The sequence below is a fragment of the Protopterus annectens genome, chromosome 4.part0, assembly GCF_019279795.1.
Source record: "Protopterus annectens isolate FY-2018-M chromosome 4.part0, PAN1.0, whole genome shotgun sequence".
Taxonomy (NCBI): domain Eukaryota; kingdom Metazoa; phylum Chordata; order Ceratodontiformes; family Protopteridae; genus Protopterus; species Protopterus annectens.
Window position 1 is genome coordinate 790,131,801 of NC_056733.1, and position 72,089 is coordinate 790,203,889.

The 72,089-nt window shown below is 43.8% G+C and overlaps 1 protein-coding gene across 3 annotated transcripts; it reads left to right on the plus strand.

Annotated features, from left to right (window-relative positions):
- The first annotated feature begins 7,278 nt into the window (after positions 1-7,278).
- Positions 7,279-50,980, plus strand: RAN (RAN, member RAS oncogene family). Of its 3 annotated transcripts, none has more exons than XM_044068741.1 (7): positions 7,279-7,373; positions 31,131-31,176; positions 31,541-31,625; positions 31,747-31,872; positions 33,121-33,308; positions 47,888-48,058; positions 50,580-50,980. In XM_044068741.1, the coding sequence occupies exons 2-7, from the start codon at positions 31,141-31,143 to the stop codon at positions 50,622-50,624; spliced, it is 651 nt and encodes a 216-aa protein (XP_043924676.1). In that variant the 5' UTR covers positions 7,279-7,373; positions 31,131-31,140; the 3' UTR covers positions 50,625-50,980. The 3 variants fall into 3 exon arrangements, with proteins under 3 accessions (XP_043924676.1, XP_043924677.1, XP_043924678.1); XM_044068742.1 differs by lacking the exon at positions 7,279-7,373 and adding an exon at positions 30,758-30,764; XM_044068743.1 differs by lacking the exons at positions 7,279-7,373; positions 31,541-31,625 and having other exon boundaries at positions 31,152-31,176.
- Positions 50,981-72,089: the final 21,109 nt, after the last annotated feature.

The following is a 72,089-nucleotide window of genomic DNA, read 5'->3' on the forward strand; positions in this document are numbered from 1 at the left end:
CTCTGGTCCCATTTAAATATATCCTGGATATATAATTCTTCTGACCCTGGGTAGACTCATTTAATGTATCATACCTTACTTTAACCTTCAATAAAAGCCTGCAACAACTCTTTTCTATGCTCCTGCTTAATCAATGTGTGTTCACTGTATTAGGCATTGATGAATGTAACCATAGGACAGAACAAAATGTACCTTACAACTATATTGTGCATTCTAAGACAGTGTGTTCCTTAAAGTATATTAATGTGCTACAAACTCTATTATTTATTTGTCTCTGTACTATACTCTGTCAACATGGGTATTGTAATTACCGTACTATTCTCTGTGGAGCTTTTCTCCCTGGGCTTCCGCTGAAAATGGGATTCATGCCCAGTCGGACTCTCTTGATAAACAAATATAATATAAAATAAATAAAAATAAACAGAAAGCTGGTCCTGGGGGTGTTTGCTAATGTCAAAAATACTGCTTCAGTGGGCTCTGACAATATCCCTGTTGCCTCCTAAATAGTCTAAAACATTATCTATCCAGACCTATCTGGGCCGCTTGAGGCACTCTCCTATTGTGGCCTCAAAACAGGTTACCTGCCAGGTGAAGGAGGGCCAAAACAGTCATCCCGCTTCATAAGGGTGGACCATCATTTGACCCCAGAAACTACAGACCAATGTGTCTGACAAGTCTGGAATGCAAAGCCATGGAACGAATTATCATGGAATAATCCTACAGACGAATCAGTCTGACAAGTCTAGAATGCAAGGCCATGGAACAAATTATTATGGAAATTACCAACCTTACAGACACTGGACCCAACCCAGGTTGGCTTCGTTAAGTGAAGGTCTTGCCTATTTAACCTGGTAGACTTCTTTGAGAGGATCAACGTGGCTATGGATGTGGGGGAAATGGTACATACTGCCTACACTGACCTGGCCAAGGCATTCTTTACAATACCCCACTCAGGTGTTGTTGACAAACTCTCAGAACTAGGCATAAATCCCTATGTAACTTGCTGAATTGCCAATTGGCTCACCGACAGGACCCAAAAAGTCAGGATCAGTGAGGCCACCTCCGCCAAGAGACCAGTCACCAGTGGAGTACCCCAGGGCTCTCTGTTGGGTCTGCTCCTGTTTTGCATCTACTTCTCGGTAGTCAAGGCTAATGTCAAAAGCCTCTGGCATATTAAGTTCACACATGACTGTAAATAATTGAGAGCTATCATAGATTCCCTCCACAATACCAACATCCAACACGAGGGTCTGACATAAGCAAATAACTGGTGCAAAAGCCACAGATTAAAACTCAGTTCAAAGAAATGCATCATAGTGCCCCTTTGGAAAAGCATCCACCCAAGCTAATTATTTCATTGATTTAATTACTTCACTGTAATGCTCTACAGTACTAACAGTTAAGCTATCACTAGTCAGTAGCCCATCAACCATGATCACTCCTGACATATATTCTGTGTGTATTCATATTTCTAGCCTGAAAATGTGAATAATGTTGTTTAAATATGTCTTGTCTGTCTAAAATTTCCTACAATTAGATATCTATTATGTCTTGTCTGTCTATAAATTCCCACATATAAAGATCTGTTGGTGTTTTTCACTGTATTATTGTTATAATTCTGTATAAAACATGTATTATTATTATAATTGTACAGCTTTTCTCCCCGGGCCTCTGCTATAAATGGACCTAGTCCAGTCGGACTTTCTCGGTAAACAAATGTAAAATGAAATAAAAAAACATAAAAGTTGTCCTGATAGCTGGGGATCCGGGAACATATGTAAATAGTAATCTGGGGTTCAACTAACACATAACTAAGACAGTAAGGAAATCATTCTATGTTGCCCAACTCATAAGCAAGGGTATGGCATCCAGGCCCAAGGAAGTAATAGCACCACTCATCTCTGCCATTATCAGACCCATCATTGAGTGCAATGTCCCCTTTGGCATGTACCTAGCCAGGTACTTACAATAGCTGAAACATCCTCAAAGGTTCCTCACCAGGAGAATCCAGGGAATAAATACCCTGTCCTACACAGATCACTTGATGGTCCTAACTCTGTACTCAGATGGCACTCATCTATCATCATTAATAAAAGATCTGGATTTCAATTCATAAATGGTCTACATACTTTGAGAGAAGACAAGCAGCCATCGACATAGGATTACTTTATTACTCTTTTAGAGGCACCAAATGGGCTATATCAGAAAGAAAATTCATTTTAACATGTTAAGGTCTGTAGCCTTCTAAGAGTCCTTTTTAGGACTATCTTTTTGGTATTTTTGCATGTCAGATGTTTAACACATCTCTATACAAAGCAATGCCACTCCACAGTAGCATCTGTTCAGTGGGAGCACGTATCAACTAGGTTTATAACATACGACATGCAACAATAAATGAATCAGATTGCAATGTTTGTACTATTTATCAGTACTTGGGTCATGACTGAAAAGGATCAGTAGACCAGCTCACCTAACCGGTAAACAAATTAAAATAAATGAAATAAAATAGTGCAGTTTGTATAAAGACTTAAGAGGCAATAGTGGTCTTTTGACCAGTGTTAAGAGATAGCGATTGCACCTGTGGCATTCTGTCTATTTCCTGGGGTTGTAAAATTACTACGCCTTTTGTAGCCTGAAGGTGGATAAACCTGACAATTGATAGAAGCAATTTCACTAATCAGCTGAGCTTTGCAAGTCAGGAAATAGAACATTATACTTGATTCAGAGAAGGAAGCCAGGGTGTGAAACTCACAAAATATCACTTCAAGACTATGCTATGACAGCTATTTCTTTATTCTTTTGTAGGAGGTTTTCACAGATGGTGCAACATTTGTAGGAAACAAATATGCGAGTCACTAATGTTTTTACTGAGGATTCTCAAACTTGACAGTATTTTTCACTATTTCTATTTTAAGTGAACGGGACTGTGATCTGACAAAGACTACAGCATTGTAATCTCATCAGTTGTGTTCTTAGCATAATGGAGAAGACTGGACTGCATTTAAGTGCAGATCCAGAATATTGAGCAATGTGGTTATGCAAGGCCCACTGTCCTCCATTAACACATCACACTGTTATTACAGCTAAAAATGATGAAACTCAATGGTTTTAGCTCAAACATTTGCTCTGTATTCCATAATACATCCTAAAACTGGCAATTTAAGGAATAAGGAGGAAAGGAGGTAGGCTACTCTTAAATAATAATGACAGTAATTAAAATAATAGACTTCTTTTATTTCTGAAAATGCTAGTTCGCATTTGCTTCTCATGATGATTGTGCTAATATTTAAAAAAGAACCACCGATTATTTCTGGACATGTCCCCGTTTCTGGAAGTAAGAAAGATGTTAAGAGCTGCATTGTTGAGAGCTCTCATTGATAATTTGGTGCGTATTTCTCAAATTTCTTATTACAATGTTTCTCCTAAAATGCTCTACTATTTTTATTTTTATTTATTATTTACTTATTGACATTTGGTAACTGGGAAAGTCCGACTGGATCAGGGACCCATTTTCAACGGAGGCCCGGGGAGAAAAACTCCAGTACAGTGATAAATCACTGAATATTAAAGTTAATATTAATGAGTCTTATACTTCTTATTGTTCAGAAATTGCATGTTTATACGAAATCTGCTGTATTATTAATTCTGCTACTATGACACGAAAACTTTCTGAAAGCCAGTGTGCCAACACAACAAAAAACAAATGCCATAAACCAGGAGTATGAAAAAAATCTTTTTTTTTCTTATTTCTTGCAAGGTAGGCCCCCTGCACCCCTCCATGTAGGGGGGAGCAAGTCCCCACACCCCGGAACGTATATATGCCAACTCCTAGGTTACATCAACTCGAAGGAGGGAGGAAATCTCCCTATAAAGTGAATCATTGCCAGCACATAATTAGATATCACTCTGGCAATGATTTCCTATGGAGGAAAGTGTTTGGCCTTATGCTATTCATCTTTTTTTCCACAAGCAACTGAGGCTCAAGGACTTTATCCTCCAGATTGCTTAGGGAAGTTATTATTATCTTTTTAAGTGACTTAAGAGTAATAACTAAACAATCTCTGATCTGGGTCTTTTTTCATCCAGTATTTTTAGCTAGTTGTTTTCTTTTCGAGCAAAGAAGTTGAGAGGCAGGGAAGAAATTATATGCAGCAACTACTAGATGTTATAGGTTCATAGATGAAAACCAGGCTAAATGCCCTTAAAGACCATCTTAAATTTAGCTTAACTAATATCTTGAGGTCAAGGCCAAACCCGTTCCCTTGTGTTTATGAGGTTAAGACCTTAATCACTGTGCAAACTCCACCCACAAATGTCAGCTCTAGTGGGAATAGACCCCAGAACAATTTTTTATGCCTTTTACCATTTAACTAGTAGTCAAACTCGCTATCCTTGTAACACAGAGCCACTGCCATAGCATTCTTTGTGCTACACAAAAACACTGTCAACAGTCCCACATTCTCTGCTATTGCAGTGCATTATGGGCAGAAAGTAGCTTTCCAAGAAAACACAATCAGGTCAACATTCCTTCTCCCGATCAGAATGAAAAATAAATAAAAGTGATATTGAAGTGTATTAACCCACCAGTTAGTTCGCTCAGGAATGGGTGTAGCCTGTTTGACAAGGCGGCGGGCAGAGTTTCAGTATGTAAATACACCTTGATTGACACGGAATCCATACACACAACTAACTCCATCCTCGTCAAAATTATTACTTTCTCCTTTTTCAGGGGGGCAAGCCCCCCCTGCACAAGTGTTGTGCAACGGTGCTGGTACTGCAAACAATTTCAGCTGTTAATAACAGTATCGACTAGAGAAACAGTTTTGTGGTGTGAACTATGCCTGACTGACTGACTGAAATGTGATGTACAACAGGCATTTTAGTTTTATTATCCTAGTAAAACATCTCTCAAAAATGTCTACAATAAAACATTGGGTCACTTTCGGCACAGATGCTAAATATTAATTTCATTACAATGTGCCAGGCGGGGCTTGCTACTGTGCATCTGGTGGGTTAACCATCTTCAATATCACCTAAATAAATAAATAAATAAATAAAAATTGAAATTTTTGGTAGGCTTGGTTTACTTCCAATCTAAAAAAAGCTGATTTTTTTTCCAGCTTCCATCTGGACCAGTCCTTAAAGGACAACAACTGGATTCTATTATAGCAATAACCCACGCCTGGGTGTGGTAATGCTAAATTTACCCACGGTTGGTGTGGTTTGGTCCCGAGGGCGAAGCCCGAGGGACCAAACAAAGCCAACCGTGGGTAAATTTAGCATTACCCACACCCAGAAGTGGGTTATTGCTATTATACCATGACATTATTTAAGAAAAGAAACTATTACTTTTCTTAAATAATGGCATAGTATAATGCCTGTTTACTGCCCTTCCGCAGATGTCTGGCATCCGCGGCAGTTCTGATGTACCGCGCCTGCGCAGTACATCAGAGTTGTAAAGCAACGGAGAAAGCAGGTCTCCGTTGCTTTTTATTCGCTATGTTAAATGAGTTTAACATAGCGAGACAGTTTAAAATAAGCAACGGAGATGTCCGTTGCTTATTTTAAAACTGTCTCGCCATGTTAAACTCATTTAACATAGCGAACTAAAAAGCAACGAAGATCTTGCTTTCTCCGTTGCTTTTTTTAAAAACACTGTCTCGCTATGTTAAATGGGTTTAACATAGCAAGACAGCTTTAAAATAAGCAACGGAGATCTCCGTTGCTTATTTTAAAGCTGTCTCGCTATGTTAAACCCATTTAACATAGAGAGACAGTGTTTTAAAAAAACGTGTTATACTAATGGAAAAAGGACCGGACCTTTTTCCATTAGTATAACTCGATTTACAACGGGCACGCTGGCCAATCAGCGTGCACGTTTTTCGGCGGTCATGGTATAATATTAAATATTCAACTTCTCTGTCTTTTTTCTCCGTATTTTCAGTACCTGCTATGAATAAACAACACTACAGCATTTAAATATTTTAAATTGTCTGTTTCTTTCCGCTAGAACAGTATCTTACTGTAGTGTGGTGGTTTCACTTTCAAAAAACTTTTATCCCGCCCTGGAAAAGCTTGCTGCAGTCTCCAACTCATCGATGTCATAAAGGCCAGTGAATGCAGGCAGTATTCTGGCCAGTTCCCTCCCCAAACTGACATCACTACAACTGTCCAAAAAAAATAAATAAATAATTGCTGTGATGTCACAGCTCCCTGGTCCTTCCCCTACCCATACAGAAAGTAAAGGCTACAACTAGGAAACAGTACACGAGTCAGCTTTCCTGCTGTGAATCACAACACATAACAAATTACCCTTAGCGCTTTGAAAGCTAGATGTGATGGGGGAGTCGAAGTAGTACAATTCAGGCTTCACGAAAGACTACAGTTTAGCCATTCTAAAAAGAAGTAGCAGTAAAAAGCACCTTGAAAGCCTGTTCTGTGGCATTTGCACTGTTACTGTTTTAAGTAGTCATTGAATGGCTTGAAATGTTACTTAAAACTAAATGACTGAAAGACAGCAGTGTAGTGTGTGCATGTAAAATCAATGCAGTGTGAGGAGCTTTAGGAAGAAAAGGCCTGCGTTATTTACTTTTTTAGACAGACAAACACTGCATTGTTGGATACCTAGAGGCAGACTAAACAATCAGGATCAGTTCAAGATGGTAGACCCCATGTGGTCAGACTCTGAAATTATATATAAAACATTTAAAACCTGCAAATAATTCCAGAGTGGTGTTACAATGTAAGAAACGCCAAACCATGATGAAATAAACTTTTTATGAGTCTGTGGGTGCGGTTCTCCTTTAATGGATGGTATACCTAACCCTTACTGCAGTATAACTAATAAAAAGAATAAAAACAAATAGTAATCAATTCGTTCCCTTATTAATGAAACAAAATGACTTTTTATCAGTAATATATATCTAAATATTCTAATAGGTGCACTAAGTAATCGTAAACAAAATAAACTGCAGAAGGTTTTGAAATGAACTTAAACTCCGAACATGCTCATATTTAAAAAAACAAATATGAGGTAACCGAATACCTCCATCTCCCCGGAAAAAAAACTTACCAGGCAGGAAAGAGAAATGGTGAAAGAAAAATACGAGCTCATAACTCAATAAGAAAAATGCACCCATGCTCAAGCTGGTCCAAATTTCAGCAACATATTTACGTAATATACCTAACTAACCTCGTACAGATGTATATTTTCAACGATTGCGCCCCAAAACACAGCATGTCAAATTCAAACTCCCCCCCTTGCTGGTGGTTGCCGCAGTGACGGGTTACGTCACGTGACGCGCTTAATACGGCTATTTGAGCGACTCTTCAGCCATTTTTCCGTCGCTCAGCTGCAGAGACGCTTCTGGAAGGTAAGAAACATCTGAAAAAATCCGTAAATTATTTTTTTTTATTTACGGTTTTGACTTGTAAAAGGGGGTTAGGTCTATAACATACAACCGGTTTTGTATAAATGGACTGTACTGAAGTTGATTTCGTTATATTGGTACAACGTTTTGGGAAGTTCTAGCAGGCCTGTGTAAGACTGGGGTTATAATGGAGTGGACTTGGCGCGCTTTTTTCCCTTATGTGCTGTTATTTTTTGTCCTTTCAGGTTTTTTAAATATGTCGTAAATTGGGTCTTTTTGCATGTATCGATACTGTTCAGGAGCGTGACTGGGAATTTTGAGTGCTTTTTTTCCTCATTTGGTCTAATGGTATTAATAATCTTTGTCGGAAAAGTGAATGTTGGAGGAAGTGGAAGGCCTGTGGGCCTATTGGATCCTTTGAATGGAGCTGCTTTGTTTTCAAGTAGAACTGTGTAGAAGTTTAAACAGTTTAATGTTTTTGTTTGGGGTTTGTCTCTGCTTATCCGAGAGCTTCCGAGTGGCATGATTTAGACAGTGCTGTGCCCTCAGTAAGTGGGGAAACTATGTAGAAAGTGGTCACTATTTAGGCTGTTACTTAGAGCTCGCGCTGGAAATTGTGCGGTCCGTGGTGCTGCAAGTACGAAGGGTGGGGTGCTACTTTAGTGGTACCCATTAAACGCAGTTTCCTCATTTGTTTGCGGGAAAAATGAATAGAAACCAATTTGGCCCGTACTAACTAGCTGTGTCCGTGCCTGTCACTGCTGCTGGACTCAAATCTTTATGTACTGTGATGTTGGTGTTGCGTTATGCGGTTTTTTCTTGTATGTATACTTTAGGCGTTTCATCTGTGCGAGTAATGTTTAATTCTGACTTGCTGTTGCTTTTTACTCGGATTACTAATGGGTACTACATCTTATGCAGTCTAAATTGTGTAGTTTGTTATATTCTTGTTAAACTAAACCGTAGGTGGTCAGTTCTTGCACAAAATTGCCTTCCTGGTGGAAAGTATAAACAAGCAAAAAGGCAAATAACTGGTTGAAAAGGTAAATATCGTTTTGTCCAAGTTTGAGTTCCTACGTGCATTAGACAAACCGGGGCTAAGTATACAAAAATGTCTACTACAATTAGAAACATGAGCAACAGTGAAGTTCCTTTGTATCTGCAGGGGGTGATAGAATGAATTGTCTGAAGCGTGTTGCATTACTGCATTTTGCTCCCCTTTCACACTAAAAAAAAAAAAAGTTTCCTGGTACGTGGGACCATAGCGCCGATCTGCAATCTAGACTTGTATTCATTAGGTGTGAATGATAGCATTCCATTTTTCTTTTTTCATTGAGTTTCCCGGGGGATGTTTTTGGTTTTTGTTTGGCTTCCTTTAAATAGTTACGTGGGCGGGGTGAACTGCATCAGGGTTGGTTGTGTCCTTAATGTCATTCCCCGTTCCTGGCTTTGTTAGAGGTGTAGTTTTGGGAGTGTTTTTACTCGAGGTTTCGCGTTTAGCTTATTTCCTCACTACATCCTACGCACTAACCCGGGCTAGTAAGTCTGTTTTACGTCCAGTCATAACCAGTTCACTTCCCGTATTCCTACTTTCCTGTGCTGCGCAAGTCATGTCATTAATGCTTTCTTAATGTAGGTACGTTTCTGAAGTGCTTGTTTTATAATCCTAAGTTAATAGTTTATTTAGAACTGTTGTAAACCTATTTTCTGCACAAATCCAAGTAACATTTCTTGCAGCTGGTGTTACCGCGCCTCTATTACTCCAGATCCCGTTCAGCGTGTTCTGAATGCTACAGCCAGGGACATTTACCATAATCTTATATTTTAGTTTTCTGGGAGAAAATGGTTTACTAGAAATACAGCATTGCATACAAAGACTAGTCATAGGTGCTAGCAGCTGTAGAACCCTTGCAAGTCTAGCTATGTTAATCCCAAGTAATCTCCAGTTAGATGGCTGTAACTTGCAGAGTTAGTCTGAAGCAGACTACCCGTATCTGAGGGATATGGGGCTGCCAGCCTTGGGGTGAATTTGTAATCTGTCAATTTGTCAAGGTTGTTTAAATGGAGTCGAGCTGTTCTTCACATTAATTGGAAGTTTGTTCTAGAGTAGTGGCAGTTGCTGGGTCTGACATGGTCTCAATGTCGCAGACTTAAGATTTTAGTGCGACTGTTGTGCCGTTTGACTTGTGGGTGTGTAGCATATCCATCAGGGTGGAGTTGGAGGAGACTGTCCTGTAGGCAGGCCCAGGTCTCCCCTCTATAGCAATCACAGTATAATTAAGGGTTTTCAGTTTGTGTTGTCTTGGTGAGAAACCTCTTTTCAGCTGCTGCAGGTATCTGGTGGGGTATATGTATAAGGGAGCACTATATTCTTAATGGGTTTAAGGATAGAGTATAGTACTTGTTGCATCTTTAGGTCTGGGTTCCATGCATTTCTCAATGTAGAAGACTTTCCTTGTCCTTGTGGAAGCTTGTCTATGTTCATACTGCTCTCTCTACCTGTTCCTTGTGGAAGCTTGTCTATGTTCATACTGCTCTCTCTACCTGTTCCCAGATAGCTCACCACTGGGTTTGAACCGTTGGGAGGGTGCTATTGCTTTTTTGCATTACATTGTTGGGGACTCTGTAATTGCATCCAGTATGTATTGTCAGTGAGCCAGTTGGCTGCCCATCTAATGATGGAGTTGATCCTAGCTGGGAGTGTCTCGATGCCAGAGTAGGGGGTTGTCAAAAGCCTTGGCTAGGTCAAGGTATGCAGTCTGCCGGGGCTTTGACTTTCTTGGAAAGTCTACTAGGTTTAATGAGCATGAAGTTTAAGAAACTCAAACTGGGTTGAGTCTAAAGTTTGAAGGTCGCCTGTGTTCTTGTTAAGGTGTTTGTCAGTGGCCTTGCATGTAAGGCTGGCTAGACTTCAGCTGGAACAAAGTTAGAATGCAAAGTGGGTCTCTAGGTTCTGTGTTGGATTGGTTAATTAACCTGGAGTGTTTGATCCCATCAAGACTGTATTTGGTCTTGGGAGAGTACAGATATGACCTCTCTAGAGGACTGTCTGGTATCCTTTGAGCTGTGGCTGGCAGTTTCCTCAGGCATCATATCAGTAGTACCATCTACTGGTTTATCTGGCTAGGAATGCTGTTTTAGCTTCATAATTGGCTTTAAAGGAACGTGCTTGTTCATGTGCTGATTCTTCCTGAGTTGGTTCCTGCACACTCTTCCTCTTCACTGTTGTATTGGGAGGGGCTAATCCAGCCGGGCACAGCAGAGTCTATACAGCTGAAGTGTTTGATGGGGCATTCAAAGACATTTAAGCCTCTTTGGGGGGGGGGTAGACTGTGCAGAGCATTTGTAACAAGTCCTGAAAACTGGACAGTCATGTTTGTGCTCATGTAGATCACCCAGTCCATGGAAGGATAGCTGAAATATCCTATGACTTAAGGTTTTGGTAGGCAGTGCACTTTCTTTGGTTCTTGGTGGGGGGCCTATGGTTAACAGTGCAGTAGAGTTGCATATGGTTAATGGACATGAAGTAGCTTTGAGTGAATTGTACTGTGACATGTTATTCTTGGCTTTAATGAAGATCAAGACTCCACCTTTGGTTCTGTCATGTTTATTTTTTTGAGGTCTGAATGTGAGAGAGGTGGTACAGCCTTGCAAGCTGGGGTTCCCTTTGTGGTCTTGGACCATGTCTGACTGCGCAGGTGGTGTCAATCTTCCAAGGTGAGGATTGCTTCCAGAGAACTTCCGTGTTCACATTCTTGGGGAGCTTCAAAATTCACTTGATAAACTCAGTTCTGTAAGGGACGGTGGCGCAGACCATCTGTGGCAAAGCAACATGGCCTGCAACCCAGGCTGACTGGTACTGGACCCCCTTGACTGGCATTAACATGCTAAGGTAATGAAGTCCATTGTTTATATTGTGGCATCCTGGGAGCAAGTATAATGCTGCTTTAGGGTTAGTCCCACCTGCCTGGGACAAGTCACACCAACATGGATCAAGTCCTAACAGTATTTGTTCAGTGACATGAATGCATGTGATTTGACAGATCCTGGCACCTGCCAAGTAGCTGACCATGACCTCCTTTCTCTCCAGTCAGGTGACCGGGACATCTGTGTCCTACTATGCAGTCACATATAACACCATATAGTTGGTATTTGTTTTTAGGAGTAAGTGGTCAGGTATCCCAAGGCTGGTGAAATGATGTTGGGGAAGGGATTGTACTAGTTTGGTCAGTTGCTCTTGAAGAGAGTCAATGAGGGACTCTGCCTAACCTGGACTGGGATTTTATTCCAGAGTGAAGGGAGCCTCTGGGTTATGAATCTGTCCCTCCAGCATGTCCTATTTATTTCAGTGCTGAGGTTCAAGTCTCTCGAGCGTGTAGCTCGATGGGACTTGGATTTTTTGAGGTGCCGCATGTCCCTTAATTCTGGGTTGGACGTGGCCTTATACGTCAGGCACAGGTCACCTCTGAGCAGGCAGTATGCCACTGAGTAGAGCTGGAGTTTCTTTAACCGGGCAGCATATGGCATCTGTTTGAGCCCTTTGATCCTCGGTGAGGTACTTTTGGAGTCTTTCCAGTTGCTGCAGGTGTTTGGTAAGGTACATCCCAAAAGGGGCATTGTACTCCATTATGGGCCTGATGAGGGATGAGTAAAGAGGCACGATGACCTCCCCTAAACTAGATGTGAATTCCTTCATGATTAGGTGGGCTATATAAAATGTTTTTCTAACCACTTTGGCCACGTGGTTGTCAAATGAGAGATTGCTATCAACTTGGGTCCCCAGGTCCCTAATTACTTCTGTACTTAATGGATTACCACATATGTGGTAATTTGTGGGCACTTTGTTTTTGCCAAAGGGGATGACTATACACTTTTTGGCGTTTAGCTTGAGGCCATGGCTCTGGCACCAGTTGTCTGTTTCTACGAGGCCCTTTTGGAGGATGCTTGTCGGCTGGAGAGTCTATTATGGCACCCAGTTTGCAGTCATCTGCAAACTTGGTCAGCCACAGTCCTTCCGTGTTGGCCTGTACCTCTGAGAAATGTATACCAAACAAGAGAGGTCCCAGGACAGCCTTGTGGGACGCCACTTGTAACTGGTTTGGAGTCTGACATGGCTCCAGCAATTCTAACCATGTGGGTTCTGTCCTTGAGCCAGTTGTCAACCCATCTAGTGACATAGGGGTTTATATTTAAGCTGGTGAGCTTATTCTAGTGACATAGGGGTTTATATTTAAGCTGGTGAGCTTATCTATAATGCCTGAGTTGGGTATTGTATCGAAGGCTTTTGCGAGGTCCAGATAGGCTGTGTGGACCACCTTCCCTTCGTCAATGGCCTTGGTGACTGTTTCAAAGAAGTCAACCAGGTTTAAGAGGCAGGATCTGCCCTTAACAAAGCCAAACTGGGTAGGATCCAGTGTCTGTAGGTCCCCAATATCTTTATTTATGGGGTCCATGATGATCCTTTCCATAGCTTTGCAGACCAAGCTAGTCAGGCTTATGGGGCGATAGTTTCCAGGGTCTGTTGAGGCACCACCTTTGTGGAGAGGGACCACTGTTGCTGTACGCCACTCTTTGGGTACATATCCTGTAGTAAGGCTGAGATTGAACAGTAGTTTTATGTTTGGGTTTAGCTCTTCTTGGAGTTCATGTAGGACGCAGCCTGGGACACCGTCTGGTCCCATTGATGCTGTGTTTTTTGCTTTGGAGAGGGCGGCTCCCACCTGAGCATCTGAGATGTCAGGGGGGCAGCACTCTGGGATAGATATTTGCCCTTTTGGTGGGGAGGGGGTGGGAGTTTGCACTGAACTTGTCAGCTAGGATGTTGGCAATGTCTGTGGGATCAGTGTGTTTTTTGTCATTTTGGACTAATTCTGAGCATATCTGGGAATTCCCACCCAGGTTCCTAACATAACTAAAGAAAGCCTTGTGATTTTCCTTAGTGTCCTGTGCAATTTTTCTCTCTAAGCTGGCCTTTGACTATTTTATGAGTGCCCTTAGTTTTTTGCTAATACTGATCAGAGATGCCTTCCCTTTTTGGGATTTTGCTCTTATCATTTAGTAGCTTCCTTCTATTGTATAGTTTATGGCTGGGGTCCACCAGACAGGTAGTCTGCCTTTGGAGGATTGGGTCTTGGTTTTATTTGGGATTGCATGATCCATGCAGTCCTGAAGGTGTTCATAGAATGCATTTATAAAGGATTCTGCGGTCTGGGCCGTATTTTCCACAGGCCTGGGGGCTTTGAAGGATTCCACCTCGGTTTTGAGGAGTGTGAAATTTGCTTTAGAGAAGTTTTTCACTGTGGTTTTCTGGGCAGGGGGTGGGGTTGGGATGTGAATATCCAGTGAGATCAGTTTATGGTCTGATCTTACCAGTGAGGGATACACTTCTGGTCTGGAGCATAGAGTCCCCATGTTGGTGATCAGGTCCGGTATGTTTTCCCCTCTTGTGGGAGTGGTAACAAGTTGTTCCATAGCGTTTGAGACCCCCTGTCCATCGGGGTGACTGATGTGATCCCCAGGGTGAATTTCCTATCACCCATCCAATCGTTAAGGTTCCTTTTGAAGAGGGCCAAGGAGGCATTCTGGTTGACATGTATGGGGAGTCTCTGCGTCAGGAACCCATCCCTCCAGCATGTTTTGATCATTGTGATGACAAGGTTTAGATCCCTGGAGCATGTGGCTCTGAGGGATTGGGATTTCAAGTGGAGCATGTCCAACAGTTCGGTGTTTGACATGGCCTTGTATGCTAAGCCACAGTACAGCTGAGAGTTTAAGTCGGCATAAGGCATCTGCTTTAGGCCTGTGTTTCTTTTAGTGAGGTATTTCTGCGGCCTTTCCAGTTGTTGCAGATGTCTTGTGAGGTACATACCAATTGGGGTGTTTTACTCTATAATGGGTCTAACGAGGGATGAGTACAGTGGTACAACTTTTCTTCCAGAAAAAAAAAAAAAAAAAAAAGCCCTTCAAGAGTACAGCAGGTTTCTTTAATGTATTCCTTAACTTCACGGCCCTTTTCCTCCCTGTTTACATTGTCCTCTGTAAAGCAACAACAAAGCATTTACAATTTTTATTTCCCCTTAGTTCTGTAACAGAAGCCTACCTTCTCATACTGTGATGGTTTCACTTACAAAATGATTCTCTCACATTTGAATAAAGCTTGCTGGAATTGCCCAATTACTGACATCCAGGGTTGCCACCTTTTAACAAGTGCAAAGTGGGACATGGGGGTGTGGTCAACAGGATAGGGGTGTGGCCAGCATGACACTGGCCACACCCCCACCACGACATCACCAGAGTTGTTAAAGGAGATGCAGTATTATAGAGGAATGGAGCAAAAAAGAGTTTACAGTTTGAAAAAGGTCAAATAGTAAATGAGGTAATGTAGGGGGCATTTTGGCCATTGAAGACTAACATTAACACAGCTTGTAGAAAATGAAATGCATTATTTTTACCACTGAACATGCCCACCACACCCCACAAGACAAAAAAAGTTAACCATATTCACTGAACCAAAAAACAGTAAAATGAATGAGAATGCACAGTGGATACCATAGACCTAATTTAGCTTTTGACCACAGCAGTTAAGAAATGTATGGCACTAATTTACACAGCGCAATGATCTATTAATAAACATGCCCAACAGCAGCACTGCTCATAATCTGATTATAATGAAAACAGTAAATAAGTATGTTGAAGACATCACTAAAACACAAAATAAAAACTTTGCTACTTAGATGCAGCACAATCTCAAATACATTGCATTAACTTCAGAGCATCCATCCACAAAAAAAATAAATAAATGGGGAAAAAAGTCCAAACATTTTAACTTTAAAACTACAATGTACAGCAGACTCCATGGGCTCCTTTTACTTCAAAACATAGCAATTAATCCAGCACAGCAATGCAATAAACAGGCCCAAGTAAAAGTAACACACCCATATTCACATTACAAGCAAAACAGTACATTTTAACCTTATTAAAAATGCATAATAAATTAAATGCACACATTTACAAGTATAAATGAAAACTATCTTGAAACAGCTTTGGCAAATTGGCAACATGTACCTACTAGAATAATAAATGAATTACATTAACTGTTACCATTCCCCCTCAAAAGGTAGACTTGTACCACATAGACATGGACTTGCAGGAACAGGAAAAATTACCTAAACAGTATATCGTAACTTCCTGAAAACAGCATTATAGTGCATATTTCCATACAAAAAAGTACAAACTATGCTCAAACAGTTCCTATATGCATACAGACAATACCCAGAAAAAGCTACGACAATAGAAATGCATCACACTAAGTTTATATTTCACTGCCCCCCAACAGAAAAACAACTTCTATACACAGTTCAGCCTTTTAAAAGTAATGCTTCCAAATCATACCCCCAAGCATAATAACAATTACATATACATTCAGGTTTTATATCTTTAAAAACTACTACTCAAAAATGTCTAACTACTACAGATTTAAATATTGCGTACTGCACCCACCATCTGCCTTTAAACATTAAAAAAATTAAACCACAATATATTCCCATTTTAAACTAGTACAAAAGTCTCAAAATAACCACTGCACAGATTTAAATACTACATCCCCATCTACCACTAAACATGAAAAACTTAAATAAAGCACACTACACCCTTGCTGGCTTGGCTCCCTTGCTGGCTAGGCTGGCTTCAATGGTGAAAAAAAAAAATCAGATCTTTTGTCGGGACTCGCAGCTGCTATAGAGCTTAGTGCTCTACAGCTGTGACCTTTATGGGGCTCTTCAGAAGAAGTTCCCGCCCCCTATGATGGCTGCAGCCAATTACTGTGCTGCATTACCACCCGGACCTAGCAGAGAATCCCTCTAACTGCAGGTCCGGGTGGTGACGTAGCCGCATTGCCGTGGAAAAAACGGAAGTATTTTCAGCTTTTCCACGGCAATTTTAAAATGCGAAGCGCTGCAAGCGCAAAGGGGAAAAAACGGGACTTTTAAAGTCCCACGCTTGGTGAGCGCGGGAAGCGGGATGAGAGCACTCAAACCGTGAGTGTCCCGCTGACAACGGGACGGGTGGCAACCATGCTGACATCGAGGCCAGGAAGTGCAGGTACTTTTTTAATCTGTTCCCTCCCACAAAGTGACATCACCACAACTGTAATATGATTCTAATTAAAATAAGACCCACCCATTCTGTGATGTCATGGCTCCCGTGTTCTTCCCCCAGCCTGAGTGCTGTTAATTTTATTCAGTAGTAGTGTAGTAACACCAATGTTTGGAAACACAGAAATTTGGTATGCATACTTGTACATTCTGGACTGCATATGATGCTTGGGTGGTGTATCGCTTGCATACTTCTCTGTATTTGCACCAGATACTGCTAGTGTTCAGTGCGGGAATAAAAAGATTAAAACATTACCCTGGTATCAGAGGTGGCAGTGCAACATTTTCATAGTGGCTTAACATCAGAGTAGCTCTAAGCAAGCACCATGTGAAACCTGAACAAACACCTAGAATTATTCAGTGCAGCTTCCACACCTTAAGTCTGAAAATGAATTCACATACTCACATAACAGGAGTAGCTGCATTGATGGCTAAAGGTGTATGGGCATGTCTGGTGGTTTCTCCACTGCAAAACTGGCATGTAATGGTGGAGATATTTGGAAGGCATCAGCTAACACACCAGTATATTAAAACCGTAGCACCAATTGAACTTGAGGCTGGCAAATAGATTTAGTAAGGGATCTTGTCCACGCACAAATATTTCAACAGTGATTCTTTGCAGTGGCATCCATTATCTGATTCAAGGTAAGTTAACCTTTATGTCCTTTATTTAAAAAAAAATCAATAAAATATTTACTTTTATGTGATTTCTGGACACAAGAAAAGGAAGGGGAAAATACCACAATGTGGTTTGTATGTACAAAGACAACAAAGACAAATCCAGGGACACTGCAAAAGTTTTATCTGCAAGCCAGCCAGTGGAGTAAAAACATGAAGGCAAACACTGCATACCAACACACTTGCACATGTAAATCTCAATTTTTATCAAGGTGGAAGCATGAAGTGATACCTTGACACTTAAATTAATAAAGATCTAAACTGGTTAATAGTATAGCAATAACCCATGCCTGGGTGTGGGTAATGCTGGACTTACCCACAGTTGGCATGGTTTGGTCCTGAGGGCTTCACCCTCGGGACCAAACAAAGCCAACCATGGGTAAATCCAGCATTACCCACACCCAGAAGTGGGTTATTGCTATTATACAATGACATTATTTAAGAAAAGAAATTACTTTTTTTAAATAATGGCATTGTATAATGCCTCTTAACTGCCCTTCCGCGGCTGTCTGGTATTCTGCGGCAGGTCTGATTACACAGTACATCAGAGCTGTGGGCAAAAGCACTGTTTCCCTATGTTAAATGGGTTTAACATGGTGAGACAACTTTAAAATAAGCAACTGTCACGCTATGTTAACCCCATTTAATATAGCGAGACAGCTTTAAAAAAAAGCATTTACACCCTGTGTCGCTATGTTAAAGGAGTTTAACATAGCGCGACGGCTTTAAAAAAGCAACTGAGGTTGCTTTTTCTAAACCTGTGTCGCTATGTTAAACTCTTAACATAGCGAGACAGTGTTTTATACTAACGGAAAAAGTCTGGGCGACTATACCTTTTTCCGTTAGTATAACGGGCACGCTGGTTGGGCTGGCCAATCAGCATGCACGTTTTAGGGGAGGAATTGTATAATATAAATGTTCTTTAGCTCCTTGGTGCAAGACATTACTGGATGTGATTGCAGTCAAGTAAGGCCATGGCTATAGTGCAGCAAAAAAATGTCCCCTCTAACAAAGGAAATGCTAGCGCAAAGATTAAATTACATGAGTCAAGCACCCTGCTGGGATCTGCCAAACAATGGAATTACCAGGTCAAATTACCCTCAGGACTTTGACAGCTAGGGAAGTGTTATGGGGGAAGGAAGGGAAGAAGTAAATGGACTGGAATTCATTGTCACAAATTAGTGCCATTTAAATTAAATTAGAAAAAAGGCAGCAGTAAACCACACTTGGAGTGTGGCATTTGCACTGTTTCTGTTTTAAGTAGTCATCCAGCAGCAGGGAATGCTACGTGCACTGTTCTATTTTACTCCGGACTTTGTACGCATGCAACATCTACGAAATGACAGGAACTTTAGGCAAATGGAGGCCTGCATGATGTAACATTTTTGAGCCAAACAATGATTTCTGGGATACTGGGTGGCAACCTGACTTATCCAAACTGCGTCAATATGCCAGCCTCCAGGTGGTCAGTCTGGAACTGCATATAAAAATATTTAAAATCCTGTAAATAATCGGAGTGCTGTTAAAAGTGTAGGAAACATCATGCCATGACTTAAACATGTTTTTTGTCTGTGGGTACAGTACTTTAAGTGAGGTGTGCCACATAGGATTTCCTGACTGTTGTGGCGGTGTGCCCCACAGGATTTCCTGACTGTTGTGGCGGTGTGCCCCACAGGATTTCCTGACTGTTGTGGCGGTGTGCCCCACAGGATTTCCTGACTGTTGTGGCGGTGTGCCACATAGGATTTCCTGACTGTTGTGGCGGTGTGCCACATAGGATTTCCTGACTGTTGTGGCGGTGTGCCACATAGGATTTCCTGACTGTTGTGGCGGTGTGCCACATAGGATTTCCTGACTGTTGTGGCGGTGTGCCACATAGGATTTCCTGACTGTTGTGGCGGTGTGCCACATAGGATTTCCTGACTGTTGTGGCGGTGTGCCACATAGGATTTCCTGACTGTTGTGGCGGTGTGCCACATAGGATTTCCTGACTGTTGTGGCGGTGTGCCACATAGGATTTCCTGACTGTTGTGGCGGTGTGCCACATAGGATTTCCTGACTGTTGTGGCGGTGTGGTTATCTAAGGAGACCGCTGTCCGCCTGTGTCCCTGAGATTCTCATCGCACTTTCGGTGTAGTGTACCGCCACCTATGTGGTAATTCATGGGTACACGATTTTTCCCAAAGGGGATAACTAAATTTCTTGGCATTAACCTTGGAGCCCATGGCTCTGGCACAAAGCATCTGTTTCTGTACGGCCCTTTTGTAGAATATCCACATCATTTGGGATTCAGTAATGGTTCCCAGTTTGCATTCCTCTGTTAGCCAGAGTCCCTTAGTGTTGGCCTATACTTCAGAGAAGTATGAATTTGGAGTCTGCTACTTTTTACAGTGTGGGTTCTGTCAGTAAGCCAGTTGGCAACCATCAAGTGATGTAGAAATTTATGCCCAGCTTAGTAAATTTATGATTCCAGAGTTGGGGATGGTGTTTAAGGCCACTGTTGTCCACAGATCTGGTGACTGATTCAAAGAAGGTAATGACCAGGTCTAGCATATTGGAGCCCCTGGTAGGACAATGGATTAGTTCATCCAGGGCATTGGAATTTATGAATTACAAAAACTGTTGGGAAAGGTGTTGGTACCTGACTAGTTTTCCCAGTTGATGGCAGAGTAGTTGAAATCACCCCAATATTAAGGTGTTTGGTTGTATCTTAATATTTTCCAGTATGTTTAGAAAGGTGTGAATCTTGGGGCATGGTGGTGGATCTGTAGCGAGCTACAATTTGGATTGCGGTCTTGCTTAGTTGCATCTGGAGAATTTCAGGTGCATTGTGTTGGGGAAACTAGCCTGGAGGTGAGAATATCCTTGGTGATTATGGACCCTCCTCCACCAACTGACATGTCTAGGGAAAATGAGTTTCTAAGTGGGGGACTTGTTGAAGGCACCCCCCCTAACACTGTACAGTGTGCTGCAACTTCAAGGCTTAAATAGAGGTGAAATGAAGAACACTTTTGTGTTTCTGGTCTCTTAATAGACTAGGTAAACACTGCTTGCTGTGAGCTATCAACCACAGCAGGAAATGGCTGCAATCAACTTTGCTATTTTGGCCGATGCAAAGAGGATGTGTTGAAGGGCTGCAACTCTGGCATAACATAATAAAAATTGGCCACTTTTGTGATCCCTGTCTTATCCTTGAGAAGCAAGAAATTATAATTAAACTGCATGCTGATTTCTGTTTAGATGGAGATTTTTCTCTATATGGGATGTGGTACTGCAGGCATTACCTAGTGGGAATTCTACTTCAGTGTAGAACTAGGCTTCAGGCGTTTTGGGGGGTAGCAACATTGAATTTGGCCACCAGCACTCTCTTTAAAATGTTTGATTTACTTATCCCTGTGGGCATGTCTCATGATGTGGGGGGGGGGGGTGCAATTATGGTTGTCAAACCACTCTACAGGTAGAGTTCCTGTAAAACAGCTTTATTGCTGTGCAGCTGGAAGTGGTGCTTGCTGTGCATCTCCACCTGTCAGGCCTGGTATTGCTGGCAGTGGAATGGGTTCTACATGGGTGTAGATAGGAGTGATTTAAAGGACTGACCAGGCTATAAGCCCCCACCAAACCACTGGGTAAGTTTGGGCCATGCAAGAATCACTTTGGTATAGTGAGGCTCCTTTCAATGCAAGGTATTTACCTGCATACTTTTGGCCCCTTCTGATATCAGATTATTCTTACAGTATGAACTCTGTTCTGAGTTAACTGTTAAAATCAGCCTGGTTTTCATGCTGGAAGACTTCACACCCTACTCATTTATTACTTAAAGTAGGGCTGAAAGTCAAGCCCTCCAGAAATCGCATGTTTTCCACACCATGGTAGAATTCTGACTCCAGTCTCTTTGAGTGGTCACGAGGGTACATCACCCAAGGAACCCCTAAGTTGAATATTGAACTAATTGGATGTGTACTTTGGGGATGTTTGCATGAGTAGGTGTTCATAGTGGTCTCCAAAAAAAAAGTTTGTGGGGGGGGGTGCCTTTTTATAGAAAGTACCTGTAAAGCAAGTATATGAATTCACAATATAAAATGCAAGGTTGTTCTTTCTGTGGAGGGGTGACTAGACTACTTCACTGTTAACAGATGTTTGAAGATTTGCTCTGATTTGATTCTGTGGTTGCACTGTTATCAGAGTATGATCACATGTAGGTCTTTACCAGAAAATCGCCAAGACAAGGGCTTGAGTGTTTAGCAGGTGTCATGAGCATCCCACAGCTACTAGATGCTTGCCTGTGAGCAACAACCCCCCCCCCCCCTATGGTCTTGGCCTGGGGCTGGACTGGTTTTCCCTGTGTAAATACACTGCAGGTTTTTATACACTTGGTGCACATGTTTAGATGGTGCAATATAGTATGCAGTGCCTTATAGTAAAAAACACTTCAGACTGGCTGATTTCGTTAGGTCTGGTATGTGAACTGGATATCAAGACTTTCAGATTCGTTTTGGGTCTGTTTTGATCTCTAAGGTAACACCTGCTTGCTGTCACATAGCCTTGCAAGGTCTCTAATGTGGAAGTCCCCAGTAGTGACTGTCCTCTTTCCATTGGGTAATGGAGTGTAATTGCCTGTGCTTGACCTTGAGTGTGTCAGTTTATCTGGTTAACATGATTCTTGTTATGAATGCTGCTGTAATCGAAGGTAGTCACACTTGTGCCATCTGCAGTTGAGGGTATGCTGAATGCTTAAAGTTGCATGGTTAAAGTCAATCTCCTCTCCGGTCCAGCTGGTGAATCTGGGAATCTTTAGGCAATGTTACAACTGCCTCGTGTACAGACAACCCTCTTCTCCTCCAAATTCCAACACAAGAGATGCAACTGTATAGCCAAACTGGAGGCTAAGCTCTTTCAGCTCAGTACTGGCGTAACCCGTCAGGAGGAGAAGGAAACCACACTCACTACAATTCCAGTCTCACCTAGGCCTGCCACGACAGCAAACCAAACACAAACGTACTCGAGGCTCTAAATAAAAATCTGCCTAAGCAGCAGACACCAAGCAACCAATACCCCAAAACACGTGCAACACACAGCCCACAAAGCCAGTGTGCTGAACAGTCATGGCCCTTAAGGCTAAACACAGCTGATACACTTGTAATGGGCGACTCTTGTCGTCAGGCACACTTGACGTCCCGCTCACCAGGCTGAATAAGAAGGTCACAGAGCTGTCTGGTGCTAGGATCCGCCACGTAACACAACACTCGGGTCACTCCAAGGCAATATGTGTTATTGTCCATGCTTGTGTGAATGACCCGAGATATACCTCCCTGGACTACATGAAGAGACAGAGGAGCTCTTACCCTCACCAAGAATGATGCCACAAGATGATTAATTTCAACAATTGTCTTAAGTATTGGTGTCATTCAAAGGGGATCCAATGCCTGTTGGCCTGATGACATGCTTGACAAGCCACAATGCTTCGCTAGGGATGGCTTGCACCTGTCACCCCTGGGCTTTCGGATATTGGCAAAGGTTCTTGCTACCCCCGTAGTGCCTTTTTTAAGCAAGGCTCAAAAGACAAACCCACCTCCATAGGTATCGCAAGGGATAGGTTCATAGGTTTATACTAGGCTATCTGCCATAAGGCATAAGCCTAGCTTAAAGTTTTGTGGCTTACGCCACCCCTTATATGAAAAAATACTGTGTCCATTAGTTTGTTGGGACTCTGTCCAGCAGTGACACAGATGATTTCTGGGGTAAACCTACGATCTCCCATCCACAGGTCAAGATTTCTCGAACAGAGCCAGCGAGGTGCTCTGCCTCACATGGACCGGGATTGTATTCCACAGCATAGGGAGTCTGAGTGATAAATCTATCCCTCCAGCACATCCTATTTATATCCGTGCTAAGGTTTAAGTCGCTTGCTCTAGTGGTTTGGTGGATTTGGATTTTTTTGAGGTGGAGCATGTCCATTAATTCCAGGTTGGACATGGCCTTGTATGTCGGGCACATGTCACCTCTGAGCAGACTGTATGCGACTGAATAGAGCTGGAGTTTCTTCAATCTGGCAGCATATGACCGATTTATCCTTTTGGTGAGGAACTTTTGGGGTCTCTCCAATTGCTGCAGATGTCTGGTGAGATACATCCCGAATGGGGCATTGTACTCTATCATTGGTCTGATAAGTGAAGAGTACAGGGGAGCAATGACCTCACTAGATCTGGATGTGAATCCCTTCATGATCAGGTGGGCAATGTAGAAGGTCTTTCTAACCACTTTAGCAACGTGAGTGTCAAAGGAAAGGCCACTGTCAACCTGGGTCCCTGATGACCTCTTCTGTGCTTAGTGGATTGCCACCTATATGGTAGCTTGGGGTTACCTTGTTTTTCCCGAAGGGTATGACTATACATTTTTTGGCGTTTAACTTCAGGCCATGGCTCTGGCACCAGCTATCTGTTTCCGTGAGTCCCTTCTGAAGGATATCAGTGTCCGATGCACTTTCCACTATGGCGACCAGTTTGCAGTAGTCTGCAAACTTTGTCAGCCAAAGTCCTCCCATGTTGGCCTCTACTTCTGAGAACTAGATGCCGAACAATAGGGGGCCAGGGAACGAGCCCTGTGGGGGACCACTTGTGACCGGCTTGGAGTCTGACATAGCGCCAGCAGCTCTAACCCTGTGGGTTCTGTCCTTAAGCCAGTTTGCAACCCATCTTGTGACATGGGTTTACATTTAAGCTGGTAAGTTTTTCTACAATACCCGAGTGGATAAGCAACTGAGTAAATGCTACTCAACGCCAGAAGTCTAAACCTAAAGTTGCATGCACTCGAAACTCTCCTTGGCATGGAGAACATCTATATCTGTGCAGTAACAGAAACCTGGTTCAAGGCTCCCGAGAGCACCCCAGCACTACCAGGTTATACCTCATACCATGCGCTTTGGCCCCAAAACACGGACCGAACCAGAAAAGGAGGGGGGTATAGATATTCGTCAGATACCCACACCTCCAGGTTGGTGGCATAGCACGAAGCATCAGACTATCCATGTGCAACTAACAGTGGGTAAAACTGCCTTCCAGTTTATAGCCTATACAGACCACCCTCCCAAACCCAGGAACCCCACTTGGCCTTCCTGAGAACACTGGAAAATTTGAAAGTCTCCAAACACCATTATATTGGGCGACTTCAACTACCCAAACAGACTGGGGAGCATTACTCTAGCTCCGACACCCTAGCTCAAAGGTTCCTAGAATTTATAAACTCAAATGCTATGGAACAACTTGTTGCCACTCCCACGAGGGGAAAACATACTGGACCTGATCATCGCCAACATGGGGACTCTATGCTCTGGACCTGGACCAGAAGTGTATCCCTCGCTGGTAAGATCAGACCATAAACTAATCTCGCTGGATATTCACATCCCGACCCCACCCCCTGCCCAGAAAACCACAGTGAAAAACTTCTCTAAAGCAAATTTCACACCAAAACTGAGGTGGAATCCGTCAAAGCCCCCAGGCCTGTGGAAAATACAGCCCAGACCGTAGAATCCCTTATAAACGCATTCTATGAACACCTTCAGGAATGCATGGATCATGCAATCCCGGATAAAACCGACCCAATCCTCGACTTCCTGTCTGGTGGACCCCAGCCATAAACAAACTATACAAATACAGGGAGGAAACTACTACATAGAGCAAAATCCACAGGGAGGAAGCTACTACATAGAGCAAAATCCTGAAAAGGGAAGGCATCTTTGATCAGTTTTGGCAAAAAACTACAGGCACTCAAAGGCCAGCTTAGAGAGAAATTGCATTGCACAGGACACTAAGGATAATCACAAGGCTTTCTTTAGTTATGTTGGGAACCTGGGTGGGAATTCCCAGATGCTCAGAATTAGTCCAAAATGACAAATTACACTGAACACACAGACATTGTGCTGAACCTGTCAGCTAGGATGTTAGCAAACTCTTCCCCCACACACACACACACACACACACACACCAAAAGGGCAAATATCTATCCCAGCAGAGTGCTGCCCCCCTGACATCTCAGATGCTTGGGTAAGAGCTGCCCTCTCCAAAGCAAAAGACAACAGCATCATTGGGACCAGATGGTGTCCCGGGCTGCGTCCTACATGAACTCCAAGAAGACCTAAACTCAAACATAACTACTCTTCAGTCTCAGCCTTACCACAAGATATGTATCCAGAGTGGTGTACAGCAACAGTGGTCCCTCTCCACAAAGGTGGTGCCTCAACAGATCTTGGAAACTGTTGCCCCATAAGCCTGACTAGTTTGGTCTGCAAAGCTATGGAAAGAATCATCATGGACCTCATAAATAGATATTGGGGACCTACAGACACTGGATCCTACCCAGTTTGGCTTTAAGGGCAGATCCTGCCTCTTAAACCTGGTCGATTTCTTTGAAACTGTCCCCAAGGCCATTGACAAGGGGAAGGTGTTTCTCACAGCCTACCTGGACCTCGCAAAAGCTCACCAGCTTATAAACCCCTATGTGACTAGATGGGTTGCAAACTGGCTCAAGGACAGAACCCACATGGTTAGAATTTCTGGAGCCATGTCTGACTCCAAACCAGTTCTCAGTCCTGGGACCTCTCGTTCTGTATATATTTCTCGGAGGTACAGGCCAACACGGAAGGACTGTGGCTGACCAAGCTTGCGGATGACTGCAAACTGGGTGCCATAATCTACTCTCCAGCCTACAAGCATCCTCCAAGGGCCTCAAACAGACAACTGGTGCCAGAGCCATGGCCTCCATCTAAACGCCAGAAAGTGTATAGTCATTCCCTTTGGCAAAAACAAAGTGCCCACAAATTACCACATAGGTGGTAATCCATTAAGTACAGAAGTAGTAATTGGAGACCCAAGTTGCTCTCATTTGACAACCACGTGGCCAAAGTGGTTAGAAAAACATTTTGTATAGCCCACCTAATCATGAAGGGATTCACATCTAGATCAGGGGAGATCATCATGCCTCTACTCATCCCTCATCAGGCCCATAATTGAGTACAATGCCCCTTTTGGGATGTAACTTGCCAGACACCTGCAGCAACTGGAAAGACCCCAGAAGATCCTCACCAAGAGGATCAAAGGGCTCGGACAGATGCCATATGCTGCCCGGTTAAAGAAACTCCAGCTCTACTCAGTGGCATACCACCTGCTCAGAGGCGATCTGTGCCTGACATAAAGCAATGTCCAATCCGGAATTAATGGACATGCTGCATCTCAGAAAATCCAAATCCCATCTAGCTACGTGCTCGAGACTAACCTCATCACTGAAATATAGGACATGCTGGAGGGACAGATTCATAACAGAGGCTCCCTTCACTCTGGAATAAAATCCCAGTCCAGGTTGATAAAATCTCAGTCCAGGTTGAGTCCCTCATTTCCTCTCCAAGAGGAATCGAGTGGATGGGGGGGATTGAAGGTTTACCCTGGGTGTCACTTCTGTGTCCCTGTTAAGAGGCACAGTATACTAACCTCAAAGGGCATAGCAAAATTTATTTAAAATGGGTGGCGAAAGCCAAACACACTCTGGCTAGGCTTATAAATGCCCTAGGGCAGATAGCCTAGTATGAACCTATAATGCAGCCCAGGGATGCCAGTGTACTGTGGCAGCCTAGTATGAACCTATAATGCAGCCCAGGGATGCCAGTGTACTGTGGCAGCCCATTTTCCTGTGAAAGGAAGATGAAGGCAGGAGTGACTTGGTTAGGATTAGATTTCTTGCCGGATTTCAGCATGTGTACTTGCATAGCTGTTAAGTGGTGCTCATTAAGCAGTGCACTTGGGTCTGTTTCTGCTTTAAGTAATTAACTGTGGGGGCAGTGCTTGACATTTTGTGGCTGTATGTTGGAACGTCAGCTTTGTAGGCCTTCCAATAGTCAGTCTAGCTGCATGAGAGCAAAATGAGTAGTTGAGCCTCCTTGGCATTGGAAGGAGGACAAGTTGTTAGAATTTTTCTAAGCCTTAGAGGCAGGGTAAATAGTGTTTCTCTGCTCCTGACCTTTTCTCTACCTTTAAATTTAAGGTTTACTTGTCAGAATTCTGTAAGCAGTGATGGCAGACCCTGTTAATGAATGGTTTATTGGGCTTGGGGCTGAGTATGCTTATGGGAAGATTCTTTCATTGCTTAACCTAAAGATGTATGCTTGAGAGGTATTACAAGACAACACACCTCTAGTATGCAAGATGTAGACTATATAAAATGGTTTTAATCAGTGTCGGGGATTTCAGGCCTGTAATCTCTTTGGGGTCTTTAACTTGGCGATACTTTAGGGAAGGGATTAAGGGAGTGTTACTACTGTAAACACACTTTTTGCAATTGGCTGCACTAAAGGTTTCCTGACTTGCATGATCCGTGATCGTGGGGTGTGAAGACCCATTCTTGGGTATCTGGGTGCATTTTCATTTTTAAGTGCTAGTAAAAGGAATGTTTGCCGAAGGCTTTTATGTGGATTGGCCTATACTATATAGCTCCATGTGTGGTAATGTAAGCCAAGAAGTAAGATGGGTGCACTCATCCAGTTTGCAGTTGTCTCCAAACCTTGTTGGGCAAATGTTTGTTGGAAGTGAAAGTGACCCCTCTACCCTGAGCTGAGTGACACTGCTGGTCACAAGTTCCAGGGCTCCTGCAGCTTTTGAGTTCTTTTAACCAGTTGTCAAGTAACACATGCAGCTGTGAAATGCACTTTGCTTCTGAGGTGTCATTGAAAGGGGAACCAGTGTGGCTGTCTGCATGTGGTGCTTCATACTTGCTATATCCAGGCATGCAGGATTGGTGATAGAGGGTTCAAAGTTTAAATTCATCCTTTGGGCCTTTTGCCAGTTAATGTTTGCAGTGAAGTGCAGAGCAAGATGTGGCTGGAGTCACCAGCAGGAGCACTCATACAAATTTGTGAACTTTGAAAGTAAACCGTAGAGGGAGATTACTTCCAGCCCCAGCAACATTTTGATCTTCAGTGAGAGAATGCACAGTGATTACTTGCAATCATTTAGGTTGGTACTAGGCTATTGGCCCTAGGGCCTATACAAGCCTAGCCCTGGCTATTTCTTCCCACAATATTTACTTTCCCTGGACCCCTGTCTAGCAGGGTGGCTTTTGCTGTCCAGTAACTGCTAAAAGAGGTACAAACTTCTGAATTTGACCTTTTCCTATAAGTGTAGTCCCCCTTGAATGAGGTCAGATTGTGGTATAATGGATTGGTTTCTGTGATTGACAGCTGTGCTGTACCAACAGATTTACCAGTTTAAACTGGGTTGGTGTGTTGCTGGCCACTTAAGTCAGCTGCCTGCTAGACTCAAGTTAATAGTGACTTGGTCAGTGTGGCCCTGTCTGTGCTAACGAGTGGCAGTATCGGCAAGCTTGACCAGTGGGCTAGATTTTTGGCATAGCCTGTCCTTGTGTCAAACTTGCAGTCCCCCCACCCCTATCTCTACTCACGGTCAGGAAATGTCAAGGTGTCTATAGAAATGTTTTGAGATGGGATGAATCCTTTTGGGGAGGGGCACTAGTTCTGCCAAAGTCATAACATCCCATCCTGGCATTGCAAGTTGAAGTTGCTCTCCATTCAACTACTAAGGACTTGGCCATGTGTAGTGGGACAAGTGCAACTTTGCAGGATGCAGTAGTACTAATCCTGAGCCTGATGTGCAGTTTATGAAAGTTTCAAACCTTGCAGGAACACACCCACACGTGCAAAGCTATCCTTTGTCTTGTCTGCACTGGGAACTGAGTGGTTGTGCTGTTATACAAAAAAAAACTTGCTTGTGCTTAACAGGAACTCTGCTGCTGTCAATTTTATGTAGGTATTAAAACCTTGAGTCTAGGATCTGCATTTATCCAAAGTAAGATCTGTAACAAGGTGACTGGCCTAGATTTTCAGGTAGGCAAGCAGAGGTAGTGCGTCTGCATGCCATGTGCATGTAAGTGCACATTAGGGTTCAGTTTGTATACTGAAATGCAGTAGTCTTCAATGCCAACTGGTGCTTCATTAATGTAGGTTGGGTGGTGGTCCTTAAAGGGCACCTGTATATTTACAAGCAATGTAGATGCTGGCAGGAGATTTGTAGGTAGGATTACCTTAAATTAAAAACATGCTGCATTCAGACAGCTGATTGGATTCTAAATTTTTAAGAATAATTTGTGTAGTAATATTGGCAATTTGAGGATATGGATGTAGTTGGGCGAAATTTGGAAATAGAAATATGTGTAGAGAAATAAGAATTCCTATATTTGGAAATAGGAATATTATGTGTAGAGAAAAATAATTTGGAGTTGGTCCATAAGAAGGGGGAATAGGATGCGCATTAATGAATTGTGTACAGGATAAAAAGGGGAGTTTGTGGTCAGTAAAGCTTGACAATTTTGGCCTATGTTAAAGGACAAAGACTTAAGGCATGTATTGGCCAGTCATGTGAATGTATTGGCCAGTCATGTGAATGTCTTGTAAAACAGCTGTGATGTTGGCTGACGTGGTGGTGCAGCACAGTAATTTTGTTCCACTTGATATTAGCATTGATAGAAATAGTTTGGTAAAGGTACTTTACCTTGTAATGTTAAAATTGTATGCACTTAAGTCTGTCTAATGGCACTTGTGCAGCACTGAGGGAGTTGTATATGCTCTTAGCTGCACCTTTAACTTTTATTATATTGGGGAAACCTCAAAGTTTAAAGGTGTGCCTGCAAGAGCATGTCGGGGATGTAAAAAATGGATGGTCCTTTGGGTGGTCACTATCTCTGCAAAATTCTAACATTGTTTACATGGTTGTGTTCTGGAAAGGTTGAGGTAGGCATAGGGGAATGTGGTGGCATGTACTTAATTTTGAAATATAGCACTTTAGAGCCCTTGGGGCTTAAGTTAACATAACTGGAGGTATGTAATTTAGTGGCAAATAGTTTTTAATTTTATTGTGATATTTGTAGCCATTTAAGCTTTTTGTAAGTAGTGCATTTTACTCTTGTAAGGCTTCTTTGCCACACTGCTAAGTTTTATTAAATTGTGAACCTTTTGGACCTGTGGCTTGTGTAGTTTTGTTTTTTCCCTTTGTGTTCTTTAGCTGATTGGAAATGCTTTTGAAAACTGTATCCTTGCACAGCCTGGAAAAGTCAAGTTTAGGTTTCTTTCTGTGGCAGCTTTTAGACTGGTCACTGCAAAAAGTGCTTGAGCATTTGGAGAGAGCACCAGTTGCTTTAATGCAGAGTCTGTCTTGGATTTGCTCTCCCCACAGATTGTGGAAGTTTAATGATTTGGAGGGGGTTACCTATCCACTAGGCATGCAGGATATAGCTTACTGTGGCTTCAGCACATTCGTAGTTATGAATTTGTATTCACAGCTACTCTCTCATGCATCCTTTGCTCTAAATTGAGAGAGCTTTTGCAGAGCACTCTATTGAAAAGAAGAAAAAAATCTGTCTCTTATTGTTCAATTACATAACTACACACTGTTACCTTTGCAAGGTGGCTGGCTTCAGTTTTCTGACAGCACTTGCAAGGCACTGAAACTGTAATGTGGTGGGTCTGGTGCTTTCCCCACCAAATATGCTTAAGCACAACTTTTGGAAGGTTTTGGCTGAGAATTGGATCTGCTTACTGTTGTGTCCATGAGTGGGGTCTGTCCGCTGGCAGCTTTACTTTAGTTGTAACATTAAGATGAACCTTACTTACAGGCAAGTCACAGGGTGCTTGGCATTCTCGTAAGCTTTCATGTACAATCACTCTACAGTGACTAACTTGCTCTTCCAGGTTTGTAAAAGCTGTTACTGTGGGGAATTGCATGTAAGCCTGTCTCTTCAGGACCTGTGGTGTCTTGTGCCATGTACTTGGCTCCCAACATTTTAATAACTTGTATGCTTTTCCCTGTGACTGGCTGTAATGGAAATGAATCCCACTGGATTGTACTAACACTTTTTTTTTTCCTTTTATATGCAGCAACATCAGTATGGCAGCCCAAGGAGAACCCCAAGTACAGTTCAAGGTAAGGCATTTTGCTTGGGTACTTGTGTTTGGTATATCCTACTCCTGCTGGGGCATGAACTAAATATCAACCAACACTAACTGCTTTCGTTAAATTGAGGTTTGTAAACCTGGTAAGGGTGTGGCCAGCAGTGGAACTTGTTTTTTGATGGCACCTTTTGGGGTACCACTAGTTGTCCTGGCTTGGGTAAATATTTGGGTGTGGGCTTCAAACTGCAACTTGGAGCTTTGTGCTAGGGAGAAAGTAGTGCCCATTTTCCTAGTAAACATTTTACTCTGCCCAAAACAAATTTGCTGTGAAATAGAAATTGCAAAATGCATTGTGCATGCTTTTGATCAACTCCATTTTCCCCCCACCTTAACAGCTTGTTCTTGTTGGTGATGGTGGTACTGGTAAAACAACATTCGTAAAGCGTCATTTAACTGGAGAGTTTGAGAAAAAATATGTAGGTAAGTACTTTTTTTTTTTTTTTTTTTTTTTTCTTCCCCATTGCTGTGCGTCTGGATTCTAAAGTTGAGATACAGCTACAGATTTGTGGAAATTTCACTTCGGTTATATCTTGTTTTTCAGCAACATTGGGTGTCGAAGTTCATCCTTTAATGTTCCACACTAATAGAGGCCCTATCAAATTCAATGTTTGGGACACAGCTGGTCAGGAAAAATTTGGTGGCCTTCGAGATGGCTATTATATCCAGGGTATGTAACTTTTGACAGTGAAGTGGGTGCATTAAGTGACTTTTTGCATTTTTAATTTTGGGGCAACTTATTTCTTTCTCTCCTTGTGCGCAGATGAGAGCTTGCATGTGATAGTTGCAGCATTTTAAAATGAGTATGGTGGCATTTATGATAAAGTCAGCTGATCACTGGTCATGCATTGTTTAATACCCAAAAATGTAGTTTAAAAGCATAGCTTGGAATCCTGCTGGTGTACATTTGAAGGACTCGTATGGTGGTACAGTGACCTAGAACTGTTCTATATTGTGATTTGTGGTAGCACTGAACTGCCCTACCAGGGGGTGGCTTCTCTGGACACTTGTCTAAGATTGGTAAGTAGTGGCCTCCTACTCTAATTTCCCCGTTCTAAAGACTTAAAAAACCTTGCCTCTGATAGGATGTATCCTGTGTGGAACAGGTTCCCATCCATGTGAACTAGTGCCTCCTAACACAATTTTAAGAACTTGGACAGTTGGGTGGAACGTCTCCAATAGGCACAGCCAGCCTGTAAATGGCTCATCTGGTGCTTACACTCCAAGGTATTTTGAGCTTGTCCAATTTGGGATGCATGGCTAGGCTTAAGGCCATTGTCATAGTAAACACCTCTGAACCTATAAATGCCCTTTTGAGTGGCACCTTTTAGCAAGTTTGGGGAGAACTGGTGGCTAGTGAGTAGAAAACATGGAGGTGGTGGCTGCTTCATGCACCAATACAAAATTAATTTGAGCAGAGTTGCATGTGTACAATTGGCTTTGACTACTTGTGTGGCATTGGGGAATGGAGCACTGCATACAATCCAGATGACCAGGTCATGGATAACTCGTTTTGCAGGTGGGGTGAATGTAAAGCTGGCTTGGGGGGGGTATATGGCTCCAGTTATGAGGGTACTGGAGGGAGTTTGGTGCATCGCAAATGCCACTACTCACCCTGTCATAACCCTTTGGAGGTTCTTCACTCCTGCATATGAAATCACTTGGCCATTATATTTGGTGCCAGTCGTGATTTTGTGCATAGCAGTTCTTCCCTTCTGAGGGAAGACTAGCTATGCCAGTTTTTGTCCTAGTGGTCTGGGCTAATTGGGGTGCAGAACATGGCAGCAGAGGGTAATGGATCCCTGGTATGCTGTAGGGTAGAGACTTTAAGTAGTACTTGAGGCTTGTTTTCTGAAATTAAGATTGTGTATTGTGACTGCAATTTTGAACCTGACTTTTCTTTCTTTTTTTCTTCTAGCCCAGTGTGCTATTATCATGTTTGATGTAACCTCAAGAGTTACATACAAAAACGTTCCAAATTGGCACAGAGATTTGGTCAGAGTGTGCGAGAACATTCCCATTGTATTATGTGGAAATAAAGTAGATATTAAAGACAGAAAAGTTAAAGCAAAATCCATAGTCTTCCACAGAAAGAAAAATTTGCAGGTAAGTAAAATTTCTCCCAAGCCTGTGCCCCCCTTTACTTTTTGGGGGGTGCACTTCCATTCAATCTTGTCAAATAGTCCGAAACCTTGAATTGTAAGCTGTCTGTACAAATGTGTTTGGTCAGATTACTTGTCACAAGTAATTGCAGTAGTGACTTTGTATAATGCTGTTTGGCAGCTTCTGTGGACTATACAGGAATAGATTTGGCCAGAATATATCCCTTTTTTATAGCAATGAAATGTACATTTTTGGATTAAGTGTGCATTTCCACAAGCTTTCCCTTGGCTGGATTTTAAACTCTTGTAACTTTAGTCTTCCAGGAGTTGGGTTTGGAGCGTCTCTTCCTAGCACTTGGCTTCTGGTTATGGCCAGTCCCTAGATTTAAATTATGAACAATTTGAAGAAGTGCCCTAAGTTTTTAAATGGGGGGGGGGGGGTGCTTTGCCATAAAATGTTCAGCCTTTTGTACCAGTAGTCATGCAGAACACTTGCATATGTTCTTGAATAACTGTGCTAAACTAGAACTTTCCCAATTATCTTTATCCTACTTCAGATACTTCCAGGAAGTGGCGTGCCTCCCTCCAATTGTGTAGAAATGACTTGGCCCACTGTTTGGACTTGCACATGTACATATCTAATGAGGGAGGGGTTTGTCTCTACATGAGGCAGAGATCAAGAGTGTATGAGGAGGGAAAAGGCTAGTCTGCTTTAAAGTTCAAGCATTGTGGTTCAAGTTGCCTTGTCTGGACAGATGCATCCCAAAGGGCCACTGTGGTACATGACTGGCCTTGCTGCTGAAGAGGGGTCTTGGACTGAGTAAATTTAGGCTTTGTTGACTTCCCAGGTCTACTACTGGGAAGCTTCCCCCCCCCCCCCCCAAGGGTGGTAACAATCCATGTTAAGTTGTCAATCTCGCCTTCATTCTTGCTTGATGGGTTCGGAGCCGATCCCTCGGCTCCGACTCTGCACTTGCTAAGCTCGAGAGTTTCTTCTACCAGCTCGAGGCAGCCCCATATCCCATGATGCAAGGCGGTAAGTACCCAGATCTCGTTTGCCACTTCGCTTAGGAGGTCTTCTTTTTACCAGCTCCTGGTAAGTTCACTTTTGTGATTTTTCAAGCCCCTTTTTTAGTCTAAAACTAATTTTTTTGATAGTTTAAATTTAATTTCTATCCCTTTCTGACAGAAATTCCATGTCTCTTTTAATTTTTTTGTTAGTCAATTCCCTATCCCATCCCCCCCTGTTAGGGTGTGTGTTGGTGATGTTCTTCGTCTTCCCTTGCTGCAGTCCTGACAATTGGGTATAGTCTGCGTCCCAGTCGGCCCGAATACCAGAGTATAAGGCTGACGTCTGTCATGGCGCCTTAGACTGACGTCAGTACGTCAGGGTACTAATGCGCATGACCGACGTCATTTCCTCAGTCTTTTTTGCCGCATGGTCCGATGCAGAAGCAATTTTGCGAGTGCAGGTTGGCGTTCTGAGATTTTCCTAAACCGGAGTTTCAGACCGAATACAGAGTTGGCTAAGTAACCCCGTTGGGGAACATTTTGGTTTTTTCTTGCCTCAGTATTTAAACGGATGTCAGAAAAAGTGAATAACTGTATTTCTTGTGGGAAGCAGATACCGCATAGGGATTATCATACATTGTGTATACCTTGTTTAGGGCCTGAGCACGGCGTTGTTGGTTGCCGCTCTTGTGCTAGATTTAACAAGCGCACTATTAAGAGGAGGCTTGATTGTGCTAGGTTAGTGCTGTGGAGGCGTTGCAAGAATTCTATGCCGACGGATGGCCCGGCGCCTGCTTCATCTAAGAAGCGCAAGGACAAAACAGTGAAGTCTAGGGTGAGGAACCGGCAGTCCCGGACGTCGGTCCTTTAGAAGGCTCAGGGAGCCAGAGGTTTTGCCAGGAGTCTCTATGGAGTCTCAGGCAGATACTTTACTGTTACAGGATGTGCCCTCTCAGGAGGTAGGCCAGGCTGAGGGGCTTCTCAGGTAACTGTTCTTCCCTCTCTTCCCAAGGTAGTTAGGGCCTCTCCTTCTGTTGCCAAAGCTTCTTTTAGAGGAAGGCCAAGTTCAGCTTCTGTAGGGGCTTCTCCTAGCATTTCGGCTCTGTGCCTAGGAAACATATGCTTAAAATGGCAGAAGATTTGATTACTCTGATTAGAGGTTCTATGCCCCACCTGATAAGAGGCCTAGGGTGGAACAGGAGTTTGATAGTTTTGAACAGTGTTCACAGGCTTCAGAGTCTTCTGTGGAAGACTTGCAAGAGTTTCCTACTTATTCTGATTCTGATGTGGATGATTCCACTCCTTCAGCTTCTCCTCCTGAGGATTTTTCATTTTCAGAGACTCTTCACTCCATGAGGGAGCACTTTAAATGGGAAGGCCAAGATTACTCTGACTCCAGAAAAGGCTTAGGGAATTCTTGTTTTGCCCCAGCATAGGCCCTTAGCTATTCCTCCTGTGTTGAATGTGGTGGAGGATGTTTTGCAGAGGCTTCTCTGAACCCTGATTCCTTGCCTCCTGCTCCTGTTAAGCCTGATAGGTATTATAGGGTGCCCAAGCTCATAAGTATTTGTTTAAGAGTCCCAGGGCGGACCCAGAAACTGTTTCTCAGGGGCCTAAAGGTGTTAAAGCTTCTGTGGTTAAAAATCCTGTACCCTCTGATAAAGAGGCAAGGGCTTTGGATAGGTGGGGTAAGAAAGTATATACTTCTTCCACTCTAGCCATGAGGGCGTTGAATTGTCAATTTCATATGCTGAAATATCAGAATTATCTCCTTTCACAATTGAAATCTAAGGTGGATGCTTTGGCGGAAGGTATTGAGTGTAAAGAATTGCTGGATTTGGTTCATGTGTCTGAACAAGTGGGTAAGCATTCTTTGCAGTGTGGTTTTGATGCTGTTCAGGCCTCCTCGAGGGTGGCTGCTACTAGTTCTGTTCTTCGCAGACATGCATGGTTGAAGGATCAGAATTTAGCTGAGCATGTTAAGACCAGGATTTTGGATGCTCCTTTACAGTCTGATGTGTTGTTTGGACCGCCTGTGGAAGCAGTTTTAAAGAAAATGGAGGACAAAGCTAAGTCTATGCAGACTGTTAAAGATTTTGCAGGTGCAGTCTCCGAAGTTTAGTAGAAATTGGCCTGCTAAGGGGTGGACATATCCTGCTTATGGTTCCCAGTCTAGGGGTAGGTCTAGGCGTGGTAGGGGCAGGGCTCAAGGTTCGTTTAGGCCTAGATCAGACAGTTCACCTGCTCAGACTTCTGGTGAGGGCAGGGGTCAGTCCTTTCGTAAGCAGAACCAATGACCTGCCTTTTCAGCTGCCAGTGGACTCTCGTCTGGCAGCTCCTTTGGGAGGAAGATTGTCTCTTTTCAAAGAAAATTGGGATTTAATCACTCAAGACAGATGGGTGCTGGATATCATTCATCACGGTACAGATTTTATTTCCACACAATGCCCCTTTCACAGGCATGCCAGATGTTCCTCCTCCACAAAGAAAAGAGGCTCACAAGCAAGTTTCTCAGTTACTCCAGATAGGGGCTATTCAGCCAGTCCCTGTGTCAGAAAGGGGCATCGATTTTATTCTCGCCTGTTCCTAGTACCAAAGAAGGGGAACACGTGGAGACCAATTTTGGATTTATCTATCCTCAACACTTATCTGGACATTCCCAAGTTCAAGATGTTGACGTTACAGCAACTGTTACCTCTGCTGGGCAAGGATCACTGGATGGTAACTTTGGATCTCAAGGAAGCTTACCTTCATGTGCCCATAAGGCTAAGTTGCAGAAAGTATTTGCGGTTTCGAACTGGAGATTTTCATTATCAGTTCTCTGCATTGCCCTTTGGCTTATCTACTGCGCCCAGAGTATTCACAAAGGTTCTGGCTCCAGTGATAGCTTACTTCAGGCTTCAAGGCATTCAGATTTATCCTTACTTGGACGACTGCCTGATTCTGGCTCAAGAAAAGGAACACCTTCTACAGCATCTGGAATATGTCATAGCAGTGCTAAGATGCCTAGGGTATTCTGTGAACGAAATAAAGTCCAGTCTAGTACCCTCTCAAGACATGTGCTTTCTGGGTGTGAGACTGAATACAGCAGCCCAGATGGCCTTTTTAACCCCGGACAAACAAAAGAGTCTGTCACTTTACTTCCATCAACTATCTCATCAGTCCGTGCTGACTGCAAGGACAGTCCTTCAAGCATTAGGGTTCATGGCATCTTGTATTCTGGTGCTTCCCAATGCCAAACTGCATATGAGGAAGCTGCAATGGTATCTCAAAATGTATGGACACAGCACTGCCAAGATTTGGACACTGTCATTCAAATAATACCTTGCCTTCAAAAGGAATTCTTGTGGTGGGCTCAGGAATGTCACCTAAACAAGGGACTCTCTGTGACCCGGCCAGAGGCGAGTCAGATTTTAACGACAGATGCCTCGGACACTGCTTGGGAGCTCATCTAAATGGAAAGTGGATACAAGACAAGTGGCCTGCCAGACTACAGCATCTACATATCAACATGAAGGAGATGTTGGCAGTCCAGTTTGCATTGATGGCGTTCAAGGAGTTACTTCTTCCAGGACAGGTGTTGATTCTGACAGACAACACAACTGTCATGTGGTACATCAACAAGCAAGGGGGAACACATTCTTATCCTCTATGCAGGCAAGCAATGATTTTATGGGAGACTGCGTTAAGCCTGCAACTGACTCTTCAGGCAAGGTTTCTGCCAGGAGCACAGAACTCCCTAGCAGATGTATTAAGCAGACAAATCATGGATCCCCACGAGTGGAAACTGGATCTTCATGTATTTCAGACATTGACAGTGTCATGGGGAACTCCAGACATAGATCTGTTCGCTTCTCCACTAAACCACCAGCTGCCAAAGTATTGCACAAAGGGGTTTCATCACACAGCTTGGAAAGTGGATGCTCTGTCTTTCAGTTGGAAAAACCTTCATGTCTATGCCTTTCCACCTCTACCTCTTCTTCCAAAGGTATTACTAAAGGTCAGACAGGACAGGCCAAGGATGATTTTGATAGCTCCAGATTGGCCTCGGCAACACTGGTACCCACTTCTAAGGAGTCTTGTAAAGAAGCCTCCATGGCCTTTACCTCTGATTCCTCATCTGTTATCTCAGAAGGACGGTCATCTGCTCAATGTCAAGCTTCAATCTCTTCATCTCACGGCTTGGCATATTCTGTGTTGAAGCATGGTAGGTCTCAGCTTCCTCAACAAGTTTTAAATGTGATTATGGAAGCTAGAAGGCCTAGTACTAGGAGAGTGTACGCAGAAAAATGGAAGAGATTTTTATTTTGGAGTACAGCAAAGAATTTGGAGATTTCAGAGCCTAATTTGAGTGTGGCTCTTCAATATCTTACTGAATTATTGGACAAAGGTTTGTCTTTCTCTTCCATAAAGATTCATGCGGCAGCAATTTCAGCTCACTATGATTGTGACCCACCTTTGTTTTCGCATCCTTTGTTCAAGCAGTTTCTTAGAGGGCAAAGAATATAAGACCCCCATTAGAGCTCCTACTCCTGCTTGGGATCTCAATTTTGTGTTGGAAAAACTTACTCTACAACCTTTTGAGCCTGCAGCTACTGCTGAATTGAAATATTTGTCATGGAAGACTGCTTTTCTGTTGGCTATTACTTCTGCAAGAAGGGTGTCTGAGTTGCAGGCCCTTATGGCAGTAGAGCCCTTCTTGATTTTCCATAAGGACAGGGTATCATTACGCACTAATCCTTCCTTTATGCCTAAGGTGGTTTCTAGTGTGGCTTTAAACCAAACTATTCATTTGCCTACTTTTTGCAGATCCTCAAAATAAAGGGAAAAGATTTTACACACTTTAGATGTACACAGGCAATTGCGTTATTATTTGAGCAGGACTAAAGATTTTAGGCAGTCTCAGCAGTTACTTGTTTCTTTTGCTTTAAGTTCACAGGGCAAGCCTGTGTCAAAACAAACTATTTCTAGGTGGATTGGCTTTTGCATTGCATTTTGTTATTCCCATCATGGCAAAGAGGTTCCAGCTGGGATTAGGCCTCATTCCACTAGGGCTACTGCCACTTCAACAGCATTTCTAAGGGGTGGCAACTAAGGATATTCTGGAGGCAGCTACTTGGAGTTCAGTGCATACTTTCTCTAGGCATTATCACCTGCCTATATACTCTAAGACTAGAGCTGGTTTTGCCACAGCTGTTTTACAAGGCATGTTGTCAGCTCCTGCTACTTTATAATTTGCCAGCCTCCCTTACCTCTGCTTTGGGATTCTACCCAATTGTCAGGACTGCAGCAAGGAAGACGAAGAACATAGTACAGTTTTGTACCTACCATAAATGTAGATGTTCGAGGATTCCCTTGCTGCAGTCCAATTTACCTCCCTCCTTCCCTCTGTGTTTCAGGGTGGTTGTGTAGGTGAGTTTACATGCTTATATTTTTGTATATATTACTGTATATATTGTACATGTTTTTGGTGCAGGTTGTTTTGGGACTTGTCTTTTGGGTCTTCTGACATCTGGGGCAAGAAAAGACTGAGGAAATGACGTCGGTCATGCGCATTAGTACCCTGACGTACTGACGTCAGTCTAAGGCGCCATGACCGACGTCAGCCTTATACTCTGGTATTCGGGCCGACTGGGACGCGGACTATACCCAATTGTCAGGACTGCAGCAAGGGAATCCTCGAACATCTACATTTATGGTAGGTACAAAACTGTACTTTTTATAGAATACCTCTTGGTATTTTGTTTAATTTAATTTGACTGGTGTGTGTGTATTGTGTGTTCGGCACCATGTCAAAGGAGAGGGTTTCAGGTTTTAAGAAGTGTGACTCGTGCTGTCAGAAGAGGTCTCTGACAGACGGTCACACTTCTTGCCTGTATTGTCTGGGCCCTCTTCACCTGCAGGACTCCTGTGCTATTTGTCACTCCTTCAGCCAGAGAGTCCTGCAGGAGAGACGTAACGAGTTGATTCTTAGGGGCCTTCTTAAGCCGGAGGGCTCTCCGGCTAAGTCGGCTCCACCAAAATCAACAACCTGCCAAGGCCCAGGCTTCTGTATCTAAGCCTGCGGCCTCGGCTCCGACTCGTACTGAGTCGAGATCGGCTCTGGCTGGAGCCGATTCTGGATTGACAAAGCTTTCGGCACCGATTATCGGTGCCGAATCTGTATTGTCCACTTTGATGTCTGCGCCGATCGGTTCCGACACCCATGTGGCACAGGCATCGGTGTCGGCTCCGATCGGCTCCGACACAGTTACTTTGGTGGCTGTATCGGCTCCGGCTGGAGCCGATACATCGAGACGTTCTGTCGGCTCCGAGAAGTCGGCTCCGACAGGATCTGTAGTATCGGCTCCGATGGCTCATTCCCGGAAGAGGTAGAGGTCTCCTTCCTTGAGCCGATATTCGGCTCGGCCGCCTCTTCTATCGAACGGAGCCATCGGAGCCGATCTTCAAGGTCATCCAGGTTGTCAGATCATGACCTAGAGAGTGGTCAGTAGATTACTCAAGTCACAGGTACTGGCCCAAATGTTACACAGTCCGTCTCAGCAGACTACTGTTGGTCCACACCCCGTTACAGTTCCTCCTTCAACTCTACCCCAGAGTTTGGAGTTGGAGTCTTCGGCATGGTTACTGCTACGGCTGGAGGACGGATACCCCTTCTGTTCCTTCAGCCTCTACTCTTATCTCCTCTTCCTTAGGGGATTCGTGGTCGGGCTTCCATGGTCTCCTCAGAGGGGTGAGTGGCACCGACCCTTGTCCGAGCCCGACCTTCCCCTTGGAGCGTCGGCCTTGGTGAGCTCAGCTCCAAAATCTGCCTCGAGACTTCCCTTTCGGTGGTCCCGGGAGTTCCTAGCTCTTCGGAGCGGGTTCTCTCGGACCTGCCTGGGAGGGGAGCATTCGAGGTAATGAGTGTACTGGCCACTGGTATCAGTCAGCAGTCTGTTCCCGTAGCTCCTCCCTCTATAGTACCTGTTGACATCTCTGCCACTTCTCTTGCTACAGGACCCAGAGATCCTCCGCCTCAGGTTTCCCCATTGGGAATTTCCCCCTCTTCCGAGGATTCTCCTGATGTTTCGGGAGATCCTCCTAGGAAGAGGACTTGTAAGAGGAAGCATGTAGACTCCCCCGAGTCTGTCACTTCGGATACTGACTTTGATGAGTCAGAGGGATCCCTAGATCTCCCTCTGAGGATGTCTCCTTCTCAGACATCCTAGAACTTCTGAAACAGAGGGGAAACTGGCCCACCAACAATCCCTCTGAGGATGAGTCAGTATACCTAGAGGCGTTTGGATCTCGGCCCTCCACCTCCTGGGTGTCTCCGCCTTCGACCCCTTATGCAGGTTATTGCACGAGTGGGCAGCTCCTGACTCTGTAGAGCCAGTCCCTAGGAGGCCTTCAAAATTTATCACTGCCCGAGTGACAAACAATTCCTTACCAAGGGTGTCCCCGCTGATGCCATGGTGGTGGCTGCCACCAAAAGGAACTTGCAGATCCTTCCGTGCCCGTCCATCCTCCTAATAAGGACTCTAGGACCATGGATAGGTACGCAAGCGGATGTTTTCCTCAGCGACCTTTGCTATGCGTTCGCTGAATTATCTTTGTCACTTCACCAGACTCCAGAGAGATATCCTGAAGGAGCTGGGAGAAGTGGTTCAGGATCCTACAGCTGCAGGGGCTCAAGAAAAGATTGCTTCGCAGCTAGGAACCCTCAATTCCATTGCTAACTCCTCCATGCGGCTAATATCTTATGCTGTGGATGGAGCGAGTAGAGCCGCAGGCACAGGTGTGGCTCTTAGACGCCAAGCCTGGATGCGGCTATGTGATTTTGCGGATCCCTTTAAGGCGTCCTTCACAAATTCTCCCTTTGATGGGTCAGCTTTGTTTGGCCCTCAGGTGAAGGAAACCTTGACCAGGTGTGAGCAGGACGGCAAGACTCTTTCTGCTGTTGGAGTCCGTTTTTCCACCCCTTCTAGGCCTTATCCCAAAGGACAGAAGGGTGGGAAGATGTGGTTCCGTAAATCCCAAGGAGTCACGGATTCACGTGGTCAGTTTACCCCTAGAGGCAGAGGGGTAACAACAACAGACGCCGCTCTAGAGGCAGAGGGGTCCAAGAACCAGGGAAACAGGGAGCCTCTCTGATAAGCCCTTTCAGCATCCCTGAGGTGTTGCCCGGCTGTCCCTCCTTGGAGGCAGTCGGGGGAAGATTATCACTGTACCCAGAAGCCTGGCATTCCCTCACTCAAGACAGATGGGTACAGTCGATCATATCCAAGGGTTACATAATTCCTTTCGAGGAAAGTCCCTTCCCCTCAAGTTCCCTTCCAGATGTACCACCCGGTCTAAGGGAGATTGCAGAGTTAGAAATCGCAAAACTACTGCAAAAAAGAGCCATTCAGCCAGTTACAATAGACCATTCAGAGCCCGGAATCTACTCAAGGTTCTTTTTGGTCCCCAAAAAGACGGGAGACTGGAGACCAATATTGGATCTCAGCAGACTCTTGTCTGTCAGGAAGACAAGATTCCGAATGGTCACTCTTCAGTCAATTCTGCCCTTCTTACAGAAGGACAACTGGATGTGCTCAATAGATCTTCAGGATGCGTACTATCACCTAAATTCACAGACGCTCCAGGAGATTTCTCCGCTTTCGGCTGGGGTCCAGTCACTTCCAGTTCAGAGCCCTGCCCTTTGGTCTCACTACAGCCCCCAGAGTGTTCACCAAATGCATGGCAGTGGTCACGGCTCACCTGAGACGTCAAGGATTCCAGGTGTTTCCGTATCTCGACGACTGGCTCCTGTCAGCCACCACCAGGCATCAGCTTATACAAGCCAGGGATTACACAATAGACCTTTGTTCTCTTTTAGGCATCTCAATCAACTTCGAAAAGTCATCCTTATCGCCCTGCCAGTCTATTACCTTCATAGGCGCAAACTTAAACACTGTTCGGATGTCAGCTACCCTTACAGAACAAAGTTTCAGACATTCAGACTCATGTCAGGATCATTCTGGCCAGCAAGAAAGTACAGGCCAGAATGGTTCTAAAGGTATTAGGTCTCATGGCTGCGGCCATTACTCTTCTTGCCCTGGCTCGATTCTACATGCGCCTCCTTCAGTGGATGCTGTTCACACAGTGGTCATACCAGCAACTCCCAATGCGTCACCAGATTCTGGTGACACAAACATGCAAAGAACATCTTGCTTGGTGGATCACATCGTCTCAGGTTCACCAAGGCAGGTGCTTTGTACCTCCGTCCCCAATAGCCACTGTCACCACGGATGCCTCCCTGATCGGGTGGGGGGGTCATTATCAGGGCAGGATGGTTCATGGGACGTGGCAACCGTTCGAGTACCATCTGCACATAAATGTCCTGGAGATGAGAGCAGTGCTTTTAACCTTGCAAGCCCTCAACGACTTTCTTCCCGTAGGGACAATTGCAGTCCACACAGACAACATGTCTGTAGTTTGGTATATCAACAAACAGGGCGGAACCAAGTCCTACCCCTTGTGTCGAGAAGCGCGCAGACTATGGCAATGGGCGATCTCCTCTCATCGGTTTCTGGTAGCAACGCATATCCCTGGGAAAACCAACATTATAGCGGACAGATTGAGCAGAGCTATTCTCATGCCTCACGAGTGGTCTCTCAAGCAATCTATAGCGGAAGAGATTTTTCTGGAATGGGGTCGCCCATGTTGCGATCTTTTGCTACTCCCCAAAACAGCAAATGTCCAGACTTCTTCAGCCTCTTCCCTCTATCAGGCCATCCCCCCAGAGACGCTCTGACCCAGGATTGGCCCCAGGGACTTCTTTATGCCTTCCCTCCATTTCCTCTGATCCCTCAGGTGATCCAGAAAGCTACCGTTTTGAGAGCCAAATTGATTCTCATTGCCCCTTACTGGCCTCGACAAGTTTGGTTCCTGTTCCTCCATCACCTTTTGGTGCAGCCGTGGCATCTGGACCCAGTGCCAGATCTACTGCTTCACCAATCCGGTCAGCTGCACCGGTCAATCCCTTCTCTCAACCTCACAGCATGGTTGCTCCACTTCCTTCCTTAGCCAGGCTTCCTTTGATCTCTAACCCAGTTAGAGACATCATAGTAGCTTCACTAAACTCCTCTACCAGGAGGATTTACACAAGCAAATGGAAACGTTTCTCTTATTGGGCTAAGGCCCAAAATATTGATCCTTTTACTGCCCCTGTTCAGGCAGTTCTGGACTTCTTAGCAGAGATTTTTCATGCAGGCTCCTCTTCTTCCACAGTCAGAGTTCAGTTGGCTGCTATTTCTAATTTTCATGTCGGGATAGCAGATCATAATATTATGTCCCATAGGCTCTGCAGGGCTTTCTTGAAAGGAATTTTCCTACTAAAGCCTCCAATCAGGAATCCTCCTCCTCAGTGGGATCTAAATTTAGTGCTGACATCCTTGATTCTTCCCCCCTTCGAGCCAGCTGTTTCTTGTTCCCTGAAATATCTTTCTTGGAAAACTTTATTCCTAGTGGCTATTACATCTGCCAGGAGGGTGTCTGAACTTCATGCTCTTTCGGTTCGACCCCCATATTTGATTTTTCACAAAGACAGAGTATCTTTGAGAACTAATCCATCCTTTTTACCTAAGGTCGCTTCAAAGAACAATCTGAATCAATCCATTGATCTGCCTGTATTTTTCCTAACTATTCAGATAGAGCTGAACAAAAGCTACATTATCTTGACGTCCACCGTCAGCTTAGATATTATTTGGACAGAACAAAAATTTAGAAAATCTGATCAACTTTTTGTTTCCTATGGATAATAAAAAAGGCCTTCCTGTTTCTAAAGTGACTTTGTCCAGATGGCTTTCTTCGGTCATCACTGAAATTTATACGATCAGGGGAAAACAGCTGTGCTCAAAACCTAAAGCACATTCAACTAGGAGTTTAGCTACTTCTACAGCTTTTCAAGCTAGACTGCCTTTGGACACTATTTGTGCAGCGGCCACTTGGGCCACTCCTCACACTTTTGTTTCCCATTACAAATTGGACTTGGCCTCCAGGGACAGAGCCAGTTTTGGCTCTACAGTCCTCAAGAGTTTGTTCCATTGAGCCACCCAGGATAGAGGTGCTAGGGACGCGGTCCCATCAAGCAAGAATGAAGGCGAGATTGACAACTTTAAGAAGTTAAGTACCTACCATAACGTTCCATGTTAGTTGTCTTCTCTCGCCTTCTTTCTTGCGACCCTCCCTCCTTCCCCCTGGCCTGGACAGACCTTGTATAAGAAACTATCATGCTAAAGACCATTCAGACCTGGTCCTTTTTACATCTGTAAGTTTCTTCTTCCTTTGGGAAGTATTGTATGCTTGGTGCTATTGCCCTTTGTTAACAAATGAGATCTGGGTACTTACCGCCTTGCATCATGGGATATGGGGCTGCCTCGAGCTGGTAGAAGAAACTCTCGAGCTTAGCAAGTGCCGAGTCGGAGCCGAGGGATCGGCTCCGAACCCATCAAGCAAGAAAGAAGGCGAGAGAAGACAACTAACATGGAACGTTATGGTAGGTACATAACTTCTTATTTTAGGACTAAGAGGATCCCAAGCCTTTCCTAAAGTGCTAAAAGGAGTGGCAAGGACCAGGGTGCTGTATGAGGTGGAACCACCTTGTAGGGTCTTTTTCAGGGCCAGTTTGCTACCCAGGTTATGTAGGCATTGTCTTTAAGACTTTAACTCTCATTCAGTCTAGATTTAGCTTCTGTGTACTTCAGACCCCAGATCTCCATTTTAGGCTCATAGATAGAGGTACTACTAGGCTATCAATCCAAGGGCCTGCATAAGCCTAGCCAACAAGGTTCCCTGGCTTACACCACCCTGTGCCACTGTTGAGCAGAGACTGAAGTGATCCCCTGGGGTCCTTTGCTCTTCGGCAGCTTGGAGGTGAGCACCTTGTCTGTCCCTTTTTTAGGATTGGATGTAAACCCAAAACAGCAGGTTTTATGCAATTTGGTAGGTGGAAGGTATATTAGAGGTGCTACTCCGGATACCTCTTGGATTCCTACCTTGGACAAGGTGGGAGATAACATTGCACCATGAATTGTCAGGGCTTGAATCTAAAACTGAGGACCTCTGCTGATATTAGTTATGTAATGACTTCTCATTGGGGGGGGGGGTGCACATGGTGCTGTTCCTTGTCCCTCAAACTAGCTTCAGCAATCAAACTAGTATTAATCCACATTACCTTCTAAGGGTTTCCACAAACTTGCGGTGGGGGACCATTTTAGGCATAGTTCAGGCTATGTAGAATTTGGTCCAGTAACGAGATGTCCGTCCAAGGTGGACATAGCTGGGATGTAGTCAATACTTCTGCATCATATGCTCCAGCCTTTTGCTCGCTTTGAGGACTGGTCTCTATGCACCCCCCACCTGTAATGCAACTGGTACAAGCAAGAAGCTTGGGCATCTCATACCTGTCCAGCAGCTGTTTAACAACCCACTTGTGTCCTTCAAACCCAGATTACCTGCCTAGGGTGCTTGGCTGATTTTTAATATGTACAGTTCACATACTGTTGGCTCTAACTGTTGCCACTTTCAAGGAATTCAAACTTCTAGCCAAGATGGTCCGAGATACACTTGCCATGGAAGATGGACTTGACACTACTGTAGCTGGATTATTTAAATGTCATGCTGTTTCATCAGTACATGGAGATCTTCCTACTTAAGATGGCTTTCTTTCCTGCAGTCAGGGATTTTTATCACAAACTTCTGCGGGTGCATGACCAGCTTTCCCTACTGGGGCAAAAGGTAATGGGGTAGATAAACTACTTGGCATTTGGGGGGGTATGGCTAACTTTTGCCCGTGCTAACTAGCCCTTGTCATTCAAGCTAGGACACTAGGCAAGTTGCAGCTGTTTTGAGGGATGCAAACGTGTTAAATCCTACTGGCTGGATAGTCTAAACCCATTAACAGCCATATCCTAATCTGCTGGAGCCTGTCCATGTACAGGGTTTATCTGCTTTGATTTGCTTGCCATGAGATTTTATTCCACATCCTTATTGTCACTGTCTGGAGACTAATCCCAAAGGTGGCTGTATTTCCCCCCCCCAGCACTAATTTGCCACATACTGTGGAGGGTACACCTGCACCAACCTGTCCAAGCTGTTGCAGTATGCATACAAGATGGCTCAGCACTTTATCAACACAGCCACTCGCTGCTTTCTGGCCTGAGCACAGTCATTGGAATTCTGGCATTTTGTGTTTTTATGATCCCACAGGAGCACCTAGAGTAGTGTGAAGGTGTTGAATACCAGTGTATATTCAGTTAAATTTTTAGCTGTGTGGTTGGGGGAGTGGTTGCACTTTTGAAATTGCAGGTTTTTTCATGTTTCGATTCTGAGCAGGTGTTAAGATGACACTAGACTTCTCTAAGGGACCGAACTTAACACTTGCATCATCTAGGGTAGTATGCTGCAGTTGGTATAGTGAGAGCCTTCCAAAGCAGTGCTGAACTTGCATTGCTTCCTGCATTTGCTTTATTTCTTTCTCAGTAAATTTGTTGGAGTTGATTAGATAGCTATTCTTACTGTTGCTTTATTTTCATGTTTTTCTTGCAGTATTATGACATTTCTGCAAAAAGCAATTACAACTTTGAGAAGCCTTTCCTTTGGCTTGCCCGAAAGTTAATTGGTGATCCTAACTTGGAGTTTGTAGCCATGCCAGCACTTGCACCGCCAGAGGTTGTTATGGATCCTACATTGGCAGCACAGTACGAGCAAGACTTACAGGTATGTCTTCATTGTTTAGTCTTTGCCTTATACTGGTTGGTTGTCCTATTCTTTGCCTTGTACTGATTGAAGGTCCTATTTTAGTGCAGTAAATGTGAGGGTATAAGGTATCAGTACAAGTAGCCGTGGGCAAGGCAGGCTTCTTGCTTGCTATATCACTGATTTAATCCCTTGGTGGTATAGCTAGCCTTTATCTCTGGGTCAGGCTGCTTATAGATGGGCAGTGTACAGATTTTACACCACCCCTGATTTGGGATCCTTTGCAATTTCTTCTGTTCTAAAGAACTAGGTGCTTTGTCTTTGCCATGAACATTCAAAGTATTTCTAACTTGTGTGGGAGTTTTTATGGAGTTGAGTGGTCTGAGGGGTTATGGGGGTTCCAACATCCTAAAGTGGCTTTCTACCTCCACTTAATCCTCACATTAGCATTATGTACCCCCACCAAAAGGATCTTTCTAGGTAGTGGTCCCTAAAGTGATCTGTAACCAAACATCCATCAGTGCATGGTTCTAGAGCTAAAGCTCCAAGAAATTTGCCTCTTGATAGTAATGCTGTTTTGGATTACTCAGGGCTAAGACTCTACCCAAGAGTGCTACCCCTTAACATGGATGCTTAGGTCCGCCTAATCACTGGTGGACCAAGGCAAGGCTGTATGGTAACTTTGCGTGTTTACTTTACATATCTGCTTAAAAGCTTCTGATGTGTGCAGAAACACTTGAACCTACCCCATTACGTTCTTTCTAATTTAGCTTGCGTTCTTTTAGGACTTTATTACTGTAGCCTGTTAGTAACAACTGCTGATTTGCAAAGCTAAGGGCATATACCAGGACAGCTGCTAGTGTAGAGGAGTCTTTGTGCTCTGAAGACAATTCTGTGGCTGTCCTCCTCAGGGAAGGGTAAACTCCTAGAAGCTGGATTGTGCCTGACTGCAGTTGCTTCCTAAACTGGTTTGGTTTTTTGCACTTAATACTGTGTTCAGTGGTTGAATTAATCTGTCTGCATTTATATTTGACTTTTTACCCTTTTGCAGTTGCCCACCCCTACTATAAACTTTATCTGGGACACTCCCCAGTACTCTGGCTCATTCTACCTACTACATAGATCATTTGAGAAGACCTGCCCCCTGTCTTCCTCCTCCCCTTTATTTTTTATGAAATTACTGTGCTTTCTGTGCACTACACCTTAACACCACCCACACTTAACACAACACGCCCACATGTGGAACATACCCAAAGTAGACCTCCAAGGCAGAAACATTAACCCCACACCTCCACATCATACCACGCATAGTGAACACTGCTGTGTTGCAGCCACTAGGGGTTATGCATAAACCCAATGTTTCGCTTGTCAGACTCCATTGTGAGATGCACAGCTGTGCCTCAAACCAGGCTGGATATGATCAGTGTGATCTGCCATATCATGCACGCTTGGTCTCCAATAGGTACTAGGCCACATTGGTGTGGAACTATGTACCCCTTGGACTATATTAAGAGACATGATTGAGCTCTCTGTCCTGGGCAAGTATGTCCCTAGCCTTTAGCAACTTTCTAGTCTCAGAATGCTGCCTCCAATACAAAGTGGTGTCATTCCTTGGGGTTCAGTACCTGGCAGCCTGGGAAGATTGACAGACCACAATGCTTTGCCAGATATGGCCTGCATCTGTCTCTTGGGCTTTGGGCTTCTGGCAAAGGCTCTTGCCTCCCCATAGTGCCTGTTTTAGGAAAAATGATAGGTCAAAACTACCAACAAATTTTTACAAAAAGTAAATTAAAGGTAACTCCATGCAAGACAAATTCGTGTCTGTGTGTCTGTGTGTCTGTGTGTCTGTGTGTCTGTGTGTCTGTGTGTCTGTGTGTCTGTGTGTCTGTGTGTCTGTGTGTCTGTGTGTCTGTGTGTCTGTGTGTCTGTGTGTCTGTGTGTCTGTGTGTCTGTGTGTCTGTGTGTCTGTGTGTCTGTGTGTCTGTGTGTCTGTGTGTCTGTGTGTCTGTGTGTCTGTGTGTCTGTGTGTCTGTGTGTCTGTGTGTCTGTGTGTCTGTGTGTCTCCTAGTTTAAAAAGTGAGTAGATTCTTGGACCTCAAAATTGTCCCATGGTCATTTATCTTGGGCATACCCCAGGAAAAGTAGCATTTCACTGCAACTGCTTTTTGCCTTTCTGCTCTTGTGGGGTGCGTAAGGTGTAATGGTCTGACAGACCTGTGGATGGTGAGCTGCTTTGATCCTACAGTTTGTATGTGGCTTAGGACAAAAGCATAAGCTGGTAGCACTTCACTTTGCCTGTGTAATCTAGCAAAGAGGTACCTAATCCACTGCAAGGATGTTCACTTTCTGCGTTGTGAAATAGCCCTTTGGTTCACTAGCAGTTCATGCCTCACTTTCCAAAGGTAGCTTGAAAGACTGAATCTAGGTGCTAAACAGTTTAATGGGCATAAGGACTGGAAGATATTGTCCGTTGCCAAAGAATTTTCCAGTCTTGCGAAAGCTTGGTGACTTTGAATTACTAACCTTACTTTTTTTTTTTTAGATTGCTCAGTCCACTGCACTGCCAGATGAAGATGATGACCTGTAAAGAATGAGGCTGGAACCCAGCGTCAGAAGTCTAGTTTTATAGGCAGCTGTCCTGTGATGTTGGTGCAGTGTGTTTGCCACATTTATTATCTAGCTAAACAGAACATTACATGTGCTTATCTTTGGGATGCTGAAGAAATGAATGGGCTTCTGAGTGAATGTGTGGCAGTTTAAAAAGATTAAAATTTCTTCATATTTTGGACCTGCATCTTTAGCTGTTGATGGACTGCAATTACTATCCCTTATTGATCTAACTTGCGACTGCCAAGTTGCAGCACACCATATGAACCTTGTTGGTTACTGTCATTCCCACTATTTTGTTTTAGGACGTAATAAAGTTGTATTATGAATCTCTAATGTGGAGTTATGTATTAACTTTAAGGTCTCCCCTTGAAGTTGAGGGGGATGCTCATCTGAACTATCACTTCTCAGCATTGGTACAAAGGTGGCCTATTTCAATGTAGTTCTACTTTGACTAAAGGCAGAAGTTCAATTTCTAGAAAAGTTGTGCTCATCTTGGGTGGCATAGTCATGCATTCTGCTGTGAGCCATCACTTTGTCAATACCATTTTTGGATTGGTGATTTTCAGCATAAACAAGAGTGAGTTGTGCTTAAAAATATTCGCATCCACACTTCATTTCTGTGCACACTCCGGTTACTTTTCGTCCATTTATATAAAATTATCTTTCCTGCACACTGCTAGTGTATGTTTTGGGAGCTTGTCTTGGATCCTATGTTGGAACTTTGTAATTTTGTGTGAACTTTTGTTCATGGTATTAAGCCCATTTTTCTGAAGACTGGATGGTGGCCACAGGAGTCGAGCATTGGGTTAAAAGGTAAAATGCTAAACTTTGCAGCCCTTGAGGTACAGGAATGCTGCAGAAGAGTCAGCAGTACTGGTCTGGTAAGCTGGTGCTGTATAAAGGTCTCTGACCTTGCTAACATTTACTTTCTGGGTTATAAAGCTGATAAAAGACAATGCTGTTTCCAAAATTTGGACTGTGTGGTGAGTGTTTTAGAATCTCCTAATATGCAAAGTTTAGACAGTAATTCCTCATTGGTTTCTTTGAAGGGTACTGCTCTGCACTGGAAAGAGGTGGTTTCTATAAACCACATGACCAGTTGGACCCAGTTAAGGCTTTGTTTCTGATTTGAATGATGGCATCTTGCATAGTGTTGACTGACCAGCTGTGAGAAGCTATACTGTGTGGACTTGAGCTGGGACTGGCTTCATGAATTAAAGGTTGAATTTATTGTTGTAGAGTTAACCGCATTGGCTTGCTCACAGCTATTTTGGCCAGTTTAATGTTTGCACTGACTGGTCAGATGGCTGTGGTGTGCAGGTGCATAATTAGCTATCAAGGTAATGGGCGAACTTTCCATAAGTTAAGCGTGCTTTACTTGAGACAATATGGCATAAGGTCTTTATCATAGTAAGTGTTTGGGCAGAGTGGAAGAATGCATAATTTCATTGGTAGTTTGCCATTCAAGTGGTGCTGATTTGGTACTCATGGTGTTGCCAAAGAAATCGCAGTTTCCCTTGGTCTTTTAGTTGGCTGGAAGTTGCTCCAGCATAAGGTGTTGCTAACCATCTCTTGCATACAGCTTGACCCTTCTGTCTAGGTGCATGACACAAGTGCATGGACATTCATGTTAACATGGGTGTGTCCACCTCCTGTAAACTTGGAGCAAATGCCCTTTCCCATTAGGCTTATCTGGGGCTCTGCACTGCATTTTGCTTGTAGCTTTATAGGGGGTGCAGTTTAGATGGACTTGGTTCAAACCTGAAACTTTTGTTTGCTTTAGTCAGTTTATGCTCATTCCACGGTAGTGGTGCTGTGGTAACATTGTCATGTTCTATTCTCAGCTAGGGCGTTTTCTGTGTGGAGGCATGTGTGAATGCATGTGCCTTCATTGAAGGTTGTGCATCAGGGCTGGTAACTCGGCATGTAAAAATCCACTGCCAAACACTAGCAGACCAGAGTTCCACTCTGGCGACCCCTAACCAGGATAAGCCGAAAGACAAGTCTGTTTATGCTCATTGCTGTTGGAATCTGAGTTGTATGCTTTTCTCTCCATATGTGGTTCAGAACGCATTCTGCTTGGGAGGGGGCTCAATTTTAGTAAAGTTCTTTCAGTTAAACTTCAGACTAAACTGTTTCTTTATGGCACCAGGAAGGGGAGATGGCAGTTCTGAGAAGTGGTGAATATTGAGCATGTATTTTTACCTTAATGGATGTAAAAGCTTCAAGTACCTTGGCTGAATACTTTCATATGCAGCAGTGGAATTATGAGATGGCAAGATTAATTCCTAATGAGGGGGGCTTACAGTTTGTGTATCCCCTCTGTGGAAGGGAAATTTTGGATTTGGGGTGTTTGCATTAAATCCAGCTAGCTTCTAAAGCAAAGCTTCTGAAAGGGTGCAAGGATCTGGAATCCTGATCATGTTTACTGTAGCAAGGAGGGCTTTCCTTGTAGCACACTTACACTTGGCAAAGGCATCGCCTCTGCAGCAGAGGTTACACCTCTACCAGTCTGTGGTCAGGCCCATAACTGAGTAGAATGCCCTTTTTTGGCTTTTACCATACAAAGCAACTGCATCATAGAAATCTGAGGTCTCCAATCGATTAAGGGACTCTAGCGTATCCCTTGCATAGAAGAGTACTGTCACTAAGTGGCTACAATTCTCCCCAAGTCTATATGCGGAGTAATCTGACTCTAACCTAATTTGATGCACAACCATAAATCTGATGGGACTAGAGCTACCCATTCTAGGCACCTAAATATGGCCTGTGACTTGTATGTGCTGGAGGGGCAGACTTTTCTCTCAGACTGGGTGGGAGGTTTGCATAATGGTTAAGGTGTTGCTGTACCTACACAAGGTGTAGGGTTTGACTCTCTCTCATGGGGAATTGGCTAGGCTTAAAATGGCCCACAAGGGCAGCTAGCTTGGTACTATGAACCTATGAGACTGCCATAGCTTTGGAATAGGCTTGCCAGTTCATGTGAAGCAGAGCACCGCTTGACACTGGAATCTGGATGGATGGGTCCCCATAAATTAACTGGGGATAGTGCCCCAATCCTCCTGGATGTCATCAGTTTTTACACTCTTTGGTATTGACCAGAGTGTGTATGGTATCTACATTGGGATGAAATTATCTCTGGGTTAATGACCTTTTAGTATGATTAATCTATGCACAAGCAAAATGTGGCAGAACTAACTATCCTCGAGGGGGAGAAACCAGTGCATTTGCATTGGAAGTCCTTCTGCAGTTTGAGTTGGCTCCTTTTGCTCTAATCTGTAGCACCTCTTCCCAGTATCTAGGGTTTAACTACAATCAAGTAGGGGTCTTGCCTGCACAAATCCATAGGCTGCTGTAAGCAGCCGTAGGCATTCTTTGGACTATGCTGCTTTCCTCATTGCTGCTGCCTTCCTGTTGCCCCCAAAAAGTACTCATTGAGTAATGGGTGTAGTTAAGAAATTTGACAGGAACATAGTTCAGCTAATTGTATTGGTGTCATTTGGTGCTATGTAAAGTACATTATCTGTGCAGTTTGTGGAGTATGTCACTTGCTGTTTATCCTGTAGACTCCATGTGGACTTTGACAGTTGGGAGACTATGCTGTTTGGCAAGCCTCACCCATGAGTCTGTATGCCCGGCAGCATGATTTCTCCCCTTTTGGCAGCTTGAGCCCCCATTTTACATGTTGAGGCTTTGTCACCATTTCCAAGACCTAACAAGTTCTGCCTGGATACACTTCACATGACTGCCAAGTGTAAAAAGAAGCCTTTGGAGAACATGACACTAGGCAAAAGGCATCCAAACATACCTTCTTAGCTGTACTGGTTATTTGTATCCCCTGTACCCCTGGGGATGGGATTAATGTCAACGATTTGAGATGGTTCCAAGTATCATGGCCTCAAGTATCTAATGCTTTGTGCTGATACCACATTAATCTAGAGTGGTATTAACATTTCCCTGTTTTTTGATAACATGAATACTCCTGTTTCTAACATGTGTTAAAATGCTGTTTCTTGTTTTAAGGTAAAGTGGTGTCTGTTAATAGAATTTTTCTAGCATCACTCAAAGCACCTGAATTTGTGTTGGGTCCAAGATTTTAACAACTTGAGTGCAGCACTGTAGAATAATCCTCTGGAATATCTCTAGGTTTTGTTCACCTTTTACCTGCAAATGTCTTTAAAATTACTGGTCTGCCTTAATTTGTTTAATCTACTGCTGGCCTTTAGCTACTTCAGTTCCTTCTTCCATATCACTGTACTTCCAATCTGGATTGCACTTGTGACTGGACTGGATTGGCTTCTAGTATCTAACTACTCGTCAGTTTAAGCAGTTTGGGATCTCTTAATTTCGTAGTGTTGAAAGCAGTGTGGTCTTGGCCTCTAGTGGAGTTGGGCAAGTTGCTTAGTCTTAGTGTTTCAGTTTAATTGTATGAACTCAGTGTGGTGGTGAAGCCTAGAACATCTTTGGAACAAGCTTGGTGTAAACTTTGATACTTTGCTTCTACTGAAAAGAGCAGGGGGGTATTCTGGGCAGTGTATAATTTCTCTTCACTTCAGGTGAAGGCTTGGCTGTCTTGCATCCAGTCGTTCCTCTTGGTGTGGCTGAGCCAGCTAACAGTATAAATGTATTTAAGGCTCAAGCTTCTCCCCTTATCAAAACCACCTTTTGGTTCAGATTAGCTGTTTTCCAGGACTCTGCATTCTGTTTTCTGGATTTAATGGGAAGTTTTATGGAATTTTGCTGTAATGTTCTAATGGTAGATTGTAATCTTCACTTGGCATACATTTGCATGATTGCACATCAGACTATTAGTGTTCCATAACTTGTATTTGCAGGCCACTTCAGTGGTGGCTAAACCCTTCTGACTTTATGCTGTCATTCTCCACCCAGTCGGAAGCTGACCCCCCAGGCACTCCACTATTGGGGTGAGTGGGTGCATTCTGAAGGCAAGATGTCCAAGGCACTGTCATAACCCATTGCCAGTTTTCACAAAGTACTGGAGATGTAATCCTAGAATTGCATGCCTTTTGTGACTCCCATTGGTGATCGGTCTAGTCAGCATTTCTGTGGTCTGGTGCAAGGCTGAACCCACTCCCTTTCAGTTGGGACGCTATGAGTCTGGCAAATTTCTTCCCCTGTAGTTTCTACTTGCAACACACCCAGTAGAGTCTGCTCAGTCTGTCCAATCTGATTGTGGCCTTTGATCTTAAATTGCTGGGGACAGTCTTGGTAGCCTTGTTTGCAGCCCCCTCAAACACCAAATGCAGCAGCTCTTTTGGCTTAATTGTCCCATTGGGGCAGTCCTCAACCTGTGCTTTGGCGATTCTCATTGTTCCCCTGTTATAGCCTTATTTGGTGTGCCCACACAGTACTGGATGCTGTTCTGGATCTAGCTTTTCAACTGGTTATTCCTCAGTCTGACTTCTCCAGCCATTGATTACCAAAAACTCCAGGCTTGCCACTTGGTTTGCAGTTCATAAGTGTCTCAATTACAAGGTGGACCTAGAGGCCTAGGCTTTTCCCCCACCATCCTCTGGAAAATACTGCCAGGGGATGCTGAGGCATCTATCCTACAAGTTGAGATGGTGGCAAAGTCTTAGTTCATCAGCACTCCTGGTGAGAGGAGGAGCGAAGGATGATTTTTTAGCTGCATGCAGCGCTGTTTTTTTTTTTTTTTTGACCAGAACAATTTTCACTTGGCATACATTTGCAGTACTCTAAACATCTGGAACCATGGATCTGTAGTTTTAGCCAGGTTGGTTAAAGAGCATCCTGGTAGACATTGACACCCACCAACTTATCTGACAAGGTCAGTACAACACTGGCATTGCGGAGTGAGTTGTGCTAGTTTCTAAATTCAAAAAACCCACAAGGCAGACCTCAATCCAGCATCCTAGTAATGGGTCCCTCCCTTGTGATACTAATGCACTTCTCACCAGGCTGTGTATATGGAGGGTTACTCTGTTCCTTGTGCAACCCCCAATCACACTGGTAGTGTGGTCCTTGCACCATGCACTGCTGTTGTAGTATACTGGTGTAAATGCACATCCCACTGTGGACTGTATGGGGAGAGGCATGATGGAGCTCTCATTCTTTTGACATCAATGATTTAGCTAAGCAAATTTAAAATGGTCTGCAATTGGCTTATCTCCTTTGACACCAAAAGCTGTGTCTTGCCTTTGCTATGGATAGCATGCAGTTATCCCCCAAGGCTTGTGTATTGGCAAACTGTCCACTTGTCCATCTTCAAAATCTTCCAGCATGAATCGGAATAGATATTGCTATGCAGTGCTAGGAGTTCTGACAAAGCTCCACTCCCTGCAGGTAATACTTGTGCCTTTTACAGACACCTGGTTCAAGAGTATGCAGAATACCCAGTCACTGCAGGTTAGTTGGACAAGATTCTCTCTGGGGTTTCATATCCAGCTCACCATTAAATACCCCTTGCATTACCACCCCATCTGATATCCGCTAATGACTCCTACCAAGCTAGTGAGGAATTATGCATTAAACCAAATTCCATTCTCCTAGGCAACTTCAACTATCATTCTATAAACAGACTTTGTTCATGTATGCACTGTTTCTTGACTAAATTCAAACTGGTCCTTTTGCACTACAACCAGGTTTGGGACAGCTCTGCTAGCAATTGACTCCTTCCATGGCTAAACAATCTCAAATCTGCCACCCCACCCCCTTTTTCTGTACAGTGGTATTGGGAGAAGCTAATCCACTGAAGTGTTGATGCCTGGGCTGCATTAAACATCCTTGACCCCATGGCTTGTGCTGAGTCCTTTCCTACCAAAATGCATGCTAATAGATGCATTTATGCCCCCTTTAAAATGCACCAAATTCAAACACTTTCCTTTTCCTATAACAATATTGTACAGAAATGTAATTCGGGGAAGCAAAATTGCTCCGTTAACTCTGGGCCCTTTTCAAATCAGTAAAAATTGCCACTGATACTGTTGAGTCTGTTACAGTGCCCAACACTGCAGAGTTAAAAGGTAAATATTGCATATAACCTAGAGGGCAGATCTTCTAGCAGATGGCTAACGTCACTTCACCCCACTAAGTTCTCAACCTCTTGCATGCATCTACACCCCCAAAATCCCCCCTGAACAAGTTAGACCCTCAACATTTAGTTTGCTTTAATGCAGGACAAATGAAGGGCTGCAATTGTTCCCTTGTGTATGTTTGGGGCCTCATTATCAGCCTCTAAGACTGTGGAAAGGATCCTTAAGGACCCAAGTAACCTGCAAACTCGACCCATGATTTAACCTGGTTGACTTAATTAGGTTACTGAGGCAATGAATTGGGGCAAAGTATGCACTGCTGGGGGTGCCTCTACATTGCTGTGTACCCCAGGGTTGTTCTTGGGATACTGCTGTTTGGCATTTACTAGTCCACTCCTGTTTCTCATTTTCTAGCTGACCAAACTTGCAAATGACAACCTGGTGCCAACCTTGAGGAAACTGAGGGCCTTTCCCAAACTAATAGCTGGTGTCAGCTAAACTGACAAATGTGTAATAGTATCCTTCAGTAAGAACCCCCTGAGAATTGATCCAGTTGTTGGACCTGGGAATCCTTGCAGGTGACTCTGTAATACTTCCACTATTAAGTGAGGGTTTTCCCATTGTATGCCTCCTTACTAAGGGTATGTCATACTTGGGCATTATTATGCCACTGTTTTCACGTTTGTGTATAATCTCTAGTATATTCTGCTCAAACATTTGACGTTTTACTCAATTGCTATAGAACATCCATGTGCCATGTTTTGCAGGCTGAGGCATCTCATAAAGAACCTTGTTGGTGGGTCTTGCTCAATATTCACAAGTCTAGTGGTGAATAAACACTTTATTTGCAACAAATGGAATGTGAAAGGTGCATATAGGAAATTTCTTTGCAGTCGTCTCAAAGCGAAGTACTTGCCTTGATTGCACTGTTCAGGTGTAAGCTGGATTAATGGATGGGTAATTGCAAGTTCACCCCTGGCCTTGATGGACTGGGGCAAGATGTAAATGTTCTGGGTTATTTCTACTTGGAATGGCCAAAATAAAAACCTGCTTAAGCTTCTAAAGATCCTCCTGGATTAACAGCCTAGCAAGTACATATGAATGTGTAATTCTGTAGGAGACCCCTATGAATCAAGTAGCATGGCTGAGCACCTGTCGGCCTATCTTCTGCCTTAAGTTATTCAGGTCTTTTTGCAGTACTTCTGAAATTAGAGCCTCCAACTAGATTGGTATCCCTTTTTCCATCTGAGAGCAGCAGGTTGGCCAGGCTTTACTTTAGCACCTTTAGAAAATATTCTTCCCATGTCCTCTGGTCAGTGTTGACAAGTTCTTCTCTGCACTGTCATTTGATGCAGACTATAGGTTAGTCGTGGAGTCAGCTGCTCAACGGTCTCTAGCACCAACTTGTGTGGGATCTAGTTTGGTGTCGTGCTGATGCCCATCTCTTGGGAGAAGTATTGGCTGGGATTTTAAGGTGCTGCTCAACTCTGCTTCAAGTTGAGTTCAGCAGTAGAGGTAATTGAGAAGAATGATGGCCTCACCATAGAGGCAATTGACATGATCCACTCCTGGGATACACTATCTGCTTTCAACCATCTGTCAATACCTTGTAGGAACAGAAGCGGGAATCCTGGAAAGTTTTGCAAGATCTGTGCAAAAGACTTGAGACCCCCCCCCCCTCAATGAGGCTCTAAAGGAGATGTGGACTCCACTGCAGAGTTCCCTCATACTGGACACCCAGCTTGGATGATGGCTCCCTACAAATGTCTGCCATGAATTGAGGATCCTGGCCCACTGAAAACACCCTCAGAGTGAAGTGATTTGAGGCTTTGTATTTACTCTGCTGCTTGGATAATGCTCCCTTTAAATAAACTAATTGACCTTGCCAAAAGGGTATGGCAGGAGCGCACAGCCAGTGATCTCCCTGAAATTTTGCATCCTAAAGATAGTATTGGTTAAAAGGCCTTCTGTTGGGCTTTGTTGCTGCAGCCACCAATCTATGGCAGTAGAATGGAAAAGTGCACTTGCCTTGTTTCCACTCTACTATTCATTTAACTTTCCAAAAAGACTTAACAGACCAGGCTGTGAATTGCATAAGCATCACACTACCCTAGCATTACACACAGTAGCTCCAGGTTTAAACATTCCAAACCTCCATATGTCTGCTTCATAACTGATGCTCCTATTAGTCCTACCCACTCCCATGTGATGTCACAGCTCACTTTGCCTGAGATTTTTTTTTTTTTTTTGCAGACCACTTGAAGTGCCCTTCACTAAAGCTTCTTTTGAACTTGTGATAAAGGAAAAGCTGTGTGCACAGGAGGTTACAGTAATGTAGGTGTCTGATTTCAGAGCCCTCTGACCTTTCAACAGTGGTCAGAAGGGCTCAATGTCTGGTTCAGAAAACCATAGTCCTTTTGTTGACTTGGGTGAGTCAATAGTTTAATCATTTTAATGGATGCTAGCTGCAGGGTCATGGAGTCTGCATATTTTAGCAGTCCACTTTCAAGCAGATCTAGTTGTCCGCCTTGGGTGGGGGGGGCATTCATCTGGGTTTGAACATCACACTGGACAAACTGGTAAGGGCATAGCCTCTGCATATTGACAATTTCATTTGCTTCCTAATGTTCCAGTCTGCCATTTCAAAGTGACCAGAAAGGCTGTCTCATCTTATTCAAAGAATCATCCAGAACAGTCTGTCTAGATTCTTTAATTCCAAACGAAAAAACATTGGGCCAGTTCTGGATTGCTTTAAATCTGTTGGACCCCATGCAGAACTGACATGTGGGTTAGCAATTTTGCCATGTCTACAGGCAAATTAGTCTCTCTAGACTTTTAGGATGCCTACTTCCACATATTGTGAGTCCCGAAAGCTTGTGCTTCCAGTTTTGAAACCAACCATTTCAGTTCAGAACCTTTATTTGGTCTTGCCACAGCCCTCTGGGTGTTTTATCAAGTGTGTGGCAGTCGCATCTCATGCTTAACTCATTGTACATCTAGACAGCTTGCCATTGCAACAAGCATAGGTTCTTGTCTGGTACTACATTTCTTTAAACATCTGTGATTCACTAAAATGTCCACGTCCTTCACCCCCGATCATATTTATCAGTTTCTGTCGACTCCCTGGAAAAGTTAATCATGGAAGATGCAAATTTCAACAGTGTCCCCAGATCATCCCTTTTGTCTCCTTTGGAGACATCCTAGAAATTCTTAAGCAGGGGGTCATTGGAAATCCCATTATAACCCTTCATGGGCAGCATCTGTGTACCTGCAGGCTTTTGGTACCAATCTACATCTGGGGTGTCTCCACCTGGTAAGCTCAAGTTGATCTCTCCAGGTGTGGAAGGCACCTGACAAGTGAGCCAATCCCCAAGAGAGTAGACAGTTGTCACAGCCCCTGAGTATAACCTTTATGGGTGAAGGGGTTGCCGGTGGATGCCACTGGGTTAGCAGCCATGAGGGAACTAGCAAGGGTTTCCATTCTCCCAACAAGAAGTCTTGGACTATGGATAGGTTTGGGAAGTGAGTTTGTCTCTACATGCTCTAGTCTTTGGGGGTGAAGGACATGTAATTCTAGCATATTTATCAGTTGCTGTCAACTCCCTGGAAAAATCATGGAAGATGCACTAGCCTCACTGTTCAAAAATGAATGGCTTGTTTGCCTCAAGTTCAGTTAGCAGTAATCTCTAATTTTCACATTGGTTTTAAAGATCTTCAGTGGCTTCTCAAACTTTGTAAAGCCTTTTTTAAAAGGTACCTTTCTCTTAATCTCTGTCCAAGGATCCTAGTCCTCCTTGGGACACTAATTTGCTGTTGCAAGCATTTATTCACCCCCCCCCCCTTTAAACCACCCAGTGATTGTGATTAATGTCTGTCTTGGAAAACTTAAATGGTAGCAATTCTCTCCGCTAGAATCCAAGCCCTATTGTCTAAACCACTATAGCTAGTTTTCCATAAAGACAAAATTTCACTTTGTACTAATCCTTCCAATCCTTCCTTTCTACTGAAGGTAGTTTCTGAGACTAGCCTTAACCAGTACATTTATCTTCAGTGTCCTTTCCCAAATATTTCAACAAAGGCATCTGTTGGATGTTCAGACAAGTTTATATCTTCACAGGGCAAGAGATTTCAGAAAAGCTGAATTTCCTATTCACAAACCAAGTTAGGGAAACAAGTGAGTGATGATGTTGGCTAAATGGGTCTTTAACTGTTTTTCCTTTTATAACTAACTGGGTGTTGCACTTTTTTCCAAAACAGTCTAATGCTCATTCAACTAGAGCTGTAGCAATGTCATCTGTTCAGTCCAGGGCAATCCGTGTGACACTTGTGCAGCAGCAACTTGGGCATCTCCCCATACTCATGACCAATTAGATTTGGTCTCTTGGTATAGGGCACCATTTAGCTCAGTGGTGCTTAGGAATGTCCTTCCTGGAGTCCACTTAATGACTATAGGTAGGGGACTCTGTCCCACATGAGAATGAAAATTGACTGTCCAATAAAGATCTGGATTAATGTTACATCTTGTGGATTTTATAGGTAGGTACTAGGCCATTGGCCTTGGGGCCTAGCCAAAAAAGGTACCCTGGCTTTCGCCAATTAAATTTTCTGTGCCATGTCCATTTTCATGTTTTCCTAACTCCACCCCTACCCGAGTTTTGTTCCTGAAGAATGTGCCTTTACACAGATTGCAATTTTTTTGGTTTATTTCTACTTCCAGATATGGTCTCCTTAAAGTTTCTATTCTGTTTTCTGTCATTGAACTTCATTTGAGGTGGTAAAAGTGCGTCGTGGATAAGGATTGAGCAAGTTTGTTTGGTTTCAAGTGAGGGATCAGAATGGAACCCACAAGTTGAGGAAAAATGAAAATGGACAACAGATGGAATGTTATGGTAAGACTTCTTTTGTAATTTTGTTTGCCTAGTTAAGGTGAGGGAAGAATATACAAACTGACCAGATGGCTATCTGGCTCATTCAGCTAGATGTATGACTACCTGCATGGTCTTCAGAAATTGGAGGAAATTGTGCGACATTAGCATGGTTTATATTGCATACCTGTGGTGAGCATTATAGTTAGACATCCAGTTTCACAGCTTCAGTTTCGAAAGGTATCGTGTCGCAATGCCTTCCAAGAAAAAGGTAGCTTTTGTGGGGTTTGTCAATAGTTTGATCAGAAGGACAGATGAAATAGGATGCAGAAGTTAAATACTTAAAATAACACTAGGTCCTGGTTATCCTAGTCTGTCCAATAACCCCCACCCCCTCCCTTATCAGATTACCTTTTTTTCAGTTTAGCAGCAGGAGTTGCTTCCTTGCTTTTGAATGACTTGTCTGCAAACTCATTTGAAGCTAGGAGGAGCAGAGGGATGAACTTAGTGCTCCAATCACCAACATGACCAGACTGGATCCAAGTGGCTCTGTACCAATATTAATTTCAGACTAGAATGAAAAGGATCCAGTTTTATGTCAAGTACATCTGGTTTTGGCTAATGCAGTGCTCCCATCATTTCAGAAGTGTACCATGTCTTTATTTTGGGCATTTGACATTGTTAGGCAGTGTTATCCTGCTGTCAGGCGGTCCTGTGGTCTGCCAGAGTTCCAAAGTCTTGGTCCGTCGTAGGTTGCTGTCTCTTCCTTGATGGTGTGCTAGGGGTATACAAGATGCAGCTGATGCCATTTTTTTTCAGTCTCCACATGGTGCCCGAAGCCAAAGCAGTTCGCACGTGCCGGTTGGCTGACTCCTGAGATTTTGAATTCTAATTTCAGAACCAAAATCTTTTTCTTGCCTCAGACCGATGTCGGTAAAAGTTAATAATTGTATTTCTTGCGGGAAGCAAATACCTCAAGGATTTTCATTCTTGCTGTATTCCATGCCTGGACCCAGACCACAACATCACTAGTCTGTTTTGCGCTAGATTTAACAAGCGCACTAGTAAACGTCTGACTTTGCTCGCCATTACTTTGGCCGAAGGTTCAATTATACCATGCCGTCGGAACAACCGACCAGAATACACAAATGTAAAGACAAGGATGAGAACAGGCATCCGAGGTCCAAAACTGACTAAGCCTTAGGCCAGTCTCCGGTTCTCAGTGAGGCACTTTCGCAGCCCCTGACACCCGCTACCTCAGATCCCCAGGCCGCGTCAGACTCTCACATGGAGATGTCTAGGCTTCTGGAAACTCAAGGTATTGGGCCTATGGAAAACTAACCCCTTGGATGGGTCTGTAGCTGCTGAGCAGACATCTGCTTCTGAGGGTGTTTTCAGACCTTCACAGCTTACCATTAAAACAACACCAAAGTCTAAAACTCCATTAAAGACAAAGCAAGTACGGCATTCACCTAGACAGGCCTCCATGCCTAAAAAACAGATGCTCAAAATGGCCGAAGACTTAATTACTCTGATCAGGGGTTCCCATCCCCCTCCTGATAAAAGGCCTAGGCAGGATACAGATGATTCCTCTGACCGTGTTTCCATTTCTTCTGATTCCTCTTCAGACCAGGGATACTCTTTACCCCCCCCCCCCTATGAGGACTCATGTTGAAGAATCAATCCCTTCAGCCTCTCCTCCTGAGGATTGCTCTTTTGGGGAAACTTTTAATACCATGAGGGAGCATTTCCATTGGGAGGACCAGAATCAAAGAAAAGGCTGACTTTGTTTTTATCGCCTCAGCACAGGGCCCTTGCTATTCCACCAGTGTTGGATATTGTGGATGATGTGTTCTCTGAATCCAGTTTAAATCCTGATTCTTTGCCTCCTGCTCCAGTCAAGCCAGACATATACTACAGAGTCCCTGACTCTCTCAAATGTCTCTCTAAAAACCCTGTTGCTGACCCAGAAACTATTTCCCAGTGTCCCAGAGGGGTAAAGGCTTTGGATAAAAATCCAGTTCCCTCTGACAGGGATTCTAGAGCATTAGACAGATGGGGGAAGAAAGTTTACACTTCTGCAACTTTAGCAGTAAGAGCTTTAAATTGCCAGTTTTGCATGCTTAAATACAAACAGTACTTAATGTCTGTTAAAACAGAAAATGCTTACAAGTTCAGAACATCTTGTCTATAAGGAAATGCAGGATTTATTGCATGCAGCTGAACAAGTGGGAAAACTTACTCTGCAATGTGGTTTTGATTCATTAGAGGCTTCTTGTAGAGCAGCAGTTACAGGATCTGTGATTCGAAGGCATGTTTGGTTAAAAACAAGGTTTACCTGATCATGTTAAGGCAAAATTATTGGATGCTCCTTTACAGCAGGATATTTTGTTTGGTGTTAAGGCAGAAGAGGTATTAAAGAAAATGGAGGATAAGGCAAAAATCTATGCCAACAGTGAAGGATTTCTTACAGGTGCAGCCACCTCTATTTAGAAATTGGCCTTCAGAAAATTGGTCCTTTCCAGTGTCACGCCCAAGAGGCAGATCTTGGCCCCAAGGCTCTTACAGACCATGATAGTGGGGTGCTTCAACCCCAAAAGGAGGGGAAGACTAGTCAACCTTATAGGAAACAGTCCCAATGGCTTTCCCCCTTCAAATGCCAAGCACTTACCTTTTGGCAGCTCCCTTGGGGGGGAAATAGCACTTTCACAAAATTGGCATATCACCCAAGACAAATGGGTTCTGAAAATTGTCTCAAGGTTACAGGTTCCACTTTCACACACTACCAAGGCCAAAAGGAATGCCAGACCTGCCACAATCAATGGGCAGAGGCGCAAAAACAAATTACAGCCCTCTTGAACATGAGAGCTATTCAGAAAATGCCACAAGAGGGACAAGGATTTTACTCAAGACTTTTCCTGGTCCCCAGAACAAAGCCTGGAGACCCATACTGGACCCTTCTACTCTAAATACTTCCTGGATATTCCAAAATTCAAAATGTTGACACTACAGCAACTTCTTCCCATGCTGGGCAAGAAGGCTTGGCTTGTTACTTGGGGACATGCAGGTAAGCCTGAGGTCCAATCAGACAAAATTGCAGAAGATACCTCAGATTCATAGCTGGCTCAATGCATTACCAATTCTCTGCACTGCCCTTTGGCTTATCTACTGTGCCCAGGGTCTTCACAAAATGCCTGGCACCAGTAATTGCATTTTGTAGACAAAAAGGAATTCAAAATTATCCATACTTGGACGACTGCCTTATTCAAGCAGAGAACAAGGACATTCTTCTAAAGCTTCTGGCATTTGTAAAAAGATTGCTAATTTGCCTAGGGTACACAGTAAACGAAAAGTCAAAACTAGTGCCCTCGAGATATTCCTGTGTGCCAGTTTAAATAAAACAGCCTAGATGGCCTATCTCACGCCAGACAAGCAAGGACAACTGACTCTGTACTTTCAATTGATGGCAACAAAAAATTCTGCAGGCCTTGGGGTTCATGGCATCCTGCATACTACTACCACCATATGAGGAAATTACAATGGTACCTAAAAAGTGTTTGGACTCAACACTGTCACAGTTTGGAAACAGTAATACCACTTATTCCCTGCCTTTCGATGGGCACCGGCATGTCACCACAACAAGGGACAGCCTTTCACTCTACCCACAGCCAAGCAGACACTAACAGATGCTGTGGATTACGCCTGGGGCGCACACATGGCAGGAAAATGTATTCAGGGCAGGTGGGCCGCAGACCAGATGCATCTTCACATCAATCAAAAAGATGCTAGCTGTACAAAATGCCTTAACAGCTTTCAAGGACCTACTGCATCCAGGACGACCACTAAAGACAGACAACACCACAGTTGTGGTACATAAGCAAGGGGGCACTCATTCATATCCCCTCTGCAGACAAGCCTTGACCTTGTGGAACACAGCTCTAACCTATCAAGTTCATCTGCAAGCACAATTCCTGCCAGGAAAGAAAAATGTTCTGGCGGACGACTTAAGCAGAAACATCATGGATCCTCACGAGTGGAAATTAAATCCACAAGTATTTAGCATAACACAAAAATGGGGGAGCCCAGACATATCTTTTTGCATCCCCAATGAATTGCCAACTACAGAAATTCTGCACAAGGACTTGCCACACAAGGCATGGAAAGTGGGATGCTCTCTTGTTCAGCTCGAAAAGCCTTAGTTTATGCCTTCCACCACTGCCTCCAAAGATGCTTCTAAAAGCCAGACAAAGCCAAAAATGATCCTGATTTCCCTAGACTGGCCACACCAACACTGGTACCCAGTCTTAAAGAACTTGGCTCAAGGCCCACCATGGATTTTTCCTCAAATTCCTCATCTTCTGACTCAACAAAACAATCAGATCCTGCACAGCCAGCTCAAAATCTTAAACCTGGCTGCATGGCAAATTCCTTAGTCAAGCAGACACCTCTCTAAAGCTGTTGTGGATGTCATTTTGGAGGCCTAGCACCAGGAAATCCTATTCAGAAGAGTGGAAGAGATTCTGTGCCTGGAACCAGGCTCAAAGCTTTGACCCTCTTGTCCCAAATATTCCTCCGATATTACAATACTTAACTGAGATGCTGGATGAAGGCCTATCCTTTTCATCCATTAAAATCCCACGCCTCTGTCATCTCTGCTCATTACAACACAGATCATCCTGTTTTCTCTCCTCCATTGCTAAAACAGTAACTCAGAGGGGCTAAAAATATAAGACCGCCCTGGAGAGCACCAACACCAACTTGGGACCTTAATTTTGTCTTGGAAAAACTAACTTTACCTCGAGCCAGCCAATTCAGCAGAATTAAAATGTGTCATGGAAAACTGCTCTGCTTCTGGCAATAACCTCAGCACGAAGAGAGTCTCAGAGTTACAGGCACTAATGGTAGTGGAGCCCTTCATCATTTTTCACCAAGACAGGGTTTCTTTAAGAACAAACCCTTCATTTATGCCAAAGGTGGTATCCAGTATTGCTCTTAACCAAACTATTCACTTGCTAACTTTTTATCCAAATCCCCAGAATAAAGGGGAGAGACTTCTGCATTCATTGGACATACACCGTTTCTACTTGGACAAAACAAAAGCTTTCAGGAAAACTGAGCAATTGTTTGTAGCATATGCTGCAGGATCACAGGGAAAGGCTATTTCAAAGCAGACCATTTCAAAGTGGATAGGACACTATTAGTTTCTGCTACACACAGCATGGGAAAACTGTACCTAGCAACATTAGGTCACATTCCCCCAGGGCAACAGCCACTTCAACTGCCTACCTTAGAGTACCTATCAACGATATCTTGGAAGCTGCAACTTGGAGTTCAGTGCACACCTTTACCAAACATTATCACTTGCCTCTATTCTAAATCCAGAGCTGGCTTTGCCACTGCAGTGCTGCAGGGCCTCATAGCCACCCCAAATCTTCTATAGAACCAGCCACCCTACCTCAGCTTTGGGATTCAACCAAAGTGTAGTACAGTTTTGTACATACCATAAATGTAGATGTTCGAGTGTATTCACTGCTGCAGTCCAGGTTACCCTCCCTCCATCCCCTCTTCTTAGCTGAGACTTATCTATACCTTTCTACCCTATACTACCTATGTGGTGTATCTAAAGTGATGCTGCTTTCCTCATTGATTTCACCCAGGAGTCGTGCTGACTTCGGCCTAATTTTATCTAGGCCACAAAACAGGCTCTGAAAAGTTTTCCTTGCCTACTGGATCCATCATTGTGCTTCATTAGCCAACTTCATGTAAGTTGATTCTGAAAGCTGTAGTGTTTCTCAAACTGAGATCCCATTCATTTTTTCTTGGTGCATCCTCAGATGGGTGAGTGTGATTTGGCCATTTCTGGATCCCCATATCATTTTTTTTTTCCCTTGGCTCCCTTTAAAGCCCAAAAGTGTGAAGGATGAGAGACTCACGGAGTCTCGGACATTTCAGTCTTCCTTCTCCAAATTTGTCAAGGGTTTTACAGCTACACCTCCATTTTACAAAATAAATGCAAAATAAGCAGCTCATAAAATAAATGGCAAGGGGCTGTAAAAGAAAGGAGTTCTCTCCCAGAAACAGTCTTACAAGTCTATCCACAGAATCCCCCCCCCCCAAGTCTCTTGTTCTTCCCCAAAATCTGGCTCTACATTTCTCTCTGGCAAAGTCTCATAAATGGGTTCTGTCAGTGATTATCAGGCTATATAGATGAGTGGGAATTTCTTCCTCAACTGCCAGATCAAACCTTTTCCTCCTGTAATTCAGCATCTGCTAATGGGGGGGGGGGGGATTACAGATGCAGTCCCTCCTCCTTTGAAAGGGGAAGGTTTTTACTCTCTGGTTTGATACCAGAGATTAGATTTTTCCTTTCTAAACCAGTTTATAATGTTCAAAATGTTATTCCTTCACACCCTGTTAACTCTTATTCGCCACTTGAGTTTTTAGTGACCCTATGTTGAAAGGATACTTGTCACATGCTATAGCATCTAATTTCAAGATTTTCTGTCTGGATCATATTAGTTCTTTGTATTACCCTTCCAATTATCCACTGATCCAAGAGTATTTACAGTGTCTAGCTACAGTTATAACTCACTGCAGACTACAAGGTATTCACATTTAGATGGCTTGTTTGTCTTTGCAGAGTCTTTTTACAGGTGCTAGGAATCTCTTGAGAGATCTTCAGAGTGGAGTTTCAGGAGCATACCTCTGAAGTGTACCTCATTACAAGGAACATACATCATTTGGGGTGTTAAGTTCATGTTCCTCAAAGTTCCACATTGAAAGACAGTCACACACTGTGTTGGGAATTTTTTCAAGTGAAATCCATGGTAAATAGAAATGAATCCTATTAATTCATTAAAAGGTCTTGGCGTGATGTTCATTGTGCATACAGCTGCAGTCATAACAGATGGGTTCTCCTGCTGTCAGGCGGGTCCCCGGTCGGCCGAATTCCAAAGTCTAGGTCCGGCGTCGGTTGTCATCGCTTCTTCCCTGACGTCAGTGCGACAGGGGGAACCAGCCGACGCCATTTTCTTCAGTCTTTCTTGCCGCGCGGTGCCCGAAGCAGAAGCAGTTCGCAAGTGCCGGTCGACCAGCTCCTGAAATTACGAAAATTTTGCAACCGAAGTCTTGAAAGCTAAGTACCCCGTTGGGGAAACTTTTCTTGCTTCAGACCGATGTCAGACAAAGTTAATAATTGTATTTCATGTGGGAAGCAAATACCGCATAAGGATTTCCATTCTCTCTGTATTCCTTTAGGCCCAGACCACGACGTCTTGGTCTGTCGCTTTTGTGCTACATTCAACAAACGCACCATTAAGCGTCGGGCGGAGTTCGCCCAGCATTATTTTGGCAAAAAATTTAACTTATGTCATCTGATACTGACTCCAGTTTTGTCTAAAAAGCGCAAAGATAAGGACCGACACACGAGGTCCGCAGCCTCTACCGACATCACGCCAAAGCCGACTACACGTGGTCCGGTTCTCAGCGAGGCGCCTACACAGCCCCCGACTACTGACGACACTTTATTGGTGGTGTCTCCTGTGCCCGAGGTCGCAGGCTCCTCAGCCCACACCCCGACTACGGATACCGAAGCCACTCTTGGCGGTGAATCTCAAAATGTGGACAGGTCTACCTCCTCTCAAGGTGTCTTCAGACCTTCCTCTTCTTTTTCCATCAAGGCTTTCACTAAGTCTAAAGCAGCCATGCATTCTAAGAGACAAGCTACACAGGGCCCATCTCCAGGCCCCATGCCTAAAAAACAGATGCTTAAAATGGCTGAGGATTTAATTACTCTTATCAGGGGTTCTCAACCCCCCCCCCGGACAAAAGGCCCAGAGTGGAGGAAGAATCCCACTCCTCTGATCAGGGCTCCATTATATCAGAGCACTCTGATGAACAGGAACATTTACTCCCCTTTTGAAGATTCTGATGCAGAGGAGTCCATTCCCTCTGTATCCCCCCAAAGGATTACTCATTTGGGGAAACTGTGCATACCTTAAGGGAACGCTTCCACTGGGAAGGCCAAGATTATTCAGATTCCAAGAAAAGGCTTAGGGAATTTCTCTTGCTACCTCAGCACAGGCCTCTGGCTATACCTCCTGTCTTGGACATACTAGATGTGTATTCGGAGGCCTGCCTTAACCCGGACTCTCTACCTCCAGCCCCAGTCAAGCCTGACAGGTACTACAGGGTTCCTGACTCTCACCAATTTCTATACAAAAGCCATGCTGCTGACCCAGAAACTATCTCACAGGGCCCCAAGGGAATCAAGGCCTCCACTGCTAAAAATCCATTACCTTCCGAGAGAGATTCCAGATCCTTAGAAAGGTGGGGAAAAAAGGTATATACCTCGGCCACCTTAACCGTGGAGGGCATTAAACTGTCAGTTCCATATGCTAAAGTACCAACAGTTTTTGTTCCCACAATTAAGTAAATTGTCACAACCTGAACAACCAGACTTGAAGGAGTTGCAGGATTTGATGCACAGTGCAGAACAAGTGGGTAAACATACCTTACAATGTGGTTTTGATGCTCTAGAGGCCTCATGTAGAGCTGCTGTTACAGGATCAGTCATACATAGACATGCCTGGCTCAAGGAGCAAACCTTACCAGATCATTTCAAAGCTAAATTGCTAGATGCTTGGTGCTAATGCTGAGGAGGTATTAAGGAAAATGGAGGAAAAGGCTAAATCAATGCAAACGTTGAAAGATTTTCTACAGGTACAACCCCCATGTTTCAGTAGAAATTGGCCTTCCAAAAATTGGTCCTTTCCAGCCACGGACAGACCCCAAAGAGGTAGATACAGGCGCCCGAGGGGCAGAGGGCAATCCTAAGGATCATTTAGAGGCAGACAATGGCAAGCTCCTACACAAAGAGGTGGTGAGGATAACTCGCAACCATTCAGAAAGCAAGCCCAATGACTTTCCCCTTTGCATGCCAAGCAAGACTCAAATGGCAGCACCCTTAGGTGGAAAACTGGTATTTTCAAAAAATTGGCATATCGTCACAAAAGACAAATGGATCCTGGACATTATAAACAGAGGCTACAGATTCCATTTTCACACCCTTCCAAAAATGAGAGGCATGCCAAACCTGCCACACAAAGGGCAGAGGCACAAAGACAAATTTCAGATCTCATAGACATGAAAGCTATTCAAGAGGTACCTACGCACGAACAAGGTCAAGGTTTTTATTCCAGACTGTTACTGGTACCAAGGAAGGGAAAAGATTGGAGACCTATTTTGGACCTATCCATCCTAAACACATTTCTACTCGTACCAAAATTCAAGATGCTTACTCTACAGCAGCTTCTTCCCACGATGGGCAAGGAGTCTTGGCTGGTAACATTGGACCTCAAGGAGGCATACTTGCATGTCCCAATCAGACAAAATTGCAGAAGATACCTCAGATTTCTTGCAGGTTCAACCCATTATCAATTCTCTGCATTGCCCTTTGGCTTATCTACTGCGCCCAGAGTATTCACGAAATGTCTGGCATCAGTAATTGCCTACTGTAGACTTCAAGGGATACAAATATACCCCTATTTGGACAACTGCTTGATC

Excerpts from the sequence above, each read along its gene's own strand:
- RAN (XM_044068741.1), top strand. The coding sequence starts at position 31,141 with ATGGCAGCCCAAGGAGAACCCCAAGTACAGTTCAAG. Across the intron at positions 31,177-31,540 it reads AACCCCAAGTACAGTTCAAG|CTTGTTCTTGTTGGTGATGG; the intron begins GTAAGGCATTTT and ends CCACCTTAACAG. Across the intron at positions 48,059-50,579 it reads AGTACGAGCAAGACTTACAG|ATTGCTCAGTCCACTGCACT; the intron begins GTATGTCTTCAT and ends TTTTTTTTTTAG.